The following is a 72,089-nucleotide window of genomic DNA, read 5'->3' as shown; positions in this document are numbered from 1 at the left end:
TCATAGTTCCTAGACTTTTGTCAGAGCAGGAAAAGGAAAAAAATACAACAATCTAAAATTCGCAATAGTACAAGAATTAAACAGAAAGATTTATGATAAAAACAAATCATACTACTAATGTTAGAAACAAAACAACAATGTAGGAACCACCAGAAAATAAATAATATTACTCCCTCAAATCGTTGGAAGAACACAATGTTACTTTATCATATGCAAAGAATTTAGTTGGATGAACAAACTATGTGTGAAAGATTGTTTGCAACCTTCTTATTTCCAACTTAAATAGTTGAACAATTCTTATGCTCTATTGATTAAGAGTTTAATTAAAAAAACGGTTACAAATGACTTTATTAATGAAACCTAAAGAAACCAAACGGCTAGAGGTGGAGGAAAAGGTGTAGTTAAAATAATTAAGAGTTGTAATTAAAAGAATTAAGAGTGTGGCTTTTGAATTGTTTAATAGATAGCATATTGATTTTAAAATGAGAGAAATCAAAAAAAGGAGAAAAAGATAAATGGTATTCTAGGTCATAGAGAGATGTCACATCACCTTGTCTATGCTTAGCTGTCACGACCCAACCCCGTAGGCTGTGACTGGTGCCCGACCTGGACACCCGTATACATGTTCTTTAGCTATATGTTCTATTCACAACAAACTCAATATGGATCTTATAACGACCAACCATGGTCTCAGATTTGTCGCATAATTATACATATAAAAGCAAGCCGACAAGGCTGCCATCACATATCAATATCATATGCAAGCCAACAAGGCTGCCATTATAGACGAACATCATACCACATCACATCGTATAGACACAGCTGAACAGAACCCATACACAACCCACACATATGTCCACAGACCTCTAAGAGTTTCAACAGTAAATATGACGGGACAGGGCCCCGTCGTACCCTTAGTCAACATATGCATATATTTAGATTAGAAAGGATCTATACCAAATCTGGGCTCCGGAACAACGAAACTCTCCAAAATAGCAGAAGGGAAATCTTAAGCTGTCGGATCACCAAAGCGAGTATCTGCACCTGCGGGCATGAAACGCAACCCCCCGAAGAAAGGGGGTCAGTACGGAATATGTACCAAGCATGTAAAGCATGAAATACAGTAAACAGGATCATAACTGAAATAAGAGGTACAGAAAATGAGTACAATAACCAGAATACCAAGTACTTGCTTTTGAAACATAACTCATGCACATCAATATCATATGTCAGATCCGGCCCCATTATGGGACTCGGTGAACATGGTTGCCACCCCGTCTCTGGCGCCATAACACAGCATACTCCAGAATATAATATAACTCCGTAACACAGCATAACTCCGTAACACAGCATAACATCATAACACAGCATAACACCATAACACAGCATAACTCCAGAATATATATATATATATATATTGTACCCGGCCCTTTAATGAGGGACTCGGCGAACAATGCAGTGGAAGTGTGCACGATAACATACCCGGCCCGGGACTCGGTGAAAGATATATTGAGGTATGCACGAGCAGAGTAGTGAAAAACTATATGCAATTCAAAACATTTTTAAGGACTCAATAGGATAGTCAACACGAACCATCGTTCGCAACTTCAAATAATAGTCATACTATATACCTTTCGGATGTCCCTGTGGATCATATCAAAATGGAACTTTGAAATCATGTTGTCACGACCCGTCTAGGGGCCGTGACGAGTACCTGATACTTGTACCGAGCACCCCTTGTCTATCGTTTTACCTTTACCTCTTAGCAAGCCATGTAAACAGAGCCATTTTTTTTTTAACATTAACATTAGCGGCGTCATTCTGAACATAGACTAATAAACTTCGTTATCACTTATACATCAACATTAGCATGCCAAAACACCATATACCTAACTATACTTAACTGACTGTACATATCTGTCTACGAGCCTCTAGACATAGTACGTTTATACATAGAAAGGGCTGAGTACTGCCGTGCCCGAATATATATACACAAAATAGTACCAAGGAAGTGAGGCTCCGGAATAACTGGAGCACTGTCAACACTGCTGGTAGAGCTTCTAAGGATCAAATCCGCCTGTCTGCTGACCTGCCCGGCATGAAACGCAGCGTCCACAAGAAGGGACGTCAGTACGAATAGTGTACCGAGTATGTAAGGCATGAATAGTAGCATACGAAAAGTATAAAACGAAAATAACGACATAAGAGAATAATAGCACATGTCCTGAGGTAGAAACATAACCTGTATATATATATATACCCTTGGTAGGTGCTATGCGTACTTAGCTTTCCTTTAAGAATCTTTCCTTGTTCATATACATATACATATAAAATAGGACATCTCATATTGCCGAGGCGTCGACAGCCGATCCATTTAACCATAAATATACACATCCCGCGTCCGGGCATCCCGCGTCCGGGACGATATCATATCATGTAATGCCAACTGATCAGGTGGATATGCGTTCATAACGCTCTGCCCTTACCTCCCTTTTCCCCGTATACACATGCATATATCATGTACATATATCAGCGTCTATAGCGCTCTAGCTCTTTTATCATATACATATACGTGTGTCGTGTAGGTACATCAGCGTCTATAGCGCTCTAGCTCTTTCGTCATGTGCATGTTTTAAAAATATATACACATATCTTACATACATTTACATGTCTTATATGCATTTACGTATCCTATATACATATGTCTCATAGGCACGCAGGAAAGCCCAAAGAAGAATCATGTAGTCATCGGAGTGACGTAAGGTCGGTGACCTCCAATTATATTATAGAATACTCGTGATCGCTTTGTCTCACCTTGAAGGAACGAGTATTTTAAGGTGAGACTACCAACGGAGAATAATATTAAAGTAAACGTAGAATGAAATCGGGGCATCATAGATGACAGTTCATAGACTTTGAAATCTTTTAGAAAATAAAGTCATAGCTAGGAAATATAAATAAGATTCAAAAATTAGTTTATCATTTTCATGTTTACATAAGATACTTAGCTTAGTCATCTTAGTCATAGAGTCATTCCGGTAGTACGTATCATAGGCATATTCTCTTATCTAACATCATTGTTATCATTATCGTCATGGAAGTGCCCTCGTTAGAGGAGTCATAGTATTTATCATTTGGTAACGAAATCGGGATCAAAGGTTCCCTTTGGATTCACTTCAAGTAAGTCAAGCAAGACTGTAAGGAAAAATCCGAGAGTAGCGGGCCCACCTCGGGCCGGATGGGGTGACGTATATGATTTACATATATTACGTGTCATGTCATTACTTGTGAGGGTCCTAGGGTAATCGGGTCCCACTTATGCAAGTTCTAGGGGTTTAAGAGGTCTTTCCATCATTTGCACACTTTCTAGTTCAATTCTATTGAACAAAAAGTGGAAAACTTTGGATGCGGATTCCGGGGAAGAGAGTTGTCCCCGAGGCGCGTACCCAACTTATTCCATCTAAGACATGCCATAGAAAGAAGGGTGAAACCTTACATACCTCTTTCCGCTTCTTTTGCTATTCCGAATTCACATTGCAATCTCGTCAAAATCTGCAAATTGGTCATGTTTACCAAAACTCTTATTAGGCTACTTAGAGTTGAATTCTTAAGGAAACATTTGGCTACCGAAATTTCGGCAGCACTTCCCCTATAAATACTCCATCCCACCAAGTTCAACTTGGCTAATTTTAATCAACAACAATCCCGGGAATTCAAACCCGGCCAAAATATCAACCACAATTCCAACAACAACAATACTAACAACTTCCATATTCAATCAACTTACTACTTCTTCCAAAAACTTTCTAACTTTAATGAAAACAATCACAACCTCATGATCTATATTCCAACAACATCATACTAACCACATTACCTTCCATGCATGCAAGAACATTACATTCAATTCACATAACTTCTAAAACAAACCTCCACCTACTTCAACTTCACAAGATTATTATGCATTCATTAGCAATCTAGCATCCACAATTCAACTACAACCAAAACATTAAATAGAATTGACTCCTTTTCTTCCATATTACTCTACAACTACACGGCCAACATCAAGCATACACACTACAACCTCTCCAAATTTATTCAACTTCCATTTTCCACATATCATTCACAACAATAACAACCAAGCACTAGATAAATTAATTAAAACACAATTTCTACACACATATACATGTTCCATACCTCACGGCCACACCCCTATTTTTATCTCTTTCATGAATTTCATCCATTTTAACATACTACAACACATATAAACCATTCATAACACATAAAGAAAGATCAAAACTCTCCTTTCTTCTTCAACTTCTCACTTGACTACAACTTGGCAACTCGTATGATTTTGAATCTTTCTTGCTCCAACAACAACTCCACCTTGTTAAGCACCCTTTACTTGGTAGGAATTGTTTTTTGAAGAATTTTTATCAATTTTTCTCATGGACTTTCTCTATGGCCGAAATGGCCTTAAGCTTTTCTCTCTTCTTTCTCTTGTTCTTCTTTTCTTGAAACCTCTAGAACTTATTGTGATAAGGATGACTTAGTCATCCTTTTATTGACAAAATTTTATTTAATATTGGCTTGGGCCATAACCATGGCCGGTTGGGCCTCACAAATTTGGGCCTTATTATTTTTTTTTGATTTTTTTGGGCCAACTCGGTTTGGTCCCGAGTTGGGCCTAGCCCACTGACCTTTCGACCTTAAAACGTTCATATCTCCTTGTACCTACGTCACCTGGGGACCCACGACCTATGGTTGGAAAGCTAATTCAATTATCTACAACTTCTATTTTTTGGTACTTTCCAAATTCCAAACTTATAATACCGTTTTTGCTCCTTGAAGTCAGATCACCCGAAAACGTTTTCTTAAAAATATTCGTTTGGAGGACTTCCACTTTGATTTGGCCCAAGGGTCCTTCTTGAGTCGTGTTTAACTTCTCATATGTTTTTTTTAGATGTCCCAAAAAAAAAAATCTCGATGTGTGGGTCCCACCTCAGCAAATAATCTGACGTTCAAAAATACGGGATATAACACATGTGTACATATCAATATATATAAAACAAAACATAAGTTATGGGAGTCAAGATCAATAGCCATCCTAGTGGCTCTAAGAATAGGAATTTCCTTTGGAATCGTATATATATCGTATATTCATTTCACAACGATCATGCAAAAAACAAAGAAGGGTTAGCTTCACATACCTTTAGCGCTTATTCGTCTCACAATATGTATACGCTGCCCAATAATATCTCAACCTATATTAAGACGCCAACAACTACGGTTAAGCTACGGGGAGATTCAAAACGTATTCTAACGTTAGTAACTCCTTTCTAGATGTTTAGACGACATTTCTTCTTGTAGTCAAACCAACTACATACTACCAATCCAACATCAATAATTATATGTTCAATACCAATCCGGACAGCCCACACAACATTCCAAACAACCCACATTCACAACATGCAATAACGATTCACATACGGCTACTACATTCTCAAGTTACTTCTAATAGTTTGTAGCCTTAACGTTTGCATGTAACAACTTATAACAGCCTATCCAACACAATGCATAATCTTAATTATCATTAATCTCACAAGCTCAATAAGAATAACAACAACGTGTCAAAATAGTCCGCACATTACAACACCCAATAATAGTATACATGCGATTATGACACGTCCAATTTATTCTTGTTAGTCTATAGTCATAACATTTCGTCGAAACGATTCTATAACATCCCAACCACTATGACAACATGATGTATATTCTTAACTATAATTAATTTTTCCAACTTATCCAAAACAACACGTCCAAAACAGTCCCTAACCAACAACATGTCCAAAACAGTCCCTAACCGACAACATAAAAATGTTCGGAATTCTTGCAAACGTTTACGAACATACTAAGCAAACCACATATGATTCTTACACATTATTTCATGTCTTCTTTTCATATAATTTCAGTAAGTTATGACCAGCTATCCACATGACAAGTACAACATCAATTCATACGCAACTAAGCTACATCGTCATCTCTATAATCCTTACAACAACTCACAAACGACATTGGTTTCAACTCCAACCATTAAACACCTTCATTTCCATCATAAAATTCATGACAATAACAATCAAAATATCAAGTAAAAACAGTTCACTAACTTCTTACAAAAACAGTCCATACACGGTTTCAACATGCTTCAACATCACTCACATAAAATCATAGATTCAATTATTTTCATACTAACACAACTTCACTTTTAACCTTCCAATTCTTTTCATTCCTTTTTACCATGAGATCTATGATAGTAACAACCATATTTATTAAATAAAATTAGTTCATTAATTCCACCAAAACAGTCCCCTCGGCCACATAGTCATTCCAACACCAACATTCATGATTTTATGCATGCGATTCATGTTCATCAAGTTACAACCATACTTCAACATCAACACCTATAACCTCATGGTTACTATCATGTTCCCACATCAACACACCTTATTTCATGCATACAACTTATATTTACACATCTACATCACCCTTAATACACGAAAAAGAAAGTTAGATCTTACCTTGACAACTTGACTTCTCAACTTGGCTAGAGTTTGTGAATTGAAATGAAAATGGTTCTTGTTGCTCCAATGACTATCTTCACGTTTCTAGGGACTTTATAAAGGGTTGAAACACCTTGGAAAATAATTTTTGGATCAAGACTCAAGAGCTCAAAAATCGGCCATTGTGGCCGAGAGATTTCTCTCTCTAGGTTTAGGTTTTCTTTCTTTGTGTTGTGTAGTTGAAATGAATGTATTTGCTGATCTCCTTAGTCCTTATTTGGTTAAACTATGATTCCTACAAGGTGGCCACATGCTCTACTCATGACAATGAGTCACTCTATTAACTTTACACTTAAAATTCATCTTCTTTTTCCTACACCTTTCGGCTAGGTGGCCGAATGTCTCCTTGTTGTTTCCTTTCTTCTTCTTTCTTTTCAATTGTTTACAAAACAATTGCATGTGTAGTGGATGATTCATACACTATCCTTTTTCCATTGCAATCATACAAGATGAATGGTCAATATTTAAATATGAAATGATTCCTCCAACATGTTATGTCTTCATAAAATAATGCATGCCTTCATAAAATAATGGATGCTTCAATACTCAATTGCATGCTTCAACTTTTTCTCCTCCAATTTTCAGCCGTCTTGGCCGAATCCCACATGTGTTTTTCTTCCAATTTAATTGTCCACAATATAATGAAAATGTAGTGAATGAATCAACATTTAAATGCATAATTGTATGTCTTCCATAATAGCTTTATTTTAGATGAGTTTGAGTCATCTTTTGGACCTTGCACGTTGGTGTTTCTTCTTGGTTCATTGTTGTCACAAATTTTTACTTAACACCATAATTAAGTAATTCCTAATCTCCAATAACATTTTTATACTAAGTAAAATTTATAACCGATTAGTTCTAGTTTAGAAATTAAAAATTCGAGGTTTCTATCTCACGTCGATTCCTTCGCGAATAACTCGACGTATAAAATACGGGGTCTAACATTAGCTTTATATTATATATATATAGATATAGATTATGACTTATTATTCCCTGAATTATACTCCATCCCTCCCAATTAACGTGATACAATTTCATTTTTAGCTTGTCAAAAAGAATGTTATCTTTCTATATTTATAAACAATTTAACTTTACGAAATGATTTACAGCCACATAAATATTTAATGTTTATTTTAGACTACAAATTTCAAAAGTCTTCTTAAAATTTCATGCCTAGCCAAATGGTGCCACATAAATTGAGATGGAGGGAGTAATATTTTTCATGTAACGGTACAAAATGTGATTTCATTTTTTTGGGTAGTACTAGAAGCTAGAAAGTGAGCCAAAGAGTATTAATATGGTATTTATATATCAATGTTTTAAAAGGCGGGAGCGTAAGACGAGACGTTTTATGTCTGCCTCAGCGAGGCGTAAGCCCCGAGGCACAGGGCGTAAGCCTCATGGGACTTTAACTTTTAGTATTTCATAAAAGGATATAATTATAATAAATACTTTTAAATAGGTAAAATAGCGTAAAAATTTAAAGAAAACTATAAATATATGCTCCATCCCCACAAAAAAACTAATCAGAACAATCTATTATACGCTACTTACAAGCACAAGTGACTGCTCGTTACTTTTTTGAGATAGTAGAAGGCAAGATAAATAATTGGAAAAGAACATATATTAGGCATTCTAGCAATAAAAAAAAAAGGTCGTGACTTTTAAATTTAATGTTTCGGTTCCTTTTTAAAATATTTGAGTAATTACTAGTTGACTTTTGAGAATTTGGGCATTATATTGAGGACTTATTTAACAAATTTTGTTTTAATTTGAAGAAGTTTTTTGGGCTTACGCCCCAACACGCCCCAACAAAAAAAACTCGCCCCAAACGCCCAGACATACGCCCCGAATTGCTGGACGTACGCCTTTTGAGACTTTCGCCTCGAACCATCGCCCCGGGACATTTTTGATACGCCCCGCCTCGAGGCTCTCCCCGAAAACGCCTTTTAAAATACTGTATCTCTCTCTCTCTCTCTCTCTCTCTCTCTCTCTCTCTCAATATATATATATATATATATATATATATATATATATATATATATATTAAAATGAGAACTTTTAAGGACTTTTTGGCCTTTTACCAAATCGCCAAATTTCTTTTTCTTTCCCACTAAAATTGTCCCCATCTCAAACTAAACAATCCCAGGAAAAAAGAATTTCAAACTTCAACAAAATCAATCTAGTAATTCCTGGATTATTACTTCTCCATTTTAGCACACATTGAGTGGTCGGTGTGGAGGAAAGAAATGAAGAAAATAGGAAAATAGAAAAGCAATGATTTCCTTTAAGTTGGGAAAATATTGTTGGAATTGAAGATCTACCAAAAATCCATTGGAGTTGAAACATCTGTTTGAGCGATCTTTTAAATTTCTTTGGTTTAAACAAATACTTTCTAATTTTCACTTATCGAATGATTAAGAAAAATCAAAATTATCCCGAGACATATTATTCTAGGAGCTCAATATGTGACCAATAAAGAAAAATATTGAAAATAAAGTTTTTTTCTTTTCCTTTACATATGATTTCCAACACTAAAAAAATCAAGATTTTCATCAAGTTGACCTCTTCTCTCCATAAATTCTTAAATCAAGATTTTCTTCATTCCTTTTGCACTGTGCAGTATTAGAAAGGAAAATATAACCCCCCCCCCCCCCGCACACCCCCCCACACCAAAAAAAAAAAGCATGGAAGACCAAAGAAGAAGCATGTTGTTGGGTTATGCCACCTTGAGGCGAGAGCCTCTCTCCTGCGTCATCATCATCATTTTTGGCAAAGTTGCAGGTGTACAACACCTTTCCTAGGTCTGGTATGGCCGGATCGAGCAAAGCATTTAATGCTTCGTCCTCTTTCCACCGAACGCCACCACAAACAAGGTATTACCTCCTCTTCTCTCTTACTTTTCTGATTTTCTACGGTCAATAGGGTACAAATCCCTTAATGAGATTTGTCTCAACCATTTTTGAACTCTCAATCCTCATTGGTTCATGGAGAACTGAATGGATCGACCAAAAATGAGTAGAATCGGACCCTTTGTATCTTATTTGCTTTAATCCTAGCCGTCTACTATTGAATTGAAGGGAAAACATTCCCAGATTTTTGTTTATCCCACATCGGTTGATACATCGAAAATTGAGGTTTTTAGGGCCTACATAAAGGAACCCTAATTCACATTACACACAGAGAAAATCACATATTTTCACAAAAAAGGACTCGAAACTAGGGTTTTTGACAAGGTGACCGACTAGAATTGGACACCTAGTTGAAATTTAACATTTTCGAGCTTAAGTTTACATTTTTGATTTTCTTTTGTGGCTGAGTCTCGAGGTTGAGAGTGCAAGGAGGCTTCCAATTTCATCCTCGATCAGGCCGCGCCTACAAAAGGTAAACTTTTTTCCTTTCTTGTTTATTTTTAGTAATTTTGTATGCTTTTCTGTTTTGTACTATGTGTGTTAATTTAGCTTCATATTTAGCTTAATTTAGTTGTGGTTGATGCTTGCATTAGTTGCTTAAATTAATTCAGTTTAATGGTTATGTATGTTAATCAGTACACTTATAGGGTTTTTGCTTAGCTATATGTAGTATTTATTCATGTGTCTAGCCTAAGTTGATTAAGGTGAAAACTAAGTAAATGTGTTGATTTGCTTAAGTAGAAAGATGTAGTTTTTTTTATCCTTTAGTTACCTTTAAGTATTTCGTAGACTCAATTGATTGTCTTGTTGGATGTTATGGATTAAGTGTCTACATGCTAGCTAATGGCTATTATATGCTCATTATGGCCTGATCTAAGTTAGTTTAGTTTAGCATCTATCAATATGGGTATGTTTGATTAGTTATTAAGCTTATTGATTAGATCTTATGTTTGGTTGCTACATAGTAGTATTTATCACTAGTCAAGTTTAATAGTCATCTATACTTGTAAGAAACATTAGATTAGTGGTAGTTTAAGTTATTTGCACCTATATGCCATTCATTTACTAACAACTATCATCCATATTAGCATGATTCTTCTTTAGTTTAGTCAATCATGATCCTGTTTTAGCCTAACATTAAAGCATGGCTATTTTTTCTGTTGGACTTGTGGTTCACTAGCATGATAAACAACTGCCTATGTCTGATTCCATTTAGTTTAGGTTGCCTAAATGCCATGAGTATATCAGAAAGCCTTTGTTTGAATGAAGGTTCAATCTTGTACTTGAAGTGGTTTGCTGTACTTGAAAGCATGCTTTATACTTGGTTATGATGTCTAATGTGTCTGTAACTGCACCAACTCTTTCCCTTCCCCTTTGAAATCTGATAATTAAAAATTGGGCTTGTTTTCCTTAGTTGATTTCACTTGTTTGTTAAATTGGGCTTTGCCCTCAGGTTGTTCTTACTTGGGCTTATTTTTTCTAAATCCTTGCTGTTTGGGCCTCTGGTTTTCACTTGTCATCTATCAAATCATAAGAACATGAGTTTATCATATATGCATATATGTCTGTATACAATCATGTTTACTACTTAAGTTCTTGTTAATTTAGTGTTTAAGGGTAGGTACTCTCTAACCGCTATTCTCTTTTTTCCCCTCTTTGTTTGCATGGGAATACCACACGGGCCATTTGGGCCATTTTCTACCGATAAACCTGTTGGGCCAGAGACCCAACTTCTTTATTTGATCTAGTCCGAATTGAAGAAATGATTAAAGGCCCAACCATGGTTGAAAATGGCAACTGGTGGGCTTAGGTATGCCCACCAGCCTAAATCCTCTCTTATTCCTATTTATACATACATGTGTATAATTATTTATATAATAGTTGTATATGTAAACAACATCTATGAACATATTGAAACCCATGTATGGTTAGACTTAGGAAATCCCATGTAGAGATTAGGAAAAAGCTTTCAAATGATTTTTTGTTATAAAAAATCAAACATGTGCCAAGCTAATAATTGCATGTAAATTGGTAGATGTGAATTTTTTTGCAAGGCATTGCAAGTGGTATAAATCTGAAAAATTCAATAATATTGCAAACGATTTTGTTGAATAAGAAATTGAACCCGTTTTAGGCCTTTAAGTCTTCGGAAAAATCATAGATGAAATGGATCATTTTGAACTAAAAAAGGGGGATTCAAAAACTCTCTTGGGCTTTGTTGTTAAGATTTTAAATTGGACTGGTTTTGGCATAAGGACAACGTGATCGATTTCTAAAAAGGTAACATGGCATAAATGGACTATTTTCAACTTATAATTAACTTGAGGCATTTTGAAACTCTTTTGAGCCCCAAGCCCAAAATCTTAAAGGCAATCAAACAAGAGGGGTATATTTGGAGTTTGATTTTAAGGTAAAGATGGCTTTTGTTATAATATGGTTGACCCAAGTGAGCTAAAAAATGGAAAAAAAGATAATAAATAAAAGTCTCTTTATGTATATATAAAAGACCTATGCTATATTTTCAAAAGGCGATACACTCCATTTATTTTCTATATATATGTAAAACAACTTATAAGGGACAAAATCATAACATTGGACCAAATTAGTAGAAACTCTACTTAAGAGAAAATCTTAAGTGTGTTTTGGTCCGAAAATGAAGTGATTTTTACCCCCTTATAACATTTTTCCAAAAGAGAAACCAACCCCTTTTCCTTAAAAATATTTTGCCAAAAAGATGGAGTTATGATATTAACATGGCAATTTTTTGCAAGAAAGAAACATTTTAGCAATAATCACAATTAATCACACATTGAAGCTCGTAGGTCAACCATATTCTACGGATCCTTAATACTAGGGTGCTTAAAACCTTCCCTAGGGGATCACCAGAACCCTTACCTCAAACTCTGGTTTTAAAGGATTTTTCTCTTGTTTGAATTAACCCTTTAACTCGGTTTTCCTAATTTTCTTTATAAAATTAGGTGGAGACTCTAAAAATAAAAAATCCGAATAGAGTCCACAACCTCTTAGTAGCTTTTACGCACCCGCGTAAAAGTGAACCATAACATATGGCGACTCCGCTAGGGATTTCCTAGGTTCGAACCATAAGGGTTCAATATAATGTGATATAATTGTGAATATTTGCTTACTTATTTATGTTTCTTGAAAAATATAAATTGTCATACATTTCATATCATAAACTTCGCCACTTTTGGCAAAAATCATGGTTTCAAAGGGGACACACATGATCGCAGTATAGCCTTCACTAAAATAACCCGAAAACACCCTTTCTTTGAAACACGTTGAACGCGGAGTTGGTACGCGGTCGTCCAACAGCCGACAACGGTTCACCCCGAGTAGTCCGCTCGGGTTCCTACCAATTTGAAAATGCTCACTCTAGCATTTGACTAGGATAGAGCCGAGAAAAATCCTATCGGACTAGCGTATGATTGACCTAGATGAGTTTTGGATATTTTAGACGTATCTAAAACCCATTAAGGAAATTACGTTGTGTCAAAACGGTCTATGATCCGAAAGACACCGCATGCCCATTATGTGCTAATTAGAAACATGTTTGTGCCTATGTGTTAAAACCATTGTCCATAGGGTTGGGGGATTAACCGTGCTTTATTTTGTAGATGAATACCAACTTAAAATTCGACATGGTTCTCGAGGCACCGGATATGTTAAAAATATGGTGGGGTTGGATGAACACCGAGGAACAAAAGAAAGTGACCAAGTGTTTAGGAAATTTTCCCTCTTTATTAGTCATGACCAGATGTAGGGATTTGATCTAGATCATCACAGGTTATTGGGGCAAAGATAGGATTGTGTTCAGATTTGGGAATGACGTAAAGATGGCCCCGACTTTAGAGGAGCTTGGGGATGTGATAGACAACATCGGGAATAGCCTAAGAAGAAGAAAGAAACCTGACCAAAACCTCATTATCCCATATAAGCCTATCCCTAACCAAATCCTCAAAATTTTATCCTTATCCTACACTAACTAGATATTCGGTCCAACCGTAGCCTTTAGAGAGTTACACAAATTGTTTGGGAGCAAACAAGGATTTGTGGAACACCCTACAGAGTTTAAATCCTTTGCCTAGTAGGAAGACACCGGACCTTTGGCCTTCTCTATTTGCTTAATAGGACTGATGGTATTCCCGAAAGATAGAAACCAAACCATAGCACCCGAGTCATTTCGGTCACCGATGCTATTTTTCACGGCATAACCACAAATGGGGAAACCAAATACTTTGACCTAATCCTATCATTCTTGCCAACATAAACCGAGCCTTAAGCATATGTCGAAATCATTACGTTACTTCCAACGTTGTAACTTGCTCCTACAATGGTGGATTATTAAGCACTTGAGCAAGGTCGGAGGTACCCAACATTTGAGCAAGCAAATAGGGAAAGATGACCTTTATGCTCATTGCCCAAACATACGACAGCAAACTAAGGAAAATTGGGATTTCTTCTTCTCTAGGCTCAAAGAGAGTACTATATAATGGATGTTCGCTAATTTCATATCCGATTCCATTGTTATCAAGGGACGAAGGTGTCCATTCATACCATTTATGGGAATTCGAGGGATCCGCTCTTATGTGCCTGCCCGAGTACTAAGACAGTTTGGTAGGACCCAGTTCATACCTCAAGTAAGAAACATGGGGTAATTCATAGTCGACTATGAGGAAGACAAGATCCAAATGGGTGGAGACATAGTCCGAGAATGGAATGGTCACACTATTTGGGGTCCGGAGACTATAGATCAAGATAGATTCAACCCGGGTTGTGATGAGAATTACAGAGATTGGTTGAGGGCCCACTTACAAGGCACCCTTATTCCCGGCCCTATCCTTTATTACTGTGTCCAAGACAAGCCTTCAAAGGCCAAAATCAAGGCCAGCTTGATCCAAAGGCGAGCCGATGATAGGGATGTAAAATATTTGGAGAAAATTGAGTATGATAAGGCCATCATAGATAACTTGACACAAGAGTTGGATTTCACACATGACTGCCTGTTGGAGCTTGATGATCGAATGAAGAAAACAATGGATGACACTGCATTGATAACTTTCACCGACAAGGGGTTTTTGATCGATGCCGTGTTGACATCGACTCACCTCCATATCCAGACCACCCTTCGAAGGGCCAAGAGGGCAAGGATCAAGAGAGATTCACCATTATCCACTGGAGGACATTTTTGTTGATTTTATTTTTTATGCTTTATGATCGTTTGGAATCCCTTAGGGGAAAATATTATTAATGAAACTATGATTTTATGGGGCAATGGTTTTATGCAAATGGCACATTTATGTTTCAAATTTACTAGGATGACTACTTTAGAAATACGACTAGCATAATTTATTGTATGATTTTATGATTAAATGCTTATGTGTTTCATATATTTCGTATAAATGATTAGTTGATCCCGTGTTCCGATTACTATCCCAAAGAAAAACACAAGGAAATACCAATTAGCCCAAAAACCACGAACATAGGAAAACTAACCCTTTGCACCTCCTAAAAAGGTTGATTTGCTACCAATGGACGGACGAAGAAGTCGAAGCAATACCGCTAGCGAGAATGAAGGATCGTTTATTAGGAAGATTCGTAAGCTAGAGGAAAAGATCGAATTGGTCCGAGCCAAGATCAAAGAGGCCGACCAAATTTTGAACTTAGTGGAGAATCCACTAAAAGAGACTGTCGAATTGGAGTGTTACCAAGAGAGCTCGTCAAACAAGGCCAAAGGAATGTCACCAAGTTACGTGCCTTCTATAGTTAAAACCGAGACTCTCGAGAAAGAAGAAGAGGATCCTAAGGAGGGGTCTGACCCACAAGAGCCAACATGGCCATCCAAAAAGGTCACCATTGCTGCCTCTGCGGCTCCAAAGGAGGAAAATGACGTAATCCAAGAACTCGTTCGTCCAGCATCACCAACTTGGTGGGCGATTGCTCTTAAGACCATTGTTTGTCCTTACCGTGTCACGCCAAAGCATAGACGAGGCGAAGAAATCTTCGAGAATATGAAGAGTATAGGTGCTACATGTGTTAGTCATGAGAAACAACCACCTTGCGCTCCAATCTATGCGCACAAGAGGTGCCCATTTCACAAGAATCAGCCTGGTCACACTGCGGATGAGTTTTTTGCTCTAAGAAGAAACATTGTGAGAATGATCGATGAGAAGTCAATCCATAAGTTATGGGGACCTCAATCTTTGTTGGTCCACGACACGATTATTCCAAATGAAGGAATCACTTTTATCACCCATATTTGGCGTTACGACTTCACCATCTTTAAGGACTCGTACGCTAGTATTTTCCAGAAATTAGCAAGTACCGGGAAGGTTAGCCCAGTCAAGGCCGCTTGGAAACCCTCGTCAAGCGGATCAAGTCAACAAAGGATTTGCTTGTTCCACTCAGGAGCACCGGGGCATGATATTGGAGAATGCGAGGCTTTCAAATTCGAGTTGGAGAACTTGGTCCATACCAGGGGGATCCGGGTAGTACTCCCACCCTGTTATTAGGAAGTAGGGCCTTTGGCCAAATAGACAGTTGTAAGGACAAAAACCCGTTTTAATCTCGAGAAGAGATCATTTTTGTTTAGACATAAAGGAGGGCCCTTTCTTGTAATTGTCAAAGTTTGTCCTTCTCTCTTTTTATTTATCTGTAAAAGAAACTACATCCAACTTGATGTCCCAAGAAGGGATACGTAGGAAGCCTTTATCGGTCCTGGTCGGGAGAACTTTTGGGAAGTATAGGTTAAGAAAAAATATTTTATATGTAAATCGAACTACGGAGGGGCTTGATTTCCCGCGGAGGGATACGCAGGCAGTCTACGTAAGACTCGGTCCCTATATTATATAAAATATATATTTTCCCATAATTATTTAGCGTAAGCAAGTGTCAAGAAGAATGTTCAAAGGAAGTCAACCATAGACTATCATACCAAGATCCAAAGTGACTCAAAGGGCCAAAATACCCAAAAACCTCGGAACTAAGGATCAATCAAACTTTTAAATCAAATACATGATTTTTGTGTGTCTATGTGCTTATATGCAACTATGTGCGATATTCGGCTTTTCCAATTATTGTCTAGCGCACTAACGTCATTTGCTTTTGAGTTGTTTTTCTCTTATAGAAAGAGGTTGATCCGTGTTGTTCCATGTTGGCATACTTCACTAGATCCAAAGCTACAATAGCATCCCTTTCCAACAAGACAAAGGCAAAGCAATAATGACTGGTGCCTCGAAAAATTAGCACAATCAGAACAAACTCGTCATCAGGGACTCCCCCTTTAAACCCAAAAGAATTCTCGCACTCCGAGGACGTGATAAACATGCTACTGGAGAAAGTTGCTGATCTTCAAGAGAAGGTCACAAGAGCCGAAATGGCTAAAGAAACATCTGCTGAAGCAAGGAGGCCTCATCTCTAAACTCACCATTACCTGACCATTTTCCCACTACCCCACTGGAACAATACCACACCCTGCTAACCCAGCCTCCTCTTACCACACCCTACCACCACTCAACACTATCCAAATTCCTGGAACTGTCCACTCAGTGCCATCATACCAAGCACCTTAGCCCACTCATACCGATGCTATCGTGCGTACAAGCATCGTCTCTTTACTAACAACAAAGACCACCCCCGCAGCCAAAAGTCACCCCACAAACCCAGCCGTTTCTTTTCATACCCCTGTTACGCCAAATGTGTTCTCCCCAGATCATCAAGAAATTGGCCACTATGAGGAGATGGAAAGGGCTTGGAGAGCCGAACAAGATAGGCACGATAAAGAAATTGAGCGCGAGGTAGCGAAAATGCTTGCACAATCAATAAGAGCTACCGGAAAAGAAACAAGGTTGAGCTATGATGACCTTTGTCTTCACCCAGATTTGGACCTGCCAGAGGGCTTCAAGGTGCCCAAGTTTGAAATGTTCAATGGGGCAGGCAATCCCAAGGCCCATCTGCGAGCCTATTGCGACCAATTGGTCGGAGTGAGAAATAACCCAGCACTGATCACGAAGCTTTTTAGCGGAAGTTTAACCGAGGAAGCCTTTGAATGGTTCACCGCACAAGATATGCGTCGATGGGCTTCATGGGAAGATATGGCAGAATCCTTTATGGAAAGATTCCGATTCAACGTTGAAACAGTACCAGACCGGTACTACTTGGAGAAAATCAAGAAACAGTCAACAGAGAACTACCGGGAGTATACGAGTAGGTGAAGGGCCAAAGCCGCTAGAGTACAGCCGACAATGGGTGAGGAAGAGCTAGTCTCCATGTTTATCCGGTCACAAGAGATCAATTTCTATGATCGCATGTTGTCGATGGCCGGGAGACCATTCTCCGAACTAGTAAAAATGGGGGAGGCCATAGAAGATGGCCTCAAATCTGGAAGAATCATAAGCGTAGCCGGCAAAGCTACCGGACAAGGAACCATAGGACTCGCTAGGAAGAAGAAGGAGGATGTGGAAAACATTTCCCATACTCCTAGCCCAAAACCCCAAAAGAGGGAGGAACTACGATCTCCTGTCGAAATCTATCAATTACCACCAGCAAATGCCTACTTACCCATACCATACAACCCTGTGCCTGTTTATTATGCACAACCTACTTTCCAGACACCAGCACCAAATTACTAAGCTCCACAAATAATCTTCCAAGCTCCATATCCAAATTACCAAGCTCCCGCACCTGCCTACCGAGCTCTGCAAAATAACCCCCCCCCCACAAGCTACCAAATCCAACCACACCTAAATACCTATAACCTACCGCATCTTAACTTCGAAAGGAAGCTTGCCCATGTGTTCACCCCATTACTCAAAACAAGAACCAAATTGTTTGAAAGGTTAAACGCTGCAGGAATGATCCAAGCGGTCATACCAAAGGCTGCCAATCCTGAAAATAGATTCTTCTGAGCAGATCAAACATGTGCCTACCATTCTGAGGGAAACAAACATAGTACCGGAGACTGCATCAATCTGAAGCACAAAATACAAGATTTGATCGATAAAACAGAAATCACTCTTTAGACTGCTGCACCAAACATGAACATCAATCCCTTGCCTAATCATGGCAAAAACACAATCCACAAGATAGAAAGGGAGGAAGACTGGGCTATATGCAAGCCTGTGATCCGAGATCTAGTCCAAGCCTTAGAGCAAACAGTGGCATCACTCACAATACAAGAACGCCCGCGATTCAAAGTGTTGATCCCCGCGCCAATCATAGCTCCTATATCTCAAGAAGTGATAATCGCACTAAGGAAAAACTTTGTTGTGCAAGAAAAAGTTTCCCATGGAATGACACGATTCTGGAGATGTTATACCCTTGAAGAATTGGCCCAAGGAGCGCCAAGAAAAGAGGGGAATCAAAAGAGAACCATTACTGAGGGCGAGGCCGAGGCCGAGGACTTCTGGTATCGAATGCAGCCTAAAGAATATTCCATTGTGGAACATCGCAAGAAGACTCCAGCCCAGATATCTGCGCTAGCACTACAATTGAGTTTGCCTCAAAACCGTCTGGCCCTAATGAAGGTACTAGACGAAGCACACGTCCCCGTAGGGACAAACAGTGCAAATCTGGCCGAGATGGTCGCGCATATCATGGGTGAACACTGAATCTCCTTCACCAGTGAAGAACTACCCAGGGAGGGCATGCCACATAATAAAACGCTACCTATCATCGTGATGTGTCGAAACAAGATGGTATCACTAGTTCTAGTTGACAGTGGGGCCGGCCTCATGTTTTGGCCTGAATCTACTTTTAGCCAATTAGGCTATAATCTAGGGAAGATCCGCCAGAGCAGCACGAACGTAAGTGTCACGGCCCAACCCCGTGGGCCGTGACTAGTTCCCGAGCTGGGCACCCGCATACACCTACCTACTAGAGTTGGCATACAAATAGCTAATCTAGATTTAGCGTACACAGATTTATACAGCTGTAAGGAAAATCGCACGAAAACCTGTACATACATAAACATATACATAAGCCGCTAAGGCTGTTGTAAGATACGGGCGGTACACGCGACAAATCACACAGACATACCTGACTGATAATGACCCATGACCCACATACATGTCTACAGGCCTCTAACAGAGATAACAGAATCAGATGACGGGACAGGGCCCCGCCGTACCCCTGATTAAACATATACATATATAATAGGAAAAGTCTATACCAAAACGTGGGCTCCGAACAAGGAGCACTCCAAACAGCAGAGTAGATGTCCTAGGCGGGCGGATCAGCAAACCGAGCGTCTGTACCTGCGCGGCATGGAACGCAGCCCCCGAAGAACAGGGGGTCAGTACGGAATATGTACCGAGTATGTAAAGCATGAAACGCAGTGAACAGGATCATAAGTGAAATCATAAATGTGGAGTATGAGCATAATAGTCATAGAACGTACCCGGCCCGTTACGGGACTCGGTGCCATAAGTATATCAGAATCATATGCATGTACACATATAGCTGTATATCAATATCACAAATCGTACCCGGCCCATTACGGGACTCGGTAGCAGAAGTATGTCATATCATATGCATGCACACACACACACACACACACACATATATATATATATACATACATACCGTACCCGACCCTCTAGTGAGGGACTCGGTGGATAGAATCATCATATGCCCTCCTGGCCGCCGAAACCCATCATCACATCATCATATCATCATTAGATATACACATACCGTACCTAACCCTCTAGTGAGGGACTCGGTGAACAATGTAGTGGAGTGCGCACAATAACATACCCGGCCCGGGACTTGGTGAAGGACATACTAAGGCGTGCACAAGCAGAGTAGTGAGAAACTATATGCATCATAATATATTACCAAGACTCGATATAATAATCAAATGACAGATCATGCGAAGAGGTATCAGACGGAAATCATAGTACGTACCTTTCGGATGTTACAACGGATTACGTCAAAGCAGAATTCCTGAGGTCATTTGCACATATTAAATATACCGTGGAACTCAATGGAATAATCAAAACGATCCTTCTCTAATAAGCGGAACAATAGTCAAAGTTTTCCTTTTATATCACTCGAAAATAAGTCAATTAGATCAATATGAAAAGATCTCGGGGATTGCGGGTCCACCTCGGGTCAAGTCAAGGTGGCGTTCCAAAATTACGAACATTAGACTTATTAGAGTCGTCTATGGAAGTTTTAGGACAATATGATTCCGTTTGTAAATATTACAAAGGTTTAAGCTGCTTTTCCAACAAAACATAAAGTGCTTAATTCAATTGTATTGAATGAATAAGGGTCAAATTTGGCTCGGATTTCTAGGAGTAGATTTGTCCCCGAGGCTCGAATCATAACCTATTATACCTAAGACATGCCAAGAGAATGAAAGGCAAAGCTTTACATACCTTTTCCGCTTCTTACGCTACTCCAAATTCAAGCTCCAAACTCTCCAAAATCTACAATTGGTCACATTTACCAAACATTAATTAGAAGCCTTTAGGAATTCAATCTTGAATTAACATTTGCCTATAGAAATTTCGGCAGCATTTCCCCTGTAAATGCGCCATCCCCGAGAATTTAACTCGGCCAAAAATTTCAACAACAACACCCACAGCAATACCAACAACATCAACAATCAATACAAAACACTTTCTAACATAAATAGTCTCCCTTCTTACAAAATGCAACAACTTCTACTCCAACTTCACACTTTCAAACCAATATCAACGTCTTCATATTCATTTACTAATTCAAGATCATTCAAATACAATTCGAAAGCATTTCATATAATTCTACAAAATATACAAAATTCCACCAAAACCATAATGCACCCGAAACCTCCAACCTTCGACATAAATATTCACGACACATTTTTATCTTCCAATTTCATTAACAACAATCACAATTTGCACCCTAACAATTCCATTTCCATAATTACATAAATTTACAATAAAATCACAAACTTCCTACAACAACTTAACAACAATTACAACTTCACTAGAATCATCATATTCTCATTTGCATCATAGAATACATGTCAACAACAACTAGATTGATACATAGAACTTAGTTCATATCTCTCTCACACACACACATATATATTCGGCCACCTTCCAACTCCCACAACTTCAACTAAACTCATCAAAATTTCATTTCCAATGTAGAGTCCACAATAACCACAACTAGAATACTACACAAAATGAATTCATCTTGCCTACACCATACCTACATACACACGGCCATATCATGCAAACCCCCATATTTTTCATGAATTCTATCCATTCCTACATACTACAATGTAAATGAACCCTTCATAACATATAAAAAGGGATTAAATCTTACCTTTCCTCTTCAACTTCTTCACTTGACCAAGGTGCGGAAACGATGAAACGAATGACCTATCTTCCGAAACAACTATACCACGTTGAAGAGGGCCCTTGAATTAGTAGGAATACTAGAAGAAAATAATTTTTAAGACAAGATTTCAATGGGATAAATTGCCATGGTCATAGCCGAATGGGGTGGCCTTTTCTCCTTCTTCTTTCTTGTTTTCTTGAAGTTTCTTGAAATGTCATGAAATATTTATGCTCCTCTCTTTTAATACTTGGATTAATTTTACACTTGGGCTTGGCCCAAGGCCCCCTATGTCCGGCCACCTCCATGGGCCTTTTTTGTTCCAAGCCCAATTACTTTGTGGCTAATTTTTGTAATTCATGAACCCAATTTCCAAATTCCCAATTTTGCCCTTGGGCTTCCTCCATATTTCCGCATCAACATTTTCCATGAACAACGTATATATTAAATAGAATCAAAATATGGCCTTATCTCTTAAAAGTCACAATTATTTCAAATTTTCCGAATATGCAAAATTACGGGATATAACATCCTCCCCCCCATTAGAACATTCGTTCTCGAATGTTCAACTGACCTTATGGGGTCTCATAATACTTCGGGGAGGTCTTTTTCTTTCCTTCAAAATTTCCCCAAACGTTACCATTACTATCCCCCTTTTACGTACTCGCTTTCTTCCTATTCCCGAACATCGTTGTGCTAGAACATCTCGGCCTTAGCTAGTGGCAGAACCAGTGTCAGTATACATTCTAATATATATACCATGTCTTTCGCTTTGTCTTTACTTCAAACTCTTTTATTGTCCTTTCTCTGCGGTTTTTGCTCTTAGCAATTCTACCTGGTAACTTGGTAACTTGGCTTAAACCATCTCTGCCTCCTTCTGTATCGTATCCAAGATATCGTAACTACATTGTTATCATTGAACCCTTACTCCTCTTATCAAGTATTCACTCATTTGGCTTGCTTAGCACATAAATTCTTGTAAGCTGCATAGCCGCCCCTGCTTAATTCATATAAAATATATTCGATCTCAAACATAGTCCTTTCATCTCCTTATTCATTCTACTTTACATATCCCACTCATATCAAAGTTCGCTCGTTCTATCTCGGCATATTCCGTCCCTTCTATAAGCATGCACTTCCTGATCATCATATTATCCAAGGTCGTTACCAATAATCTTTAGCACTATTTTAATTACCGTCAACTTTATTCTTGAGTCATCAATAGACTGTTTAGGTTACTTCTATTTGCTATATACCTTGCACTCTTTCAAGATGGTAATACTCGATCACTGGACGTTATTGCCCGTCAATATAGGCCTCCCAGTATACTTATTGTCAATTGATATGCCGATACGCTTGAACTCCGACCCCGACCTAATGAATTTCGTTTCGTGGCGCCTGAAAATGTTATGCTTCCTTTCTAGGTCTACTATAATATGTTCTCCCCTCTTTTATAAGGGGTTCCCTTATGTCACAATCTCCGAGTATCCTCGTTTTCGGTTATATCTCATTCCTTGTCTTTCTTTCCAACTCTACACATAACAGGTCGAAAACTCCTTGTCATAAGTTTTCCTTTTATCTTATGACCATATCATCATTCTTGTCGACCTTCCCATATCCTTTGATCAACTATTAGTCCTTTCACTCACCGAGGTTTCTTGTCTTTCTCCTTTTTCCAGCACTTTGATCTCTTTATCTTCCATCTACGCACTTACCTTCTCTTTCCAAATATCCTTGTGTTAAAATTTCCAACCTTGACCTGTAGTGAAAATAATAACATCTTATCTTGTAACACTTGTACCATTCACCTTGTCGTTACTTGGACTTCAGTATCCTTACTCAATTGGTGTCTTCCATTTCGTAGCACCGGTCGCTAGGACACACATGTCCACCGGTATAAATACATGTAGGATATCCTACGCATACTTATGCATTTACTACCATTTTGCTCACAAAACCTTTCCAAATGCTATTAAAACTCACCCTAATTCCAGAACTGTGTTGCGCTTCCTTCTTCTTTACCGGCCGAGCCTGCCTTAGCCTACCCGACCTCTATAAGTGTTTCTAGCCACTCCGCATATTTTCATTTCCTCTGGGTTACCCCAAAATTCCCATTTGTCTCTCATACCTGCACTTTGTGAAAATTTTAGTTTACTTCCCAGGGGGTCACCCGTCCCAGAATTGCTCTGGCCCTAGCACGCTTAACCTCGAAACTTTAGTGCATTTAGATGCGTGAATGTCGGTATAATTATATCGACTGCCCCGCACGACCTTTGTCACATAATTTAAGGTAAGTCGGGGTTCTAACAACTTCCAAAACGTCCTCGCAGCGGGTCCCACCCCGATTTTCACTTTTCTGACCATACAATTACCATATTACCTCTTTTTAACTCTTCACTATTCACTCCCATCTATACATATGATTATCTTTCATCCGGGGTTTCTAGATTCGCACTGGTGGCGGAGACATCTCAGTTGCCATTACTCATAACCACTGAGTCTGTGGCCCCTTTTAAATTTCCGTTTGCTGTCATTAAATAGTGCTTTACAGAGGTTACGTATACATAGAAAGTTCCAAAGAAAACTCATATACCTGTAGCCGATCAATCTCGGGCCTGGTCCGGGGAGCTGCCATGTGAAGTGTGCTCCTCATCATCATTTGTCTGCCCTCCGCTCGTTTGACTCCCGTCATTTCCCGCATCCGAATCGGAGGAGTATAGATAACCAGGAAATTCCTGGTTCACTGATGGCCAGGACAAAGGACTGGAGTAGTCCGTAACACTCTCCGAGGAGGCCTGTCTGACACACCCCGTGGGCCGTGACTAGTGCCCGAGCTGGGCACCCACATACACCTACCTACTAGAGTTGGCATACAAATAGTTAATCCAGATTTAGCGTACACAGATTTATACAGCTGTAAGGCAAATCGCACGAAAACCTATACATACATAAACATATACATAAGCCGCTAAGGCTGTTGTAACATACGGACGGTACACGCGACAAATCACACAGACATACCTGACTGATAATGACCCATGACCCACATACATGTCTACAAGCCTCTAAAAGAGATAACAGAATCAGATGACGCGACAGGGCCCCGCCGTACCCCTGAATAAACATATACATATATAACAGGAAAAGTCTATACCAAAACGTGGGCTCCGAACAAGGAGCACTCCAAACAGCAGAGTAGATGTCCTAGGCGGGCGGATCAGCAAACCGAGCGTCTGTACCTACGCGGCATGGAACGCAGCCCCCGAAGAACAGGAGGTCAGTACGGAATATGTACCGAGTATGTAAACCATGAAACGCAGTGAACAGGATCATAACTGAAATCATAAATGTGGAGTATGAGCATAATAGTCATAGAACGTACCATGCCCATTACGGGACTCGGTGGCATAAGTATATCAGAATCATATGCATGTACACATATAGTTGTATATCAATATCACAAATCGTACCCGGCCCATTACGGGACTCGGTAGCAGAAGTATGTCATATCATATGCATGCACACATATATATATAAATATACATACCGTACCCGACCCTCTAGTGAGGGACTCGGTGGATAGAATCATCATATGCCCTCCTGGCCGCCGTAACCCATCATCACATCATCACATCATCATATCATCATCAGATATACACATACCATACCCGGCCCTCTAGTGAGGGACTCGGTGAACAATGTAGTGGAGTGCGCACGATAACATACCCGGTCCGGGACTCGGTGAAGGACATACTAAGGCGTGCACGAGCAGAGTAGTGAGAAACTATATGCATCATAATATGTTAGCAAGACTCGATATAATAATCAAATGACAGATCATGCGAAGAGGAATCAGACGGAAATGATAGTACGTACCTTTCGGATGTTACAACGGATTACGTCAAAGCAGAATTCCTGAGGTCGTTTGCACATATTAAATATACCGTGGAACTCAATGGAATAATCAAAACGATCCTTCTCTAATAAGCGGAACAATAGTCAAAGTTTTCCTTTTATATCACTCGAAAATAAGTCAATTAGATCAATATGAAAAGATCTCGGTGATTGCGGGTCCACCTCGGGTCAAGTCAAGCTGGCGTTCCAAAATTACGAACATTAGACTTATTAGAGTCGTCTATGGAAGATTTAGGACAATTTGATTCCGTTTGTAAGAATTACAAAGGTTCAAGCTGCTATTCCAACAAAACATAAAGTGCTTAATTCAATTGTATTGAATGAATAAGGGTCAAATTTGACTCGGATTTCTAGGAGTAGATTCGTCCCCGAGGCTCGAATCATAACCTATTATACCTAAGACATGCCAAGAGAATGAAAGGCAAAGCTTTACATACCTTTTCCGCTTCTTACGCTACTCCAAATTCAAGCTCCAAACTCTCCAAAATCTACAATTGGTCACATTTACCAAACATTAATTAGAAGCCTTTAGGAATTCAATCTTGACTTACCATTTGCCTACAGAAATTTCGGCAGCATTTTCCCTATAAATGCACCATCCCCGAGAATTTAACTCGGCCAAAAATGTGAACAACAACACCCACAGCAATACCAACAACATCAACAATCAATACAAAACACTTTCTTACATAAATAGTCTCCCTTCTTACATAATGCAACAACTTCTACTCCAACGTCACACTTTCAAACCAATATCAATGTCTTCATATTCATTTACTAATTCAAGATCATTCAAATACAATTCGAAAGCATTTCATATCATTCTACAAAATATACAAAAATTCCACCAAAACCATAATGCACCTGAAACCTCCAACCTTCGACATAAATATTCACGACACATTTTTATCTTCCAATTTCATTAACAACAATCACAATTTGCACCCTAACAATTCCATTTCCATAATTACATAAATTTACAATAAAATCACAAACTTCCTACAACAACTTAACAACAATTACAACTTCACTAGAATCATCATATATCACTCGAAAATAAGTCAATTAGATCAATATGAAAAGATCTCGGTGATTGCGGGTCCACCTCGGGTCAAGTCAAGGTGGTGTTCCAAAATTACGAACATTAGACTTATTAGAGTCGTCTATGGAACTTTTAGGACAATTTGATTCCGTTTGTAAGAATTACAAAGGTTCAAGCTGCTTTTCCAACAAAACATAAAGTGCTTAATTCAATTGTATTGAATGAATAAGGGTCAAATTTGACTCGGATTTCTAGGAGTAGATTCGTCCCCGAGGCTCGAATCATAACCTATTATACCTAAGACATGCCAAGAGAATGAAAGGGAAAGCATTACATACCTTTTCCGCTTCTTACGCTACTCCAAATTCAAGCTCCAAACTCTCCAAAATGTACAATTGGTCACATTTACCAAACATTAATTAGAAGCCTTTAGGAATTCAATCTTGAATTAACATTTGCCTACAGAAATTTCGGCAGCATTTCCCCTGTAAATGCGCCATCCCCGAGAATTTAACTCGGCCAAAAATTTCAACAACAACACCCACAGCAATACCAACAACATCAACAATCAACACAAAACACTTTCTAACATAAATAGTCTCCCTTCTTACATAATGCAACAACTTCTACTCCAACTTCACACTTTCAAACCAATATCAACGTCTTCATATTCATTTACTAATCCAAGATCATTCAAATACAATTCGAAAGCATTTCATATCATTCTACAAAATATACAAAAATTCCACCAAAACCATAATGCACCCGAAACCTCCAACCTTCGACATAAATATTCACGACACATTTTTATCCTCCAATTTCATTAACAACAATCACAATTTGCACCCTAACAATTTCATTTCCATAATTACATAAATTTACAATAAAATCACAAACTTCCTACAACAACTTAACAACAATTACAACTTCACTAGAATCATCATATTCTCATTTGCATCATAGAATACATGTCAACAACAACTAGATTGATACATAGAACTTAGTTCATATCTCTCTCACACACACACACCTATATTCGGCCACCTTCTAACTCCCACAACTTCAACTAAACTCATCAAACTTTCATTTCCAATGTAGAGTCCACAATAACCACAACTAGAATACTACACAAAATGAATTCATCTTGCCTACACCATACCTACATACACACGGCCATACCAAGCAAACCCCCATATTTTTCATGAATTCTATCCATTCCTACATACTACAATGTAAATGAACCCTTCATAACATATAAAAAGGGATTAAATCTTACCTTTCCTCTTCAACTTCTTCACTTGACCAAGGTGCGGAAACGATGAAACGAATGACCTGTCTTCCGAAACAACTATACCACGTTGAAGAGGGCCCTTGAATTAGTAGGAATAATAGAAGAAAATAATTTTTAAGACAAGATTTCAATGGGCTAAATTTCCATGGTCATGGCCAAATGGGGTGGCCTTTTCTCCTTCTTCTTTCTTGTTTTCTTGAAGTTTCTTGAAATGTCATGAAATATTTATGCTCCTCTATTTTAATACTTGGATTAATTTTACACTTGGGCTTGGCCCAAAGCCCCCTATGGCCGGCCACCTCCATGGGCCTTTTTTTTTCCAAGCCCAATTACTTTGTGGCTAATTTTTGTAATTCATGAACCCAATTTCCAAATTCCCAATTTTGCCCTTGGGCTTCCTCCATATTTCCGCATCAACATTTTCCATGAACAACGTATATATTAAATAGAATCAAAATATGGCCTTATCTCTTAAAAGTCACAATTATTTCAAATTTTCCGAATATGCAAAATTACGGGATATAACATCCTCCCCCCCTTTAGAGCATTCGTCCTCGAATGTTCAACTGACCTTATGGGGTCTCATAATACTTCGGGGAGGTCTCTTTCTTTCCTTCAAAATTTCCCCAAACGTTACCATTACTGTCCCCCTTTTACGTACTCGCTTTCTTCCTATTCCCGAACATCATTGTGCTAGAACATCTCGGCCTTAGCTAGTGGCGGAACCAGGGTCAGTCTACTTTATAATAGATGTTCCATGTCTTTCGCTTTGTCTTTACTTCAAACTCTTTTATTGTCCTTTCTCTGCGGTTTTTGCTCTTACCAATTCTACCTGGTAACTTGGTAACTTGGATTAAACCATCTCTGCCTCCTTCTGTATCGTATCCAAGATATCGTAACTACATTGTTATCATTGAACCCTTACTCCTCTTATCAAGTATTCACTCATTTGGCTTGCTTAGCACATAAATTCTTGTAAGCTGCATAGCCGCCCCTGCTTAATTCATATAAAATATATTCGATCTCAAACATAGTCCTTTCATCTCCTGATTCATTCTACTTTACATATCCCACTCATATCAAAGTTTGCTCGTTCTATCTCGTCATATTCCTTCCCTTCTATAAGCATGCACTTCCTGATCATCATATTATCCAAGGTCGTTACCAATAATCTTTAGCACTATCTTAATTACCGTCAACTTTATTCTTGAGTCATCAATAGACTGTTTAGGTTACTTCTATTTGCTATATACCTTGAACTCTTTCAAGATGGTAATACTCGATCACCGGACGTTATTGCCAGTCAATATAGGCCTCCCAGAATACTTATTTTCAATTGATATGCCGATACGCTTGAACTCCGACCCCAACCTAATGAATTTCGTTTCGTGGCGCCTGAAAATGTTATGCTACCTTTCTAGGTCTACTATAATATGTTCTCCCCTCTTTTATAAGGGGTTCCCTTATGTCACAATCTCCGAGTATCCTCGTTTTCGGTTATATCTCATTCCTTGTCTTTCTTTCCAACTCTACACATAACAGGTCGAAAACTCCTTGTCATAAGTTTTCCTTTTATCTTATGACCATATCATCATTCTTGTCGACCTTCCCATATCCTTTGATCAACTATTAGTCCTTTCACTCACCGAGGTTTCTTGCCTTTCACTTTTTTCCGGCACTTTGATCTCTTTATCTTCCATCTACGCATTTACCTTCTCTTCCCAAATATCATTGTGTTAAAATTTCCAACCTTGACCTGTAGTGAAAATAATAACATCTTATCTTGTAACACTTGTACCATTCACCTTGTCGTTACTTGGACTTCAGTACCCTTACTCAATTGGTGACTTCCATATCGTAGCACCGGTCGCTAGGACACACATGTCCACCGGTATAAACACATGTAGGATATCCTACGCATACTTATTCATTTACTACCATTTTGCTCACAAAACCTTTCCAAATGCTATTCAAACTCACCTTGATTCCAGAACTGTGTTGCGCTTCCTTCTTCTTTACCGGCCGAGCCTGCCTTAGCCTACCCGACCTCTATAAGTGTTTCTAGCCACTCCGCATATGTTCATTTCCTCTAGGTTACCCCAAATTTCCCATTTGTCTCTCATACCTGCACTTTGTGAAAATTTTAGTTTACTTCCCAGGGGGTCACTCATCCCAGAATTGCTCTGGCCCTAGCACGCTTAACCTCGAAACTTTAGTGCATTTAGATGCGTGAATGCCGGTATAATTATATTGACTGCCCCGCACGACCTTTGTCACATAATTTAAGGTAAGTCGTGGTTCTAACAACTTCCAAAACGTCCTCGCAGCGGGTCCCACCCCGATTTTCACTTTTCTGACCATACAATTACCATATTACCTCTTTTTAACTCTTCACTATTCACTCCCATCTATACATATGATTATCTTTCAACCGGGGTTTCTAGATTCGCACTGGTGGCGGAGACATCTCAGTCGCCATTACTCATAACCACTGAGTCTGTGGCCCCTTTTAAATTTTCGTTTGCTGTCATTAAATAGTGCTCTACAGAGGTTACGTATACATAGAAAGTTCCAAAGAAAACTCATATACCTGTAGCCGATCAATCTCGGGCCTGGTCCGGGGAGCTGCCATGTGAAGTGTGCTCCTCATCATCCTCTGTCTGCCCTCCGCTCGTTTGACTGCCGTCATTTCCCGCATCCGAATCGGAGGAGTATAGATAATCAGGCAATTCCTGGTTCACTGATGGCCAGGACAAAGGACTGGAGTAGTCCGTAACACTCTCCGGGGAGGCCTGTCTGACATAGTGCTCCATCACAGGAGCAGCTGGCATGTCCCCGGAAATCTCCTCCTCCGGTGTCCCAGAAGAATGCTCTGATGGGTCTGTATCATAACTATCCTCCTCCCTAGAGGCAAGAAACTCTGGAGGAATCATCGCCGGATCCTCCGAGGGACCTGTATCATAGCTGCCCTCCGTGGGATCCTCTGCTCTGGGGGTCAGAAACTCTGGAGGAATTGTTGCTGGGTACTCCGACGGATCAGTCACAATCGAATAGCTGAGGCTCCTCTTACTCAGCGTTGGAGATACTCCGGGGGCCTTCTTAGCGCCCTCACTAGCTGAAGCTGCCCTCTTCATCTTTTGTCAATCTACAATCACCTGTAGGAAGAGGGTCAGAAACAATTTCCCAAAATGTTGGCGCTATTACTCTTTTGGTGCCTCACTGTAAACTTAGTAATTCGTTGGAAGGAAACCATCCTAATATTATAGTTCTATCGCATGATCTAAGATCCAAAGAAGGGTAACACCCTAGATGTCCTGTAGTCTCCTGTTTATAGATGTGGTGCACAACACACCGATAAACAAGACTCTACTGGACACGGCCTGTAGACTCTCCGAAGACAAACCGCTCTGATACCACTTCTGTCACGACCCAACCCCGTGGGCTGTGACTAGTGCCCGAGCTGGGCACCCGCATACACCTACCTACTAGAGTTGGCATACAAATAGTTAATCCAAATTTATACAGCTGTAAGGCAAATCGCACGAAAACATATACATACATAAACATATACATAAGCCGCTAAGGCTGCTGTAACATACGGGCGGTACACGCGACAAATCACACAGACATACCTGACTGATAATGACCTATGACCCATATACATGTCTACAGGCCTCTAACAGAGATAACAGAATCAGATGACGGGACAGGGCCCCGTCGTACCCCTGAATAAACATATACATATATAACAGGAAAAGTCTATACAAAAACGTGGTCTCCGAACAAGGAGCACTCCAAACAGCAGAGTAGATGTCCTAGGCGGGCGGATCAGCAAACCGAGCGTCTGTACCTGCGCGGCATGGAACGCAGCCCCCGAAGAACAGGGGGTCAGTACGGAATATGTACCAAGTATGTAAAGCATGAAACGCAGTGAATAGGATCATAACTGAAATCATAAATGTGGAGTATGAGCATAATAGTCATAGAACGTACCCGGCCCGTTACGGGACTCGGTGGCATAAGTATATCAGAATCATATGCATGTACACATATAGCTGTATATCAATATCACAAATCGAACCCGGCCCATTACGGGACTCGGTAGCAGAAGTATGTCATATCATATGCATGCACGCACACACACACACACACATATATATATATACATACCGTACCCGACTCTCTAGTGAGGGACTCGGTGGATAGAATCATCATATGCCCTCCTGGTCGCCGTAACCCATCATCACATCATCATATCATCATCAGATATACACATACCGTACCCGGCCCTCTAGTGAGGGATTCGGTGAACAATGTAGTGGAGTGCGCACGATAACATACCCGGCCCGGGACTCGGTGAAGGACATACTAAGGCGTGCACAAGCAGAGTAGTGAGAAACTATATGCATCATAATATATTACCAAGAGTCGATATAATAATCAAATGACAGATCATGCGAAGAGGAATCGGACGAAAATCATAGTACGTACCTTTCAGATGTTACAACGGATTACGTCAAAGCAGAATTCCTGAGGTCGTTTGCACATATTAAATATACCGTGGAACTTAATGGAATAATCAAAACGATCCTTCTCTAATAAGCGGAACAATAGTGAAAGATTTCCTTTTATATCACTCGAAAATAAGTCAATTAGATCAATATGAAAAGATCTCGAGGATTGCGGGTCCACCTCGGGTCAAGTCAAGGTGGCGTTCCAAAATTACGAACATTAGACTTATTAGAGTCGTCTATGGAAGTTTTAGGACAATATGATTCCGTTTGTAAATATTACAAAGGTTCAAGCTGCTTTTCCAACAAAACATAAAGTGCTTAATTCAATTGTATTGAATGAATAAGGGTCAAATTTGGCTCGGATTTCTAGGAGTAGAGTCGTCCCCGAGGCTCGAATCATAACCTATTATACCTAAGACATGCCAAGAGAATGAAGGACAAAGCTTTACATACCTTTTCCGCTTCTTACGCTACTCCAAATTCAAGCTCCAAACTCTCCAAAATCTACAACTGGTCACATTTACCAATCATTAATTCGAAGCCTTATTCAATCTTGAATTAACATTTGCCTACAGAAATTTCGGCAGCATTTCCCCTGTAAATGCGCCATCCCCGAGAATTTAACTCGGCCAAAAATTTCAACAACAACACCCACAGCAATACCAACAATATCAACAATCAATACAAAACACTTTCTAACATAAATAGTCTCCCTTCTTACATAATGCAACAACTCCTACTGCAACTTCACACTTTCAAACCAATATCAACGTCTTCATATTCATTTACTAATTCAAGATCATTCAAATACAATTCGAAAGCATTTCATATCATTCTACAAAATATTCAAAAATTCCACCAAAACCATAATGCACCCGAAACCTCCAACCTTCGACATAAATATTCACGACACATTTTTATCTTCCAATTTCATTAACAACAATCACAATTTGCACCCTAACAATTCCATTTCCATAATTACATAAATTTACAATAGAATCACAAACTTCCTACAACAACTTAACAACAATTACAACTTCACTAGAATCATCATATTCTCATTTGCATCATAGAATACATGTCAACAACAACTAGATTGATACATAGAACTTAGACACACACACATATATATTTGGCCACCTTCCAACTCCCACAACTTCAACTAAACTCATCAAACATTCATTTCCAATGTAGAGTCCACAACAACCACAACAAGAATACTACACAAAATAAATTCATCTTGCCTACACCATACCTACATACACACGACCATATCATTCAAAAATCCCACATTTTTCATGAATTCTATCCATTCCTACATACTACAATGTAAATGAACCCTTCATAACATATACAAAGGGATTAAATCTTACCTTTCCTCTTCAACTTCTTCACTTGACCGAGGTGCGGAAACGATGAAACGAATGACCTATCTTCCGAAACAACTATACCACGTTGAAGAGGGCCCTTAAATTAGTAGGAATACTAGAATAAAATAATTTTTAAGACAATATTTCAATGGGCTAAATTTCCATGGTCATGGCCGAATGGGGTGGCCTTTTCTCCTTCTTCTTTCTTGTTTTCTTGAAGTTTCTTGAAATGTCATGAAATATTTATGCTCCTCTCTTTTAATACTTGGATTAATTTTACACTTGGGCTTGGCCCAAGGCCCCCCTATGGCCGGCCACCTCCATGGGCTTTTTTTGTTTTTGTTTTTCCAAGCCCAATTACTTTGTGGATAATTTTTGTAATTCATGAACCCAATTTCCAAATTCCCAATTTTGCCCTTGGGCTTCCTCCATATTTCCGCATCAACATTTTCCATGAACAACGTATATATTAAATAGAATCAAAATATGGCCTTATCTCTTAAAAGTCACAATTATTTCAAATTTTCCGAATATGCAAAATTACGGGATATAACATCCTCTCCCCCTTTAGAACATTCGTCCTCGAATGTTCAACTGACCTTATGGGGTCTCATAATACTTCGGGGTGGTCTCTTTCTTTCCTTCAAAATTTCCCCAAACGTTACCATTACTGTCCCCCTTTTACGTACTCGCTTTCTTCCTATTCCCGAACATCGTTATGCTAGAACATCTCGGCCTTAGCTAGTGGCAGAACCAGTGTCAGTCTACTTTCTAATATATGTACCATGTCTTTCGCTTTGTCTTTACTTCAAACTCTTTTATTGTCCTTTCTCTGCGGTTTTTGCTCTTAGAAATTCTACCTGGTAACTTGGTAACTTGGCTTAAACCATCTCCGCCTCCTTCTGTATCGTATCCAAGATATCGTAACTACATTGTTATCATTAAACCCTTACTCCTCTTATCAAGTATTCACTTATTTGGCTTGCTTAGCACATAAATTCTTGTAAGCTGCATAACCGCCCCTGCTTAATTCATATAAAATATATTCGATCTCAGACATGGTCCTTTCATCTCCTGATTCATTCTACTTTACATATCCCACTCATATCAAAGTTCGCTCGTTCTATCTCGTCATATTCCTTCCCTTCTATAAGCATCCACTTCCTGATCATCATATTATCCAAGGTCTTTACCAATAATCTTTAGCACTATCTTAATTACCGTCAACTTTATTCTTGAGTCATCAATAGACTGTTTAGGTTACTTCTACTTGCTATATACCTTGCACTCTTTCAAGATGGTAATACTCGATCACCGGATGTTATTGCCCGTCAATAGAGGCCTCCCAGTATACTTATTGTCAATTGATATGCCGATACACTTGAACTCCGACCCCGACCTAATGAATTTCGTTTCGTGGCGCCTGAAAATGTTATGCTTCATTTATAGGTCTACTATAATATGTTCTCCTCCCTTTTATAAGGGGTTCCCTTATGTCACAATCTCCGAGAAACCTCGTTTTCGGTTATATCTCATTCCTTGTCTTTCTTTCCAACTCTACACATAACAGGTCGAAAACTCCATGTTATAAGTTTTCCTTTTATCTTATGACCATATCATCATTCTTGTCGACCTTCCCATATCCTTTTATCAACTATTAGTCCTTTCACTCACCGAGGTTTCTTGCCTTTCACCTTTTTCCGGCACTTTGATCTCTTTATATTCCATCTACGCAATTACCTTCTCTTTCCAAATATCATTGTGTTAAAATTTCCAACCTTGACCTGTAGTGAAAATAATAACATCTTATCTTGTAACACTTGTACCATTCACCTTGTCGTTACTTGGACTTCAGTATCCTTACTCAATTGGTGTCTTCCATATCGTAGCACCGGTCGCTAGGACACACATGTCCACCGGTATAAACACATGTAGGATATCCTACGCATACTTATGCATTTACTACCATTTTGCTCACAAAACCTTTCCAAATTCTATTCAAACTCACCCTGATTCCAGAACTGTGTTGCACTTCCTTCTTCTTTACCGGCCGAGCCTGCCTTAGCCTACCCGACCTCTATAAGTGTTTCTAGCCACTCCGCATATTTTCATTTCCTCTAGGTTACCCCAAATTTCCCATTTGTCTCTCATACCTGCACTTTGTGAAAATTTTAGTTTACTTCCCAGGGGGTCACCCATCCCACAATTGCTCTGGCCCTAGCACGCTTAACCTCGAAACTTTAGTGCATTTAGATGCGTGAATGTCGGTATAATTATATCGACTGCCCCGCACGACCTTTGTCACATAATTTAAGGTAAGTCGGGGTTCTAACAACTTCCAAAACGTCCTCGCAGCGGGTCCCACCCCGATTTTCACTTTTTGGACCACACAATTACCATATTGCCTCTTTTTAACTCTTCACTATTCACTCCCATCTATACATATGATTATCTTTCATCCGGGGTTTCTAGATTCGCACTGGTGGCGGAGACATCTCAGTCGCCATTACTCATAACCACTGAGTCTTTGGCCCCTTTTAAATTTCCGTTTGCTGTCATTAAATAGTGCTTTACAGAGGTTATGTATACATAGAAAGTTCCAAAGAAAACTCATATACCTGTAGCCGATCAATCTCGGGCCTGGTCTGCGGAGCTGCCTTGTGAAGTGTGCTCCTCTTCATCATCTGTCTGCCCTCCGCTCGTTTGACTCCCGTCATTTCCCGCATCCGAATCGGAGGAGTATAGATAACCAGGCAATTCCTGGTTCACTGATGGCCAGGACAAAGGACTGGAGTAGTCCGTAACACTCTCCGGGGAGGCCTGTCTGACATAGTGCTCCATCACAGGAGCAGCTGGCATGTCCCCGGAAATCTCCTCCTCCGGTGTCCCAGAAGAATGCTCTGATGGGTCTGTATCATAACTATCCTCCTCCCTAGAGGTAAGAAACTCTGGAGGAATCGTCGCCGGATCCTCCGAGGGATCTGTATCATAGCTTCCCTCTGTGGGATCTTCTGCTCTGTGGGATCCTCTGCTCTGTGGGTCAGAAACTCTGGAGGAATTGTTGATGGGTCCTCCGACGGATCAGTCTCAATCGAATAGCTGAGGCTCCTCTTACTCAGCTCTGGAGATACTCCGGGGGCCTTCTTAGCGCCCCCACTATCTGAAGCTGCCCTCTTCATCTTTTGTCAATCTACAATCACCTATAGGAAGAGGCCCAGAAACAATTTCCCAAAATGTTGACGCTATTGCTCTTTTGGAGCCTCACTGTAAACTTAGTAATTCGTTGGAAGGAAACCATCATAATATTACAGTTCTATCGCATGATCTAAGATCCAAAGAAGGGTAACACCCTAGATGTCCTGTAGCCTCCTGTTTATAGATCTGTATCATCGCTTCCCCCTGTGGGATCCTCTGCTCTGGGGGTCAGAAATTCTGGAGGAATTGTTGCTGGGTCCTCCGACGGATCAGTCTCAATCGAATAGCTGAGGCTCCTCTTACTCAGCTCTGGAGATACTCCGGGGGCCTTCTTAGCGCCCCCACTATCTGAAGCTGCCCTCTTCATGTTTTGTCATTCTACAATCACCTATAGGAAGAGGGTCAGAAACAATTTCCCAAAATGTTGACGCTATTGCTCTTTTGGAGCCTCGCTGTAAACTTAGTAATTCGTTGGAAGGAAACCATCCTAATATTACAGTTCTATCGCATGATCTAAGATCCAAAGAAGGGTAACACCCTAGATGTCCTGTAGCGTCCTGTTTATAGATGTGGTGCACAACACACCGATAAACAAGACTCTACTGGACACGGCCTGTAGACACTCCGAGGACAAACCGCTCTGATACCACTTCTGTCACGACCCAACCCCGTGGGCCGTGACTAGTGCCCGAGCTGGGCACCCGCATACACCTACCTACTAGAGTTGGCATGCAAATAGTTAATCCAGATTTAGCGTACAAAGATTTATACAGCTGTAAGGCAAATTTCACGAAAACCTATACATACATAAACATATACATAAGCCGCTAAGGCTGTTGTAACATACGGGCGGTACACGCGACAAATCACACAGACATACCTGACTGATAATGACCCATGATCCACATACATGTCTACAGGTCTCTACAGATGACGGGACAGGGCCCCGCCGTACCCCTGAATAAACATATACATATATAACAGGAAAAGTCTATACCAAAACGTGGTCTCCGAACAAGGAGCACTCCAAACAGCAGAGTAGATGTCCTAGGCGGGCGGATCAGCAAACCGAGCGTCTGTACCTGCGCGGCATGGAACGCAGCCCCCGAAGAACAGGGGGTCAGTACGGAATATGTACCAAGTATGTAAAGCATGAAAAGCAGTGAACAGGATCATAATTGAAATCATAAATGTGGAGTATGAGCATAATAGTCATAGAACGTACCCGGCCCGTTACGGGACTCGGTGGCATAAGTATATCAGAATCATATGCATGTACACATATAGTTGTATATCAATATCACAAATCGAACCCGGCCCATTACGGGACTCGGTAGCAGAAGTATGTCATATCATATGTATGCACACATATATATATATAAATATACATACCGTACCCGGCCTTCTAGTGAGGGACTCGGTGGATAGAATCATCATATGTCCTCCTGGCCGCCGTAACCCATCATCACATCATCACATCATCATATCATCATCAGATATACACATACCGTACCCGGCCCTCTAGTGAGGGACTCGGTGATCAATGCAGTGGAGTGCGCACGATAACATACCCGGCCTGGGACTCGGTGAAGGACATACTAAGGCGTGCACGAGCAGAGTAGTGAGAAACTATATGCATCATAATATATTACCAAGACTCGATATAATAATCAAATGACAGATCATGCGAAGAGGATTCAGACGGAAATCATAGTACATACCTTTCGAATGTTACAACGGATTACGTCAAAGAAGAATTCCTGAGGTCGTTTGCACATATTAAATATACCGTGGAACTCAATGGAATAATCAAAACGATCCTTCTCTAATAAGCGGAACAATAGTCAAAGTTTTCCTTTTATATCACTCGAAAATAAGTCAATTAGATCAATATGAAAAGATCTCGTGGATTGCGGGTCCACCTCGGGTCAAGTCAAGGTGGCGTTTGATTCCGTTTGTATGAATTACAAAGGTTCAAGCTGCTTTTCCAACAAAACATAAAGTGCTTAATTCAATTGTATTGAATGAATAAGGGTCAAATTTGGCTCGGATTTCTAGGAGTAGAGTCGTCCCCGAGGCTCGAATCATAACCTATTATACCTAAGACATGCCAAGAGAATGAAAGGCAAAGCTTTACATACCTTTTCCGCTTCTTACGCTACTCCAAATTCAAGCTCCAAACTGTTCAAAATCTACAATTGGTCACATTTACCAAACATTAATTAGAAGCCTTTAGGAATTCAATCTTGAATTCACATTTGCCTACAAAAATTTCGGCAGCATTTCCCCTGTAAATGCGCCATCCCCGAGAATTTAACTCGGCCAAAAATTTCAACAACAACACCCACAGCAATACCAACAACATCAACAATCAATACAAAACACTTTCTAACATAAATAGTCTCCCTTCTTACATAATGCAACAACTTCTACTCCAACTTCACACTTTCAAACCAATATCAACGTCTTCATATTCATTTACTAATTCAAGATCATTCAAATACAATTCGAAAGCATTTCATATGATTCTACAAAATATACAAAAATTCCACCAAAACCATAATGCACCCGAAACCTCCAACCTTCGACATAAATATTCACGACACCTTTTTATCTTCCAATTTCATTAACAACAATCACAATTTGCACCCTAACAATTCCATTTCCATAATTACATAAATTTACAATAAAATCACAAACTTCCTACAACAACTTAACAACAATTACAACTTCACTAGAATCATCATATTCTCATTTGCATCATAGAATACATGTCAACAACAACTAGATTGATACATAGAACTTAGTTCATATCTCTCACACACACACACATATATATTCGGCCACCTTCCAACTCCCACAACTTCAACTAAACTCAACAAACTTTCATTTCCAATGTAGAGTCCACAATAACCACAACTAGAATACTACACAAAATGAATTCATCTTGCCTACACCATACCTACATACAGACGGCCATATCATGCAAACCCCCATATTTTTCATGAATTCTATCCATTCCTACATAGTACAATGTAAATGAACGCTTCATAACATATAAAAAGGGATTAAATCTTACCTTTCCTCTTCAACTTCTTCACTTGACCAAGGTGCGGAAACGATGAAACGAATGACCTATCTTCCGAAATAACTATACCACGTTGAAGAGGGCCCTTGAATTAGTAGGAATACTAGAAGAAAATAATTTTTAAGACAAGATTTCAAGGGGCTAAATTTCCATGGTCATGGCCGAATGGGGTGGCCTTTTCTCCTTCTTCTTTCTTGTTTTCTTGAAGTTTCTTGAAATGTCATGAAATATTTATGCTCCTCTCTTTTAATACTTGGATTAATTTTACACTTGGGCTTGGCCCAAGGCCCCCCTATGGCCGGCCACCTCTATGGGATTTTTTTTCCAAGCCCAATTACTTTGTGGATAATTTTTCTAATTCATGAACCCAATTTCCAAATTCCCAATTTTGCCCTTGGGCTTCCTCCATATTTCCGCATCAACATTTTCCATGAACAACGTATATATTAAATAGAATCAAAATATGGCCTTATCTCTTAAAAGTCAAAATTATTTCAAATATTTCGAATATGCAAAATTACGGGATATAACATCCTCCCCCCCTTTAGAACATTCGTCCTCGAATGTTCAACTGACCTTATGGGGTCTCATAATACTTCGGGGAGGTCTCTTTCTTTCCTTCAAAATTTCCCCAAACGTTACCATTACTGTCCCCCTTTTACGTACTCGCTTTCTTCCTATTCCCGAACATCATTGTGCTAGAACATCTCGGCCTTAGCTAGTGGCGGAACCAGGGTCAGTCTACTTTCTAATATATGTACCATGTCTTTCGCTTTGTCTTTACTTCAAACTCTTTTATTGTCCTTTCTCTGCGGTTTTTGCTCTTAGCAATTCTACCTGGTAACTTGGTAACTTGGCTTAAACCATCTCTGCCTCCTTCTATATCGTATCCAAGATATCGTAACTACATTGTTATCATTGAAACCTTACTCCTCTTATCAAGTATTCACTCATTTGGCTTGCTTAGCACATAAATTCTTGTAAGCTGCATAGCCACCCCTGCTTAATTCATATAAAATATATTCGATCTCAGACATAGTCCTTTCATCTCCTGATTCATTCTACTTTACATATCCCACTCATATCAAAGTTCGCTCGTTCTATCTCGTCATATCCTTCCCTTCTATAAGCATCCACTTCCTGATCATCATATTATCCAAGGTCTTTACCAATAATCTTTGGCACTATCTTAATTACCGTCAACTTTATTCTTGAGTCATCAATAGACTGTTTAGGTTATTTCTACTTGCTATATACCTTGCACTCTTTCAAGATGGTAATACTCGATCACCGGACGTTATTGCCCGTCAATATAGGCCTCCCAATATACTTATTGTCAATTGATATGCTGATACGCTTGAACTCCGACCCCGACCTAATGAATTTCGCTTCGTGGCGCCTGAAAATGTTATGCTTCCTTTCTAGGTCTACCATAATATGTTCTGCCCCCTTTTATAAGGGGTTCCCTTATGTCACAATCTCCGAGTATCCTCGTTTTTGGTTATATCTCATTCCTTGTCTTTCTTTCCAACTCTACACATAACAGGTCGAAAACTCCATGTCATAAGTTTTCCTTTTATCTTATGACCATATCATCATTCTTGTCGACCTTCCCATATCCTTTCATCAACTATTTGTCCTTTCACTCACCGAGGTTTCTTGCCTTTCACCTTTTTCCGGCACTTTGATCTCTTTATATTCCATCTAGGCACTTACCTTCTCTTTCCAAATATCATTGTGTTAAAATTTCCAACCTTGACCTGTAGTGAGAAAATAATAACATCTTATCTTGTAACACTTGTACCATTCACCTTGTCGTTACTTGGACTTCAGTATCCTTACTCAATTGGTGTCTTCCATATCGTAGCACCGGTCGCTAGGACACACATGTCCAGCGGTATAAACACATGTAGGATATCCTACGCATACTTATGCATTTACTACCATTTTGCTCACAAAACCTTTCCAAATTCTATTCAAACTCACCCTGATTCCAGAACTGTGTTGCACTTCCTTCTTCTTTACCGGCCGAGCCTGCCTTACCCTACCCGACCTCTATAAGTGTTTCTAGCCACTCCGCATATTTTAATTTCCTCTAGGTTACCCCAAATTTCCCATTTGTCTCTCATACCTGCACTTTGTGAAAATTTTAGATTACTTCCCAGGGCGTCACCCATCCCAGAATTGCTCTGGCCCTAGCACGCTTAACCTCGAAACTATAGTGCATTTAGATGCGTGAATGTCGGTATAATTATATTTACTGCCCCGCACGACCTTTGTCACATAATTTAAACAGGAGGCTACAGGACATCATATGCCCTCCTGGCCGCCGTAACCCTTCATCACATCATCACATCATCATATCATCATCAGATATACACATACCCTACCCGACCCTCTAGTGAGGGACTCGGTGAACAATGTAGTGGAGTGCGCACGATAACATACCCGGCCCGGGACTCGGTGAAGGACATACTAAGGCGTGCACGAGCAGAGTAGTGAGAAACTATATGCATCATAATATATTACCAAGACTCGATATAATAATCAAATGACAGATCATGCGAAGAGGATTCAGACGGAAATCATAGTACATACCTTTCGAATGTTACAACGGATTACGTCAAAGAAGAATTCCTGAGGTCGTTTGCACATATTAAATATACCGTGGAACTCAATGGAATAATCAAAACGATCCTTCTCTAATAAACGGAACAATAGTCAAAGTTTTCCTTTTATATCACTCGAAAATAAGTCAATTAGATCAATATGAAAAGATCTCGTGGATTGCGGGTCCACCTCGGGTCAAGTCAAGGTGGCGTTTGATTCCGTTTGTAAGAATTACAAAGGTTCAAGCTGCTTTTCCAACAAAACATAAAGTGCTTAATTCAATTGTATTGAATGAATAAGGGTCAAATTTGGCTTGGATTTCTAGGAGTAGATTCGTCCCCGAGGCTCGAATCATAACCTATTATACCTAAGACATGCCAAGAGAATGAAAGGCAAAGCTTTACATACCTTTTCCGCTTCTTACGCTACTCCAAATTCAAGCTCCAAACTCTCCAAAATCTACAATTGGTCACATTTACCAAACATTAATTAGAAGCCTTTAGGAATTCAATCTTGAATTAACATTTGCCTACAGAAATTTCGGCAGCATTTCCCCTGTAAATGCGCCATCCCCGAGAATTTAACTCGGCCAAAAATTTCAACAACAACACCCACAACAATACCAACAACATCAACAATCAACACAAAACACTTTCTAACATAAATAGTCTCCCTTCTTACATAATGCAACAACTTCTACTCCAACTTCACACTTTCAAACCAATATCAACGTCTTCATATTCATTTACTAATCCAAGATCATTCAAATACAATTCGAAAGCATTTCATATCATTCTACAAAATATACAAAAATTCCACCAAAACCATAATGCACCCGAAACCTCCAACCTTCGACATAAATATTCACGACACATTTTTATCCTCCAATTTCATTAACAACAATCACAATTTGCACCCTAACAATTTCATTTCCATAATTACATAAATTTACAATAAAATCACAAACTTCCTACAACAACTTAACAACAATTACAACTTCACTAGAATCATCATATTCTCATTTGCATCATAGAATACATGTCAACAACAACTAGATTGATACATAGAACTTAGTTCATATCTCTCTCACACACACACATATATATTCGGCCACCGTCTAACTCCCACAACTTCAACTAAACTCATCAAACTTTCATTTCCAATGTAGAGTCCACAATAACCACAACTAGAATACTACACAAAATGAATTCATCTTGCCTACACCATACCTACATACACACGGCCATATCATGCAAACCCCCATATTTTTCATGAATTCTATCCATTCCTACATACTACAATTTAAATGAACCCTTCATAACATATAAAAAGGGATTAAATCTTACCTTTCCTCTTCAACTTCTTCACTTGACCAAGGTGCGGAAACGATGAAACGAATGACCTGTCTTCCGAAACAACTATACCACGTTGAAGAGGGCCCTTGAATTAGTAGGAATAATAGAAGAAAATAATTTTTAAGACAAGATTTCAATGGGCTAAATTTCCATGGTCATGGCCAAATGGGGTGGCCTTTTCTCCTTCTTCTTTCTTGTTTTCTTGAAGTTTCTTGAAATGTCATGAAATATTTATGCTCCTCTATTTTAATACTTGGATTAATTTTACACTTGGGCTTGGCCCAAGGCCCCCTATGGCCGGCCACCTCCATGGGCCTTTTTTTTTCCAAGCCCAATTACTTTGTGGCTAATTTTTGTAATTCATGAACCCAATTTCCAAATTCCCAATTTTGCCCTTGGGCTTCCTCCATATTTCCGCATCAACATTTTCCATGAACAACGTATATATTAAATAGAATCAAAATATGGACTTATCTCTTAAAAGTCACAATTATTTCAAATTTTCCGAATATGCAAAATTACGGGATATAACATCCTCCCCCCCCACCCCCCTTTAGAGCATTCGTCCTCGAATGTTCAACTGACCTTATGGGGTCTCATAATACTTCGGGGAGGTCTCTTTCTTTCCTTCAAAATTTCCCCAAACGTTACCATTACTGTCCCCCTTTTACGTACTCGCTTTCTTCCTATTCCCGAACATCATTGTGCTAGAACATCTCGGCCTTAGCTAGTGGCGGAACCAGGGTCAGTCTACTTTCTAATATATGTACCATGTCTTTCGCTTTGTCTTTACTTCAAACTCTTTTATTGTCCTTTCTCTGCGGTTTTTGCTCTTAGCAATTCTACCTGGTAACTTGGTAACTTGGCTTAAACCATCTCTGCCTCCTTCTATATCGTATCCAAGATATCGTAACTACATTGTTATCATTGAAACCTTACTCCTCTTATCAAGTATTCACTCATTTGGCTTGCTTAGCACATAAATTCTTGTAAGCTGCATAGCCACCCCTGCTTAATTCATATAAAATATATTCGATCTCAGACATAGTCCTTTCATCTCCTGATTCATTCTACTTTACATATCCCACTCATATCAAAGTTCGCTCGTTCTATCTCGTCATATCCTTCCCTTCTATAAGCATCCACTTCCTGATCATCATATTATCCAAGGTCTTTACCAATAATCTTTGGCACTATCTTAATTACCGTCAACTTTATTCTTGAGTCATCAATAGACTGTTTAGGTTATTTCTACTTGCTATATACCTTGCACTCTTTCAAGATGGTAATACTCGATCACCGGACGTTATTACCCGTCAATATAGGCCTCCCAGTATACTTATTGTCAATTGATATGCCGATACGCTTGAACTCCGACCCCGACCTAATGAATTTCGCTTCGTGGCGCCTGAAAATGTTATGCTTCCTTTCTAGGTCTACCATAATATGTTCTCCCCCCTTTTATAAGGGGTTCCTTTATGTCACAATCTCCGAGAATCCTCGTTTTTGGTTATATCTCATTCCTTGTCTTTCTTTCCAACTCTACACATAACAGGTCGAAAACTCCATGTCATAAGTTTTCCTTTTATCTTATGACCATATCATCATTCTTGTCGACCTTCCCATATCCTTTCATCAACTATTTGTCCTTTCACTCACCGAGGTTTCTTGCCTTTCACCTTTTTCCGGCACTTTGATCTCTTTATATTCCATCTAGGCACTTACCTTCTCTTTCCAAATATCATTGTGTTAAAATTTCCAACCTTGACCTGTAGTGAGAAAATAATAACATCTTATCTTGTAACACTTGTACCATTCACCTTGTCGTTACTTGGACTTCAGTATCCTTACTCAATTGGTGTTTTCCATATCGTAGCACTGGTCGCTAGGACACACATGTCCACCGGTATAAACACATGTAGGATATCCTACGCATACTTATGCATTTACTACCATTTTGCTCACAAAACCTTTCCAAATTCTATTCAAACTAACCCTGATTCCAGAACTGTGTTGCGCTTCCTTCTTCTTTACCGGTCGAGCCTGCCTTAGCCTACCCGACCTCTATAAGTGTTTCTAGCCACTCCGCATATTTTAATTTCCTCTTGGTTACCCCAAATTTCCCATTTGTCTCTCATACCTGCACTTTGTGAAAATTTTAGTTTACTTCCCAGGGCGTCACCCATCCCAGAATTGCTCTGGCCCTAACACGCTTAACCTCGAAACTTTAGTGCATTTAGATGCGTGAATGTCGGTATAATTATATCGACTGCCCCGCACGACCTTTGTCACATAATTTAAGGTAAGTTGGGGTTCTAACAACTTCCAAAACTTCCTCGCAGCGGGTCCCACCCCGATTTTCACTTTTCTGACCATACAATTACCATATTGCCTCTTTTTAACTCTTCACTATTCACTCCCATCTATACATATGATTATCTTTCATCCGGGGTTTCTAGATTCGCACTGGTGGCGGAGACATCTCAGTCGCCATTACTCATAACCACTGAGTCTTTGGCCCCTTTTAAATTTCCGTTTGCTGTTATTAAATAGTGCTTTACAGAGGTTACGTATACATAGAAAGTTCCAAAGAAAACTCATATACCTATAGCCGATCAATCTCGGGCCTGGTCCGGGGAGCTGCCATGTGAAGTGTGCTCCTCATCATCATCTGTCTGCCCTCCGCTCGTTTGACTCCCGTCATTTCCCGCATCCGAATAGGAGGAGTATAGATAAGCAGGCAATTCCTGGTTCACTGATGGCCAGGACAAAGGACTGGAGTAATCCGTAACACTCTCCGGGGAGGCCTGTCTGACATAGTGCTCCATCACAGGAGCAGCTGGCATGTCCCCGGAAATCTCCTCCTCCGGTGTCCCAGAAGAATGCTCTGATGGGTCTGTATCATAACTATCCTCCTCCCTAGAGGTAAGAAACTCTGGAGGAATCGTCGCCGGATCCTCCGAGGGATCTGTATCATAGCTTCCCTCCGTGGGATCCTCTGCTCTGGGGGTCAGAAACTCTGGAGGAATTGTTGCTGGGTCCTCCGACGGATCAGTCTCAATCGAATAGCTGAGGCTCCTCTTACTCAGCACTGGAGATACTCCGGGGGCCTTCTTAGCGCCCCCACTATCTGAAGTTGCCCTCTTCATCTTTTGTCAATCTACAATCACCTGTAGGAAGAGGGTCAGAAACAATTTCCCAAAATGTTGACGCTATTGCTCTTTTGGAGCCTCACTGTAAACTTAGTAATTCGTTGGAAGGAAACCATCCTAATATTACAGTTCTATCGCATGATCTAAGATCCAAAGAAGGGTAACTGTCACGACCCGATTAGGGGCCGTGACGAGTACCCGATACTTGTACCGAGCACCCCTTATCTATCATATTACCTTTATCTCTTAGCAAGCCGTATAGACAGTGCCATTTGTTTTTCGAACATTAATGAACATTAACACTAGCAGCGTCATTATGAACAGAGACTAGTAAACTTCGTTATCACTTTATACAACAACCCTGCCAAAACACCATATATCTAACTGTACCGGACTGACTGCACATATCTGTCTACGAGCCTCTAGACATAGTACACTTAAACATAGAAAGGGCCGAGTACTATCGTACCCGAGATTATATATACACAAAATAGTACCACTGAATAAGGCCCCGGAACGACTGGAGCGCTGTAGAGTACTGCTGGCAGAGCTCCTAAGGATCAAGTCCACCTGTCTGCTGACCTGCGCGGCATGGAACGCAGCGTCCACAAGAAGGGACGTCAGTACGAATAGTGTACCGAGTATGTAAGGCATAGAGAATAATACAAGCAGTAACATAGAGTACAACTAATAATATCATGGAGTCACAGGGCATATAACGAGGCGAGAAGGTAACCTGTGCATAGGAAGGCCCCTTTTCAGGCCGGCTGTCATGTAGGCTTGTCCTTTCGTCTTTGGAACGTTTCTTTTCATAAGCATAGGAATTAACATTTATATATTACTTATTCTCGTGCACAGAAAATAGTACATTTCAGTAACGGTATCTTTTATTCACATTTACAGACGCTGAATACAATCGGCTCTCCCAAGCCCCCTCCCCAACAGTGTCCCAACACATTATATCATATATATGTAGCATACGTTATATATATATACAGACGCCGCGTACGGCTCTCCCATATCCCGCGTCCAGGATGGAATCCAGCTGAATCAGGTGGTGATATAACTGTGACCCTTCCCCTTTCCCCATACACATATACAAATACATTTGCTTATCCTTTATACATATACACGTCTCATATACACTTACTTATCTTACTTATATATACATATCCATACACATATACCTGTTTTATATACATATATCATATAAGCACACAAGAGCCAAGGAAAATCATGTATCCATCGGAGTGACGTAAGGTCGGTGACTTCCGATTACGTTATGGAATGCTAGTTATAGCTTTGTCTCACCTTGAAGGAACAAGTATTTTAAGGCGAGACTACCAACGGAGAATAGTATTACAGTAACTGTAGAATGAAATCGTGGGTATCATAGATGACCGTCATAGGCTTTGGAGTCAGAGAAAGTAAAGATATAGCTAGGAAATATAAATACGATTCAAAAATTAGTGTATCACTTTCACGTTTACATAAGATACTTAGCTTAGTCATCTTAGTCATAGAGTTGTTCCGGTCGTACTTATCAAAGGTACATTCTCTTGTCTAACATTGTAATTATCATTATCCTCATAGAAACATTCTCGTTAGAGTAGTCATAGTACTTATCATTCGGTAACGAGATTGGGATCAAAAGTCCCCTTTGGATTTACTTCAAGTAAGTCAACCACGACTATAGGAAAATCCGAGAGTAACGGGCCCACCTCGGGCCGGATGAGGTAGCGTATACGATTTACGTATGTTACGTGTCATAGCGTTACTTGTGAGGGTCTCAGGGTAATCGGGTCCCATTTATACAAGTTCTAAGGGTGTAGGAGGTTTTTCCAACAATTGGCACACTTTCTAGTTCAATTCTATTGAACAAAAAGTGGAAAACTTTAGGTGCAGATTCTGGGGAATAGGGTTGTCCCCGAGGCTCGTACCCAACTTATTAGATCTAAGACATGCCATAGAAAGAAGGGTGAAGCCTTACATACCTCTTTCCGCTCCTTTAGCTATTCCAAATTCACGTCACAATTTCGTCAAAATCTGCGAATTGGTCATTTTTACCAAAACTTCCATTAGTATACTTAGAGTCAAAACCTTAAGGAAACATTTTGCTACCGAAATTTCGGCAGCATTTCCTCTGTAAATATACCATCCTCGACATTCAATTTAGTCAAATTCTCATCAAACACAATCCGGGAATTCAAACCCGGCCAAACTATTAACATAATTCAACAATCGCACTAACAGTTCACATATTTCCTTCAATATACATAATCTCCCAATTATCAATACTTCACCAAAGTTATCAAACCTTTATTTGCGATATGAAATCTACGATGATTACAACTTCATTTTTATTATGGAATCCATGACAACAACAATCAAACACTACATAAAAATCAATTCGGTTGTCCAACACAACAACACTACATTCGGCCACCATTATCAATCAACACAACAACCAAAATACTAACTAGCACTTGCTTACCATTTCTTCATGCTTCAACACATATACACTACTATACATACAATATACACGGCCATGCACACACCATATACCTCACGGCCACAACACAACATCAATATTCTCCAAACTCATTCAACTTCCATTTTTCACATATAATTCACAACAATAACTACCAAATACTAGATGAAATACTTGAAACATAACTCCTACATATATACACATGCACGACTACATGCTATATCCACTCCCTTCATGAGTTTCATCCATTATGGCATACAACAACACATATAAACCATTCATAAGACATGAAAAGTAAGCTTGAATCATACCTCTTTTACTTAGCTACTCAAGCTAGCTATGCTTGGCACCTTGAACCAATACTTGTTTCTAACAATTCCATTTCCATAATTACATAAATTTACAATAAAATCACAAACTTCCTACAACAACTTAACAACAATTACAACTTCACTAGAATCATCATATTCTCATTTGCATCATAGAATACATGTCAACAACAACTAGATTGACACATAGAACTTAGTTCATATCTCTCTCTCACACACACATATATATTCGGCCACCTTCCAACTCCCACAACTTCAACTAAACTCATCAAACTTTCATTTCCAATGTAGAGTCCACAATAACCACAACTAGAATACTACACAAAATGAATTCATCTTGCCTACACCATACCTACATACACACGGCCATATCATGCAACCCCCCATATTTTTCATGAATTCTATCCATTCCTACATACTACAATGTAAATGAACCCTTCATAACATATAAAAAGGGATTAAATCTTACCTTTCCTCTTCAACTTCTTCACTTGACCAAGGAGCGGAAACGATGAAACGAATGACCTATCTTCCGTAACAACTATACCACGTTGAAGAGGGCCCTTGAATTAGTAGGAATACTAGAAGAAAATAATTTTTAAGACAAGATTTCAATGGGCTAAATTTCCTTGGTCATGGCCGAATGGGGTGGCCTTTTCTCCTTCTTCTTTCTTGTTTTCTTGAAGTTTCTTGAAATGTCATGAAATATTTATGCTCCTCTCTTTTAATACTTGGATTAATTTTACACTTGGGCTTGGTCCAAGGCCCCCCTATGGCCGGCCACATCCATGGGCTTTTTTTTTTTTTTTTTTTTTTTCCATGCCCAACTACTTTGTGGCTAATTTTTGTAATTCATGAACCCAATTTTTCCCTTGGGCTTCCTCCATATTTCCGCATCAACATTTTCCATGAACAACGTATATATTAAATAGAATCAAAATATGGCCTTTTCTCTTAAAAGTCACAATTATTTCAGATTTTCCGAATATGCAAAATTACGGGATATAACATCCTCCCCCCCTTTAGAACATTCATCCGCGAATGTTCAACTGACCTTATGGGGTCTCATAATACTTTGGGGAGGTCTCTTTCTTTCCTTCAAAATTTCCCCAAATGTTACCATTACTGTCCCCCTTTTACGTACTCGCTTTCTTCCTATTCCCGAACAATGTTGTGCTAGAACATCTCGGCCTTAGCTAGTGGCGGAACCAGTGTCAGTCTACTTTCTAATATATGTACCATGTCTTTCGCTTTGTCTTTACTTCAAACTCTTTTATTGTCCTTTCTCTGCGGTTTTTGCTCTTAGCAATTCTACCTGGTAACTTGGCTTAAACCATCTCTACCTCCTTCTGTATCGTATCCAACATATCGTAACTACATTGTTATCATTGAACCCTTACTCCTCTTATCAAGTATTCACTCATTTGGCTTGCTTAGCACATAAATTCTTGTAAGCTGCATAGCCGCCCCTGCTTAATTCATATAAAATATATTAGATCTCAGACATAGTCCTTTCATCTCCTGATTCATTCTACTTTACATATCCCACTCATATCAAAGTTCGCTCGTTCTATCTCGTCATATTCCTTCCCTTCTATAAGCATCCACTTCCTGATCATCATATTATCCAAGGTCTTTACCAATAATCTTTAGCACTATCTTAATTACCGTCAACTTTATTCTTGAGTCATCAATAGACTGTTTAGGTTACTTCTACTTGCTATATACCTTGCACTCTTTCAAGATGGTAATACTCGATCAGCGGACGTTATTTCCCGTCAATATAGGCCTCCCAGTATACTTATTGTCAATTGATATGCCGATACGCTTGAACTCCGACCCCGACCTAATGAATTTCGTTTCGTGGCGCCTGAAAATGTTATGCTTCCTTTCTAGGTCTACTATAATATGTTCTCCCCCCTTTTATAAGGGGTTCCCTTATGTCACAATCTCCGAGTATCCTCGTTTTCGGTTATATCTCATTCCTTGTCTTTCTTTCCAACTCTACACATAACAGGTCGAAAACTCCATGTCATAAGTTTTCCTTTTATCTTATGACCATATCATCATTCTTTTCGACCTTCCCATATCCTTTTATCAACTATTATTCCTTTCACTCACCGAGGTTTCTTGCCTTTCACCTTTTTCCGGCACTTTGATCTCTTTATCTTCCATCTACGCACTTACCTTCTCTTTCCAAATATCATTGTGTTAAAATTTCCAACCTTGACCTGTAGTGAAAATAATAACATCTTATCTTGTAACACTTGTACCATTCACCTTGTCGTTACTTGGACTTCAGTATCCTTACTCAATTGGTGTCTTCCATATCGTAGCACCGGTCGCTAGGACACACATGTCCACCGGTATAAACACATGTAGGATATCCTACGCATACTTATGCATTTACTACCATTTTGCTCACAAACCTTTCCAAATGCTATTCAAACTCACCCTGATTCAAGAACTGTGTTGCGCTTCCTTCTTCTTTACCGGCCGAGCCTGCCTTAGCCTACCCGACCTCTATAAGTTTTTCTAGCCACTCCGCATATTTTAATTTCCTCTAGGTTACCCCAAATTTCCCATTTGTCTCTCATACCTGCACTTTGTGAAAATTTTAGTTTACTTCCCATGGGGTCACCCATCCCAGAATTGCTCTGGCCCTAGCACGCTTAACCTCGAAACTTTAGTGCTTTTAGATGCGTGAATGTCGGTATAATTATATCGACTGCCCCGCACGACCTTTGTCACATAATTTAAGGTAAGTCGGGGTTCTAACAACTTCCAAAACGTCCTCGCAGCGGGTCACACCCCGATTTTCACTTTTCTGACCGTACAATTACCATATTGCCTCTTTTTAACTCTTCACTATTGACTCCCATCTATACATATGATTATCTTTCATCCGGGGTTTCTAGATTCGCACTGGTGGCGGAGACATCTCAGTCGCCATTACTCATAACCACTGAGTCTTTGGCCCCTTTTAAATTTCCGTTTGCTGTCATTAAATAGTGTTTTACAGAGGTTATGTATACATAGAAAGTTCCAAAGAAAACTCATATACCTGTAGCCGATCAATCTCGGGCCTGGTCTGCGGAGCTGCCTTGTGAAGTGTGCTCCTCATCATCATCTGTCTGCCCTCCGCTCGTTTGACTCCCGTCATTTCCCGCATCCGAATCGGAGGAGTATAGATAACCAGGCAATTCCTGGTTCACTGATGGCCAGGACAAAGGACTGGAGTAGTCCGTAACACTCTCCAGGGAGGCCTGTCTGACATAGTGCTCCATCACAGGAGCAGCTGGCATGTCCCCAAAAATCTCCTCCTCCGGTGTCCCAGAAGAATGCTCTGATGGGTCTGTATCATAACTATCCTCCTCCCTAGAGGTAAGATACTCTGGAGGAATCGTCGCCGGATCCTCCGAGGGATCTGCATCATAGCTTCCCTCCGTGGGATCCTCTGCTCTGGGGGTCAGAAACTCTGGAGGAATTGTTGCTGGGTCCTCCGACGGATCAGTCTCAATCGAATAGCTGAGGCTCCTCTTACTCAGCTCTGGAGATACTCTGGGGGCCTTCTTAGCGCCCCCACTATCTGAAGCTGCCCTCTTCATCTTTTGTCAATCTACAATCACCTGTAGGAAGAGGGTCAGAAACAACTTCCCAAAATGTTGATGCTTTTGCTCTTTTGGAGCCTCACTGTAAACTTAGTAATTCGTTGGAAGGAAACCATCCTAATATTACAGTTCTATCGCATGATGTAAGATCCAAAGAAGGGTAACACCCTAGATGTCCTGTAGCCTCCTGTTTATAGATGTGGTGCACAACACACCGATAAACAAGACTCTACTGGACACGGCCTGTAGACACTCCGAAGACAAACCGCTCTGATACTACTTCTGTCACGACCCAACCCCGTGGGCCGTGACTAGTGCCCGAGCTGGGCACCCGCATACACCTACCTACTAGAGTTGGCATCCAAATAGCTAATCCAGATTTAGCGTACACAGATTTATACAGTTGTAAGGCAAATCGCACGAAAACCTATACATACATAAACATATACATAAGCCGCTAAGGCTGTTGTAACATACGGGCGGTACACACGACAAATCACACAGACATACCTGACTGATAATGACCCATGACCCACATACATGTCTACAGGCCTCTAACAGAGATAACAGAATCAGATGACGGGACAGGGCCCCGCCGTACCCCTGAATAAACATATACATATATAACAGGAAAAGTCTATACCAAAGCGTGGGCTCCAAACAAGGAGCACTCCAAACAGCAGAGTAGATGTCCTAGGCGGGCGGATCTGCAAACCGAGCGTCTGTACCTGCGTGGCATGGAACGCAGCCCCCGAAGAACAGGGAGTCAGTACGGAATATGTACCAAGTATGTAAAGCATGAAAAGCAGTGAACAGGATCATAATTGAAATCATAAATGTGGAGTATGAGCATAATAGTCATAGAATGTACCCGGCCCGTTACGGGACTCGGTGGCATAAGTATATCAGAATCATATGCATGTACACATATAGCTGTATATCAATATCACAAATCGTACCCGGCCCATTACGGGACTCGGTAGCAGAAGTATGTCATATCATATGCATGCACACACATATATATATATATATACATACAGTACCCGGCCCTCTAGTGAGGGACTCGGTGGATAGAATCATCATATGCCCTCCTGGCCGCCGTAACCCATCATCACATCATCACATCATCATATCATCATAAGATATACACATACCGTACCCGGCCCTCTAGTGAGGGACTCGGTGAACAATGCAGTGGAGTGCGCACGATAACATACCCGGCCCGGGACTCGGTGAAGGACATACTAAGGCGTGCACGAGCAGAGTAGTGAGAAACTATATGCATCATAATATATTACCAAGACTCGATATAATAATCAAATGACAGATCATGCGAAGAGGAATCAGACGGAAATCATAGTACGTACCTTTCGGATGTTACAACGGATTACGTCAAAGCAGAATTCCTGAGGTCGTTTGCACATATTAAATATACCGTGGAACTCAATGGAACAATCAAAACGATCCTTCTCTAATAAGCGGAACAATAGTCAACGTTTTCCTTTTATATCACTCGAAAATAAGTCAATTAGATCAATATGAAAAGATCTCGGGGATTGCGGGTCCACCTCGGGTCAAGTCAAGGTGGAGTTCCAAAATTACGAACATTAGACTTATTAGAGTCATCTATGGAAGTTTTACGACAATTTGATTCCGTTTGTAAGAATTACAAAGGTTCAAGCTGCTTTTCCAACAAAACATAAAGTGCTTAATTCAATTGTATTGAATGAATAAGGGTCAAATTTGGCTCGGATTTCTAGGAGTAGAGTCGTCCCCGAGGCTCGAATCATAACCTATTATACCTAAGACATGCCAAGAGAATGAAAGGCAAAGCTTTACATACCTTTTCCGCTTCTTACGCTACTCCAAATTCAAGCTCCAAACTCTCCAAAATCTACAATTGGTCACATTTACCAAACATTAATTAGAAGCCTTTAGGAATTCAATCTTGAATTAACATTTGCCTACAGAAATTTCGACAGCATTTCCCCTGTAAATGCGCCATCCCCGAGAATTTAACTCGGCCAAAAATTTCAACAACAACACCCACAGCAATACCAACAACATCAACAATCAATACAAAACACTTTCTAACATAAATAGTCTCCCTTCTTACATAATGCAATAACTTCTACTCCAACTTCACACTTTCAAACCAATATCAACGTCTTCATATTCATTTACTAATTCAAGATCATTCAAATACAATTCGAAAGCATTTCATATCATTCTACAAAATATACAAAAATTCCACCAAAACCATAATGCACCCGAAACCTCCAACCTTCGACATAAATATTCACGACACAATTTTATCTTCCAATTTAATTAACAACAATCACAATTTGCACCCTAACAATTCCATTTCCATAATTACATAAATTTACAATAAAATCACAAACTTCCTACAACAACTTAACAACAATTACAACTTCACTAGAATCATCATATTCTCATTTGCATCGTAGAATACATGTCAACAACAACTAGATTGATACATAGAACTTAGTTCATATCTCTCTCTCACACACACATATATATTCGGCCACCTTCCAACTACCACAACTTCAACTAAACTCATCAAACTTTCATTTCCAATGTAGAGTCCACAATAACCACAACTAGAATACTACACAAAATGAATTCATCTTGCCTACACCATACCTACATACACACGGCCATATCATGCAACCCCCCATATTTTTCATGAATTCTATCCATTCCTACATACTACAATGTAAATGAACCCTTCATAACATATAAAAAGGGATTAAATCTTACCTTTCCTCTTCAACTTCTTCACTTGACCAAGGTGCGGAAACGATGAAACGAATGACCTATCTTCCGAAACAACTATACCACGTTGAAGAGGGCCCTTGAATTAGTAGGAATACTAGAAGAAAATAATTTTTAAGACAAGATTTCAATGGGCTAAATTTCCATGGTCAACCGAATGGGGTGGCCTTTTCTCCTTCTTCTTTCTTGTTTTCTTGAAGTTTCTTGAAATGTCATGAAATATTTATGCTCCTCTCTTTTAATACTTGGATTAATTTTACACTTGGGCTTGGCCCAAGGCCCCTCTATGGCCGGCCACCTCCATGGGATTTTTTTTTGTTTGTTTTTCCAAGCCCAATTACTTTGTGGCTAATTTTTGTAATTCATGAACCCAATTTCCAAATTCCCAATTTTGCCCTTGGGCTTCCTCCATATTTCCGCATCAACATTTTCCATGAACAACGTATATATTATATAGAATCAAAATATGGCCTTATCCCTTAAAAGTCACAATTATTTCAAATTTTCCGAATATGCAAAATTATGGGATATAACAGTAATGGCGTTTGATGGAGCTCAACGTGACCCCGTCGAGGAAGTTGACCTTTGCATCCAGATGGGGCCGACCGAGTTCATCGTCGAGTTGCAAGTCATGGAAATTGCTGCTAACTACAATCTGCTATTAGGAAGGCCATTGATACACATGGCAGGAGCCGTACCATCCTCGTTACACCAGGCTATAAAGTTCGTAAAAGATGGCCACTAGGTCATGATTCACGGAGAAGGTAGTATTCATAACTACCCAGACAATTCAGTGCCGGTCATCGAAGAAACTCCCAAAGGGATAAATTTCCACGTTATGGAGTTAGTGGGGTATGCCCGCAAAGAAGGTTCTGTACAGATACCCATGCCTACGGTCTACAAAATGATCACCACCATAGTGCTCCAACACGGGTTCAAACCCGAATGAGGTTTCGGGAGGGATCTATATGGCATCACAAAGCCAGTTCCCATTTCGTAAGACAATTTTTTCTTTGGGTTGGGGTATGCTCCCAAATATGATGAGATAACTAAGACCAATAGAATGAAGAAAGGGCTCTCGAAGCTGCGCAGTCCAATTCTGAACTTGTGCCAGTCATTCCTAGTAATGATGCCTATGCCGAATGATGGAAGCATAGAAGAAGGGTTAGGGATGCTATTTCGAAAAGATGATTGTCTAGTGGTGTTGGAAGAGTGCACTGAAACGCCCACTATTGGCGATGCTGATCCGGGCGAGCAACTATTCAACTGGACCTCTACCCCGCTCTTGGCTCTTACGTAGAGAAATAATGAATTTATGCTTTAAAATTTGCGAGAATCGGTCGAGGCCCTGTTACTCACCATTTACCTCATAATGTTGTCAAAAATGGAAATGACTCGATGCTGATTTGAGTAAGGACCACAATTTGTATTTCTTTTCAGTCAAAATTAATGAAGCCTCGAGTTATGATTCTAGTTACACATATTGTTTCATACTAACCTCACTTTGCCTTTACTTTTTAGTAATAAAAATAATAAAAGAACCTTAAATATCATAACATGTCGCAAAACAAATGAGGCAGATGACGTAGGAGAAGAGGAATACGAGGAGTAAAATGAAGAGACAATGTTGCCTGAGGGTCTCATAGAAGAAGTAGAGCAGTTTGAGAATGAGCAAAAGCTGAACCTAGATGAAACAGAAGCAATCAATCTAGGAGATGAGGAAATGATCAAAGAGACTAGGATAAGTGCTCATTTGGAAGCACCTCAAAAAGAAGAGCTAATAAACTTGCTGAGAGTAGCCCATAGACTACCCATCAATGCGAGTTTCTCTCTTGTCAAGCAAAAAATCAGGCAATTTAAGCCAGATCTTAGCAGCTGCATCAAGGATGAAGTGGAAAAGCAGATTAAGTCTGGAGTAGTGGAAGTGACTTCGTACCCAACATGGTTGGCCAACACAGTGACAATACCCAAGAAAGATGGGAAAATTAGAATATGTGTGGACTACCGAGATCTCAATCAGGCTAGTCCCACGAGATCTCAATCAGGCCAGTCCCAAGGATAACTTCCCACTCCCAAACATCCACAATCTCATTGATAACTGCACAAAACACAAGTTAGAATCCTTCTTGGATTTCTTCGCAGGATATCATCAAATTTTGACGAGCGGAGAGGATGCAGAAAAGGTAGCTTTCATCACTCCATGGGGAGTGTATCACTACAGAGTAATGCAGTTTGGCCTCAAGAATGCCGACGCTATTTACATGAGGGCTATGACCACCATCTTTCGCGACATGATCCACAAGGAAATTGAAATATATGTGGACGATGTCATCATCAAATCAAGAGAAAGCTTAGAGCATACTATGTATCTGCGAAAGTTCTTTGACAGACTCTGAAAATTCAACCTGAAATTGAACCCGGCCAAATGTGCGTTTGGAGTACCTGCCAAAAAATTATTGGGACTCATAGTCAATCGAAGGGGCATAGAGCTAGACCCATCAAAGATCAAAGCCATTCTATAGCTACCACCTCCAAAGACTAAGAAAGGGTCATGAGTTTCCTAGGAAGGTTGAATTACATTGGACGGTTCATAGCCTAGTCCACCATCATTGTGGAGCCAATACTGAAATTGCTAAAAAAGGACGCACCCACAAAATGGACTGAGGAGTGTCAAAAAGCTTTCGACACCATTAAGGAATACCTGTCCAATCCACCAGTCTTGGTACCTCTCAGACTTGGGAGTCCACTTTTGGTATAACTGTCGGTATCAGAAAATGCCTTTGGATGTGTGTTAGGACAACACAACGAGACAGGCAAAAAAGAGTGTGTAATTTACTACCTGAGCAAAAGGTTCACCACCTGCGAGGCAAGGTAGACGCTGGTGGAAAAGACATGTTGTGCTTTAACATGGGTAGCTTAGAAGCTGAGACACTACCTATCGACGTTGTCGTCATATACAACTCACCTCATATCCAAGATGGATCCCTTGAAGTACATCTTTCGCCAACCCATGACTGTAGGGAAATTGGCAAAGTGGCATATGGTATTGAGCGAATTTGACATCATATACATAGAACGAAAGACCATTAAAGGACAAACATTGGCCAACTTATTGGCAGAAAGTCCAATGGATGGATATTTGGAACCACTTAAAACCTACTTCCCAGATGAACGAGTGTTGACAGTAGAAGAAGACATAGCTGAGCCATATTCAGGATGAAGCAATTAATTACAAAGGTTCAGGAAGTGGAGCAGTCTTGGTCTCAGAGACTGGGCAACATTACCCGATGGCCGTGAAACTTAAGTTCCGATGCACCAACAACATGATAGAGTATGAGCCCTGCATTCTAGGCATCAAAATGGCTTTGGCTATGGACATACAAGAGTTATTGGTCATAGGAAATTCAGAACTGTTGATCCATCAAGTGAAAGGAGAATGGGCTACCAAGAACACCAAGATATTGCTATACATAAACCTCACTCAGAAATTGTCAAGAAGTTCACAAAGATTGATTTCAAGCATACGCCGAGGAATCAAAATGAGTTCACTAATGCTTTTGCTACTATAGCATCCCTGATACAACATCCTGAAAGCAGTCATATTGATCCGCTGCAAATAAGTTTAAAAGAAGAACATGCTTACTGTTCCCATGTGGAAGCAGAGCCCGATGGCAAGCCATGGTATATTGACATAAAAGTATACTTGGAAAGGGGAGAGTATTGTCACGCCCTGAACCATGGCCTGGGGGTAACACGGCACTCGGGCCTTGCTTGCATGTGTCCGAGCGAACCTCATGGCTTGCTTGTCAACATGGGCATCAAAATAACATAATCTATATGACGCAATTTAAATGAATCATGAAAATGTAATTTGCGGAATAAAGTCTTGAAATTATCTCATAGCATGAAATATCATGAAAACATAATAGTCTGCAAACATGAAAGCACAACTGACTCTGTGAACTAACATCTGTCTATGAAACCTCTAAAACATGTCTGAATACCAACTACCAGCACATGGCCCTGGACTACCATAACCTGAATACTAATGCAGACTCTATGTTGAACCCCGAGAGGAGTGGGGCTCACCAACAAGCTAATAATCGAAGTGATCCTACTGCGCAGGTGTATGCTCCTGAAAATCGGTATCTGCACCGTGAAGTGCAGGCCCCGGGCAAAAGGGACGTTAGTACATGGTGAATAGTACTAGTATGTAAAACGTGCTGAAATGAAGAACATGGCACAACATAGGTATAGGACATGAACTGAAACTGAATGTAACTTGAACATGAACATGAAACGTGAGTAAAGTCTGAAAACAGTAAATCAATGGAAATACATTTATGTAAAACTGCTTGTAACGTGGGGAACGCTATAGTATAACCGACAACATGATCTGGTACTTGCGTCCTACCAGCAGAACACTCACACCTTACCAGGGATATGAGATTTAAGTAATAATAAGCATGTAAGGATCCAAACTGCATAATGACGGTGTTGCCTCCTTGCTGACAACCCTTATCCTACGGTGGCAACGTAGTTTCAGGCTATCTGAGCCTTCTCGGTTAACTAAGCAATTCCCAAAAACATGAACATGATATAGTTGGCTAAGAAGCCCATGATTTTCGTGAAATAACTTGTAAATAACTTGTAATCATGATTTCACGAAATAACTTGTAACATGGTTTCATGAAATATCATGTAAACATGGTTTCATGAAATAACTTGTAATATGGTTTCATGAGATAACTTGTCATAGTCTTACAAAACATGTTCTTGATTCATGAGTAATAACAATAGTTCATAATTATATATATATATATGTATGTATGTATATATAATTGACTTGAAAACATGCTTGTAACTTGCTACATAAAATCATAAAGTTTCACATAAACATAATGAGAACACATGAGGAAGAATTTATGATTCATGGATTAAGCTAGGGTTCCTAATAACCATAATGGAAGATTAGGAATACAATAACGAATATAGATACAAAATTGATGTACATAAATACGGGCTACCAATATGTTGGGTTTAATGCCCTAGGGTTTGAACTTCATGGATATCAAGAAACGGAGCATGGGGAAGAACGTAGAGATTCCCACATGTGGATGGAAGTTCTACATACCTTAATTGCTCCAAAACATGAATTAGAGACTTGAGTTTTGAAGAAGATTTCCCAAATCTTGATTCTTGAACCTTGAGATGAGTTTTCTTGAAAACCCTAGATTAGGAACAATAATTTCTTGCTTAGATTATTAGGATATATGTTAGAATTGAGTTAGAATAATTAGAGTGGGCTTACCTTGGTGTTCTTGATGATGGAGGAGGGTAGGAAGTCGTTCTACGGCTTGAAGGAATGAAAAATAATGATGTGAACTAATACGGACGAATATATACTGTTCTGGAAAATTAAAATTTCCGCCTAGTTAAATACTGGCCGTATTTTGAAATACGGACTGCACTGCGTCTCTTCAGTAAAATGGCCATAACGCTTTGTACAGATGTCCGTTTGACCCCCATAATATACCATTGAAAAGGTATTTCAAAGCTATGCAACTTTCATCAAGGAAGTTTTCCCAAATTCCAAATATATTTTGAAATACGGGCCGTATTTTGAAATACGGTCCGTATTTAACCATTTGACATCCAAATTCCAAATTCCAGAATGCTCAGAAATCCTTGGTACCAGTTTACGACTTGATTTACGGCCCGTAAATTGAAATACGGTCACTGTTCATGGGCGTAAACCCCCATCTTACAACTGAACAGGGAAATTCCAATTCCCACATTCTTTATCTGATTTTCTAAGTCTAGGATCATGGTCAAAGCTTTCGTTAAAGGTACGAGGTGTTACACGTATCCTGAGAACACCACATGCAATCAGAGGAAATCCATCCGGAGAATGGCCAATGGATTCTTCCTGAACAAGAAAATCCTTTACAAGAGAACGTCGGATATAGGATTACTCTGATGCGTAGATACTGCCGAGGCCACAAAGTTACTAGAAGAGGTGCATGCTGGAACTTGTGGACCCCACATGAATGGGTTTGTTCTAGCCAAGAAAATCCTCCGAGCAGGTTATTATTGGATGACAATGGAAAGTGATTGCTACAAATTTATGCAAAGGTGCCATCAATGCCAAATCCATGGTGATCTGATTCGAGTCCCGCCGAATGAACTCAACATTATGAGCTCACCTTGGCCATTCTTTGCTTGGGGCATGGATGTCATTAGACCTATTGAGCCTACCCCCTCAAATGGACAATCATCTTGGTCACCCTCGATTATTTCACCAAGTGGGTAGAAGCTACATCGCATAAATCAATATCAAAGAAGGTGGTAGCTGATTTCGTGTGAATTCACATCATATGCCATTTCAGCATACCAGTGTCCATCATAACGGATAGTGGAGCAAATCTGAACAGTCACTTGATGAAAGATATCTGCGAACAATTTCGAATAACCCATCAGAATTCCACTGCCTATCGGCCATAAATGAATGGAGTTGTAGAAGCAGCCAACCAGAATATCAAGAGGATATTGAGGGAAATGATGGATAACTACAAATGTTGGAACGAACAACTACCTTATGCATTACTGTAGTACCGAACAATGACTAGGACTTCAACAGGAGCACCTCCATTTTTGCTTGTCTACGGCACCGAAGCATTCATACCTACTGAAGTAGAAATACCACCGCTAAGGATTATTCAAGAAGCAGAGTTGGACAACGCAGAGTAGGTCTGAAATCGATACGAGCAACTTGCTCTATCGATGAGAAAAGGATGGTGGCTGTATGTCACAGTCAATTGTACCGACAAAGAATGACACGCGCCTTCAATAAGTGAGTAAGAGCTCGACTTTTTCAAATAGGGAAAATGGTACACAAGCGAGTGTTTCCACATCAAGACGAGTACAGAGGAAAGTTTGCACCTAATTGGCAAGGACCATACGTAGTCCGCAAGGTATTCTCAGGAGGAGCGGTGATACTAGCAGAAATGAAAGGACAAGAGTGGCCCAAGGCAATCAATACCACACTTAGGTTAATTTAATACCACACTTAGGTTAATTAGTTAATGAAAATCATTTTAGGGTAATGAACGGTTTAATCATATGGGTTCCAATATGAAATTCTAACTTATATAATCACAATTTAAAGGCACCAATATAAAGTTTGAGGGACTTGGGCCTACCAAAGCCCAAGCGAAGAAGTAAAAAATGCAATTTTAAGTCCAACCTATGCTCCATATGCACTGCCCGTCTGTATTTGAAGTCGACTCGATCTAGGAAAGTTGGTGGGTCTCGTGGAAGCCCACCAACGAGTTTTGGGTGGACAAGAAAACAAGGGTATACATGACATTAGAATATATCCACAAACTAAACTAAATACAATAATAAAAAGGCTAAAAATAACTATTACAGTGTAAAAAAAAATGAATTGCAACTTTATTGGGCCTGGCCCATTAACAATAACCAACAGCGCTAACTGATCGATGTGGCCCAAATATACAGCAGGCCCAAAGTAGATAATGACAGTGACTCTAGTAGGAGTAGTGCAAGTAACAGGCCCAAACAACAAATGATAGACCCAATTTTTCTCTTTCTCAAAATCTATCTAAGTGTCAAGAGGTGATATACATGGTATACTACTGATATACCAACTGATTTTCTTCGAATTTTTCTAAGTGTTAAGGCCATAGTATACATGATACACTAACTAGCATACTACTCAATTTTCATCTTAAATTTTCTAAGTGTCAAGGGTGTGGTATACATAATATACCATTAATAAACCATTGAAAGATGAAGAGCAAAACCTTCACAAGGGGCATACCCTCCACTATATATTCTATTAAAATTAGCTATAAATATCACCTACAAACCACATAAAAAGCTTCGAATTTTCCCAGTAATCCTCACCATCTCATAGTTAAATACTCATCTATTAGTAGAAGTTATTACAAACAGGCAGTCAACTCTTCAACATACAGTCTCAATGCTAACTCTTAATATGTTTAGAACAGAAATGACACAGAAAAGTTTAGTGATGAAGAAGAAAGCAGATAGATAGTTTCAGGCAATACAGAGGCTGCTAATGCAAATGTTTAAGACTCAAAAGGTAGCAGTGGCACAGCTAGGAAGAATATGACAGGTTTAACATAAGTGTAGGATCAAACTAAATCAGTGCCAGGAACCAATCCAAAACTAGTCTGCACTCATCCAAAGGTCATAGTAGTAAGTAATAGATCTAAATTCATATTCAGACCAACTTAAGTTTAAATAGGTCAAGGTATCAGGTAATGCAATCCACAAGTTCATCAATAATCCCAGGCTTCCAAATTTAGCCAAAGTCCAACAGGATCATAGGGTAGTCTCAGCTAATCACAAAAATCCTCTCAACACATAGTGAATCTTATGGGGGGGGGGGGACACTAACAGAGTCTCAAAAGGTGGTCTAATTTATCTAATTTTTCAGAACTACACAAATAAGTCAAAAACACATATGGAAACCCAAACAGTATCCGACAGGCCCTTACATGAGCAAAAGGGAGCATGATGCTATCTTAAGTCCTTCAATGATATATAAGACAGGGTTCAGTGTCAAATAAGCATATAGGGGACAAGAATAGATATGAGGCCATCTCTGATTTTCAAGTGAATCAACAAAAGAGAGAGTGTAGCATAGGTAACCAATGTTCACAAGTAAGGGAAACAGCATAGACAATGTGAGACCATAGAGGTGTAGTTTTATTAGCAGTAGGGATAGCACATGAGACCTCTAAGCAAGCATAACATTAGACTAAATATCAAACACATTCACACACCTATCATAAGATAATGATCTCAAATGCAATTTCAAAGAAAACCAGTGACGCTGAGTGCCCATGTGAATTCTTTAAAAACCATTTTTTCTTAAAGCTTAGGGCCAAGCAGTTGTAAACAATTGATTAACCTCAGGGATTCAATCTTGATGCAAAGTTTTAGTTCAGATGAAAGTTCTGGTGTTAAATAAGATTCAGTGAACATGAGCAAGTCTAATGGCATAAAGATCACCTATACAAGGCAACTAACACATAGGGGTATTTAGTATAGCAAATACTAAGCCATGATAAGCCTCAACAATGTTCAGAGTGTAGTAGACAACAGGGGAAATCAAAGTCAATAGCTAAGTCCCTCTCAGTTCTGTGAATCAGTCAACAACAGTCTTAGGTGAGTCTCTTTTTGTTTTAAAGTTCTCCTCTTCTTCAAAATAGTTACAGAGGTCAATGAATGATGCAATCTTAACTGAGTAAAGGCCATTTAATTCAGACACATTCAGCATTTTCAAACGAGAGTCCATTTATTCATTTTTAAACTATTTGAAACTAACAAATAACAAGTAGGTCTGAGAAAGACATAACAAATGCACACAATGTCAAAAGACCATGATACATTCCCAGGATTATCTTATAAAGTGATATGTTCTGAGAATTTCATGTTTTTAAAAATGAGTTAAGACATCAGTTAGGGCACAAAGGTTGCCAAGCTCATATAATTGGACTTAGATTAGTAAAGCTTAGCCAAACAGTGTCCATTTTAGCTATATTATGCAGAGATAGTAACATAGGTGCATAGTTCCGGGATTCGTCTTTTAAACCTCAGATGATTACAACAAACAAGGAAGGAATTCAAACTATAAATGTTAATTTTTTAAAAGGACTCCAACACAGAAAGGGTGACCAACAACTATTCAACCAAGCAACAACTTATAAGTTACAGAAACAAGATAGGTTTCATAACCATCATGACCTTAGCCTTCCCCAACATCAATTTCCAGATAGAACAAAGCTAAGGTGACACAAGTAATGCTTATAACCTATAAGCCAATTGGTAAATCAGTTTCTTAAGTATTTTAGACAAAACAACATACATGTTTTAAACAAAAAGGGGGTTCAGAGGTGTGGTTCTTAGTAGTTCTTAAGGTTGAAATGACTCAAACAAGACGTTTCCCACATGATCTAAGCAAGCCAGTGATTTTAAGGCATAAACATCATATTATGAGTATTCCAGAGTCACAGAGTCAAATATAAAGAGAGCCTCAACTCATTTTAAAACTTTTAAGATAGCAGGGGCCTCAACATGTCAATTTTAGCTCAGTCTAAGTTTTGACAAAAACAATATAGCACTTATGAGCCAATTTTAAAATAAGACATACACACAAAGCAATACACATTAGGTAGAAACAACTTCAAATGGAAACTACAGGCCACAAAAGTCCACAACATCAGTGATTCTTTAAAACTTAAAAGCATTTTCTAGATGATTACTAGTTAACATAAAATCCTAGGCACAAAACCAATCTTAACTTGGGCATGTTCTAGAGAAAAGAAGTTTTTTTGCACAGAGTTTAAAGGCCTGGGTTATAACTGTACAATTTGAACAAACATAATACTGTATTGTATAACCATACAACATCAAATACATAGAGAACCAATGTTTTAAAGCCTATTTTATATATTGTAGCAGCTTTTAACCTCAAGCAACCTTTAGACTAGATAAAACTACTCAAGATCAACCTTATAAACCCCCATAGAATATGAAAACAGAGCAAACATGACATGACACATACCAACCTAGCCATTTTCACATTTTTACCACAGAACAAAGGCTAGTCTACCATTTAAGCTCATATAGCATCAGATGTGCATAAACAGGACTAAACAAGACATAGGAACATCACATATCAATAAAATAGTAAACTTGAAACATACATAAAAAATCAGTAAAGCAAGTGAAGGTAAAAGAACAAGGAATTACCTTTTTAGAGGGTAACCTAAAGATCAAAGAGGAGGGAAATGGGTCAACTTCAAACATCAACACTTGATGACCTTAGAAATAGCCCTTTTTTTTGGATTCTTGTATATTTAGAAGATAATGGTGTATATTTAGTGGAATATAAGTAGTATATGCTGATTTTTAGTATCTCTAGGATATGTATATATAAAGTATATAGTGTATAACAAAGGATTTTTAGAGAAATATAAGGCAAGAGAAACAAAAATCAGACCCCTTCAAATGACACAATACACTGCTATTTATAAGGCCAAATCAGGTTTCAAGGGCTGAAATGGAAACATGCACTAAATTCAAACAAGCTTCCCCCCCTCCCCCCCCCCCCCCCCCCCCAAAAAAAAATCCCTCTAAAAATAATCCAAAATCCAAAAATCAGTAGAAAACAAAAATTATTTTAACAGAATTGCACCAAAACTGTACTCCCCTTATCCAATACAATTAAAATTAACCAAATACACCTAAATTCCAACGGGTATATTCAGAAAAAATTCCTAAAATTTAGGGATAGTACAGTGACACACACAAACAGCCAAAAATAATACACAAACATTCAAATAGTGCAATAACAGCTAGCAATCTACACAATATCTCAGTCCTAATTGCACAAAAGGGGTTCCCCCTATGAATTTTACTCATTGAGGTGCCATGGGGCCAAGATAGCAGCAGGTTCAGAGACCTCTGTCTATGGCAACCATGGCACGAGCAAAATCGTGAGTAATACCCTTTGGGTTAAGATTAAAAACTTGATAAAAATAGAAATTAAACCCATAATCGTTACCAGTGAACTCAGGGGAACAAAACCCCTACAAATCAACGCGATATAGCCATAGAGATGGTTGAAACAAAGGGACGAAAGGAACCCTAATCGTATCGCCTCAAATCGCCATTGAAGCATCAGAGAACATGAGAGAAACAAACGGGATAACAAATGGGGACTAAAGTTGCTCATTTGCAACTTTGGTCCCCTATTATATATATACCCCACCCCCTCTTTTAAGTTTCTAAAAAAATTTAAATTAACCCCCCTCCCCCCTAATGAAAACACTTCCTAAACAATGTACTCATTTTAGATTAAAAAAATACATATTCTTTAAAAACGTATTCGTCTAAAACCTCCTCGTAAAAATAACTTTTGACAAAACAAGATTTATAATATGCATTTTTAAAATACAATCTTTAAAATAAGCCCAATATTGACATAGTTCCGAGCAATATTTAAAAGTGCAAAAAATGTGTAATTCATACGTTGTTTTAATTAACAATCCTCCCGAGCTAGACGGAACGGGATGTGTATCTTCTTTTCAAATCACGTTTGGGAAAGTAAATAACTCGTAATTTCTTGTAGTTGTTAATTTTTATGAAAAATAATAATTAAACGTCAATTTTTGCAATTTTCTTGGGATCTTTGAATTTTTATTTTTTAAGGGCATCCTCACTCTGTCTTGGACTCAGGAAATATGGAAATTAAAAATAAACATTTTATGTGGTGAAAATTAGGTATCAACAATAAAGTTTGCCTAACAATGTGACACTTGCTACTTCACCAATCTTGCCCTCTTTCTTTCAAGCTTTGAGTGTGGAGACTGAATGCCTTGGGTGGGGGGTTAAATAGGTAGAATGGGGGAGTGTTTGTTGACAAAAGCACTGTATTGGGAAATTGAAACGTGGGAATGGGAGGGTTTTCATCGATTAAGGGGAGAGGAATGAGAGTGGGAAGGTGAAATATCACCCTCTCCATTTATATTCTGATCTGGTAAGTTCCGCTACGACAGAGTTCTTACCGCTGCTGCAGCAGCCCATAAGAAGCTTTCATCCTTAGTGATGTGAATCAAGCGTTCTGTGCTATCGGATCTACGCTGGCGGTCAGGGACCATGGCAACGGTTTGTGGTCTCACTTTCTCGTCCATATTGAATTATTTGTGCTACCTGTTTTAAGTCCTCTTCCTCATTGGGTACATGGCCGTAAAAGGCTTCGAGGGATACTGAGAGTCCGATACTTCATTTCTCATATTATCCGAGTAGATTACTTAAGCTTCCCTTGAATAGTGCGATGTAACTCCTTTTCCGTAAGCGGGTGGTCCCATTCCTAACGCAAAAAAGTTTTGAACAGTGGATGTGTTGCAAACCTAGTGCAGGTTCTCTTTTATTCATATGCATGCAACGTGATGAATCCACTAATTTTGTACCACCCTAAGTCGTTCGAGGACGAATGGTTGTTTAATTGGTATGTGATATAACGAACCGTTTGGCCGTTACTGGACTTTCCGCAGCACATGCCAAAAATCCCAGCCATTAGTTGTACAATTTATTCACAGGGGAGTTTTATGCCTAATTTGAGCGTCGGTCAAGTTGATTAGAGCTAAAATAGGTTGGGGAACCGGTATAGTACCATCGTTACAGCGATTTTATGACTACCGCAGCGAATCCACCCCAGCGGATTTCCTCCCTGCCATAGTGAAGTAGATAAGTCACCCAAGGTCCACTATTGTGGTAAGAACTTCGCCGCAGCGGCACCGCTACTGCGGGCCACTAGACCGTTGTAGCGGTCAACGCTGACCAGACCTAATATTTAAACCTTATTTAGGAATTTGAGCTCACTTTTCCTTCAAAAATTCAACTAGGCCATCCCTTGGGAGAATTTCAAAGCAGAACCTTTAGAGGCTTGGGAAATGTAACCCTTCGAACCTCTTTTATGCTACCTTCCTTAAAGTTATTCCCTTATTACTAAGCTATTACACCTTGAAAATTTCCCCGCAAACGTACAGTGGGTAGGATAACAAAGGGCATATCGTATACGATGTTTTCATAAGAAGGTGACGACGTTTGACGACCCTAAGTAAGATTCCAAAGGCAATTGCAATAAGAGATAGGTTATGCTCGACAATGACTAACTATAGGTTCTGAAAATGTGAAAAGTTACAGACTTGCACTTTGGCCAGTTGATCATAAAATGAAATACGGACCGTAAAGTGGCATACGGCCCGTAAACTTCCATGTCGTATTTCAACTTCCAAAATTTCAACTTTCTGTCAAATGCTTCAATGGTTAAAGACGACTTGAAATACGGACCGTAAACTGAAATACGGCCCGTAAAATGTGTTCGTAAATCACCATGTCTCAAACTGACTTTTTGGTTCTATTATGATTAAATACGTCCACGAAATACGGCCCGTAAACTGGAATACGGACCGTAAACTAAACGTTGTTGCACTTTCGACGATTGTTCATTCCAGATCAGATTTTGGGTTATTAAAAAGGGGACCAAATTTATTATTTCATTTCCACACTTCACCCCTTCTCTCTAAAACAACTCTCTACATTTATTCCATAAGAATTCAAGGATTATTAGTGATGAACAACATAAACCAAGTGAATCAAGTGTAAGAAAACCCATTAAAGATCATACAAGTCAAGAAATCTCATTGGAGATGAACTAGGGTTTTGCTCAAGTGGAGTATTATCAACCAAGGCTTGTTCCTAAGACGTCTAAGGTAAGATTCATGGTATTTCTATGTTGTTTAAGGTATTTGAGAGTTGAAATACTTGGATTGTAGAAGGGTATAGAAAAATGGGTCATGAATGTGGAATAGTGTCATTTTGAGAAATAGTTTGAATTGAGTTATCATTCTTGATGTATTGTGATGTAAATATGTTATAAATGATGTTGAGAACATGAGATGAGCAATGTACGTGAATGGACATAGTCGTGTGTTATAGCCATGGACATGAGTAATTGAAAGCAAATTGAGAAATGTGGATAATGTGAATGAATAATGACTATTGATATGGTATTGTGAATGTATTATTGACGTTTGGGAGTCGATATACGTTATGGAGGAAACGTCGTATAAATGAAGGAGATGCTGTCCAATTTTCTCTAGCTTTAGTCATACATGCTAGCTATTGATTCTAATGATAGTACGACTTTAATGAAGGTAGAAACGCGATCGTTGAAGGAGAACGTGCAAGTGTAGAATAGTTCAACGAAAAGGTATGTAAGGCTAACCCTTCTTTCATAAGGCATGGTTCTTTGGCCAATCATCTAAATCTTCTACGAGCTTATGATATTTTTCAAATGTCTCTATCTTCAAAGCTACTAAGCTTACGATTCTCGATATGTTACGATTGTACTAAGTTCCTCATATGACGAGCAAGACTGTAAGATAGATGTGACGAATAATGATATTGATGACGACTATAACAGTAATAGCGATAGCGATAACGTTAACGATGATGATAGTGATGATAATAGCAAGGATTCTTACGAGCTTATATGTATGCGAGCCTGTGTATGGCTATTATGAAAACCCCGAGCTTATATGGCTGGGTAGAATATATGTAGATGTATATGTATGTATGTTTATGTAAAGCGCGCACACCACTGCAGTTGGGTATGAACGACACTGAGCCTTGGTAGGGCCAGGTATGCGTGACACTGAGCCTTGGTTGGCCGGGTATGTATGATCACCGATCCTAGCTATGGTCGGGTACGTGAAACACTGAACCTTCGAGGTCGGGTATGTTATGTAAACTATATGTGTATGATATGATTATGTATATGATAGAGATATGAGTATGAATACGAATATGACACGAACATGAATAAGAAGATGT

Source organism: Lycium barbarum, chromosome 10 (genome assembly GCF_019175385.1).
Source record: "Lycium barbarum isolate Lr01 chromosome 10, ASM1917538v2, whole genome shotgun sequence".
In the NCBI taxonomy this organism is placed as follows: domain Eukaryota; kingdom Viridiplantae; phylum Streptophyta; class Magnoliopsida; order Solanales; family Solanaceae; genus Lycium; species Lycium barbarum.
Note: the sequence above shows the minus strand (reverse complement) of the source record.